The sequence below is a fragment of the Tinamus guttatus genome, unplaced genomic scaffold (assembly GCF_059628265.1).
Source record: "Tinamus guttatus ecotype Peru unplaced genomic scaffold, ASM5962826v1 Tinamus_guttatus_pri_ptg000613l, whole genome shotgun sequence".
In the NCBI taxonomy this organism is placed as follows: Eukaryota; Metazoa; Chordata; class Aves; order Tinamiformes; family Tinamidae; genus Tinamus; species Tinamus guttatus.
The window spans coordinates 123091-181736 of NW_028289147.1; the positions used below are offsets into that span (position 1 = coordinate 123091).

Here is a 58646-nt window from a genome sequence, read left to right on the forward strand (position 1 = left end):
TCCCCCTGCTCCGTGTATCCCGGGATCTCCCCCTGCTCCGTGTGTCCCGGGATATCCCCCTGCTCCGTGTGTCCCGGGATCTCCCCCTGCTCCAAGTGTCCCGGGATCTCTCCCTGCTCCGTGTGTCCCGGGATCCCCCCCCTGCTCCGTGTATCCCGGGATCCCCCCCTGCTCCCTGTATCCCGGGATACCGCCGGGCTCCACGCGGCCCGGGACCACCCGCTGCTCCCGGGATCGCCCCCGCTCCCGGTTCCCACAGCGCAGACCCCGGCGCCCCGGGCCGGTCCGTGTGCCCGTCGTGTCCGTGTGTCCGTGTGTCCATCGTGTCCGTCGTGTCCGTCGGGTCCGGGGGGGCCCGGGGGGGGCGGGGGGGGCGGGCAGGGCCCGCTCCGCACCGGCCCCGCCGCTATAAAGGAGGCGCCGCGGGACATGGAGCCGCCGGCGCGGCGGGACGGAGCCGACGGGGCGGCCGCAGGTGAGCGGGACCCCCGGGTCCCCCCGGGTCCCCGACCGCCCGCTCCGGGTGTCCGTGCCCGGGTGGCCCTGCTGCTGCTGGCCCCGGGCCTGCCCGGGCCACCGGGGCCACCTGCCCGGGCGCACGGGGACGTGCAGCCCCCCGGGGCGACGCGGGAGGGATCCCGGGATCTGGCCCGGGAAGGGGCTCGGGGTGGGATCAAGCAGCTGGGGCCACCCCAGCCCACCCGCATCCCGCATCCGGCTCCGGCATCCATGGGCTGGGAATGCCGGACGCGCCCTCGGGGTCTCCCCTCGGATAGGGCGCGTGTCCTGTGGCCAGTGTGGGGACACGGAGGCGCGGGGCGCAGTGCCAGCACCGCTGTCACGGCCGGGCACGGCCCGGGGACCTTGGGCCACCGCAGTGGCAATTGCGAAAGGGCAGCTCCGGGAAGGGCCCGGCTTGTCCCAGAGCGCCGGGACCCCGTTGCGGGAAGGTGTCCCGCATGTCACCTGGCCGGGTACGGGGACAATGACGCTGTCCCCCGCAGGATGCGGGGACCCGGCGTGTCGCTCTGCGGGCTGCTCTGGCTCTGGCTGCCGCTGGCCTGCGGCCGCCCCGTGAAGCTGGAGAAGGTCAAGGCGGATACCCGGAACCTGGCGCGCACCCTCGGCACCCGCATCCAGGAGCTGCAGGCAAGAGCCGCGGGGGTCACCCCTGTCCCCAGGTCCCCATTGTGCTGCCCTGGGTGGGGTTGGGGACACCGTGGGGAGCGCGGCCGCATCCCGGGCTCCTGGGGACCCGGCAGGATGGATCACGAGTCCCAGAGGGGGGCAGCCCCTGGGAAGGGATGGGACAGACGTCCCAGGTCAGGGACACAAGGAGATGGAGCGACCCTGTGTCCCAGCGGGTTCTGGGCAAACAGGGTGGCCCCGAGGGGTCCCCGTGGAGGGACAAGCACCAGGGCTGGGTGAGGATGGGCTGGGCTGGCCCTGCGTCCCGGAGAGGGGCACCCATTCCATGGATCTGGGTGCCTAGGGTGGCCCTGAACCCTGGAGGGGTCCCAAGGAGGGACACGCACCATGGGTCGGGTTGGGGTGGCCCAGGGAGGGACATGCACCCAAGGCTGGGGTGGGACATTCCAGGGTGGCCCTGCACCCAGAGGGGTCCCAGGGAGGTTTGTACACCCAGGAATGGGATGGGGACATGTCCCTTCACCCAGAGGGGTCCCAGGGAGGCCGGGATGGGGACGTGCCGGGGTGTCCCCGGACCCAGAGGAGTCCCAGGGAGGGACATGCACTGTGGATTGGGACATGTTGGGGTGGCCCCCTGCACCCAGAGGGGTTCCCGGAAGGCTCGTACACCCAGGGCCAGGATAGGGACATCCTGGGGTGTCCCTGCACCCAGAGGGGTCCCAGGGAGGCTGGGATGGGGACGTGCCAGGGTGTCCCTGCACCCAGAGGGGTCCCAGGGAGGGACATGCACTGTGGATTGGGACATGCTGGGGTGGCCCTGCACCCAGAGGGGTCCCAGGGAGGTTTGTACACCCAGGGATGGGGACATGTTGGGGTGTCCCTGCACCCAGAGGGGTCCCGGGGAGGTTTGATCACCCAGGGCCAGGATGGGGACATGTCCCTGCACTCAGAGGGGTCCCAGGGTTGTGCACCTGGGGCTGGGATGGGGACATGTTGGGGTGGCCCTGCACCCAGAGGGGTTCCCGGGAGGCTGGAATGGGGACGTGCCGGGGTGTCCCTGCACTCGGAGGGGTCCCAGGGAGGTTTGCACCCCCAGGGCCGGGATGGGGACATGTCCCTGCACCCAGAGGGATCCTGGGGAGGTTTGATCACCCAGGGCTGGGATGGGGACATGTCCCTGCACCCAGAGGGGTCCCAGGGAGGCTGGAATGGGGACATGTCCCTGCACTTGGAGGGGTCTCAGGGAGGCCGGGATGGGGACGTGCCGGGGTGTCCCTGCACCCAGAGGAGTCCCAGGGAGGCTCGTACACTCAGGGCCAGGATAGGGACATCCTGGGGTGTCCCTGCACTTGGAGGGGGTCCCAGGGAGGCCGGGATGGGGACGTGTCCCTGCACCCAGAGGGGTCCCAGGGAGGGCCGTGCACTGCGGGTTGGGACATTCCAGGGTGTCCCCGCACCCAGAGGGGTCCCGGGGAGGTTTGGTCACCCAGGGCTGGAATGGGGACATGTCCCTGCACCCAGAGGGGTCCCGGGGAGGTTTGCACCCCCAGGGCCGGGATGGGGACGTGCCGGGGTGTCCCCGCACCCAGAGGGGTCCCGGGGATGTTTGCACCCCCAGGGCCGGGATGGGGACGTGCCGGGGTGTCCCTGCACCCAGAGGGGTCCCGGGGAGGTTTGGTCACCCAGGGCTGGAATGGGGACATGTGGGGTGTCCCTGCACCCGGAGGGGTCCCAGGAAGGTGGGGATGGGGACATTCCAGGGTGTCCCTGCACCCAGAGGGGTCCCGGGGCGGTTTGCACCCCCGGGGCCGTGCCGCGATGTCCCCCCGCACTCCCCGTGCCGCCCTGACCCGCTCCCCGTCCCCGCAGCTGGTCCCGCCGGGCAGCGTGAAGGTCCCGGGCGCGGAGGCGGCGGCGGCGGGCGAGCGGGCGCCCGAGGGGCTGGCGGCCGTGGGCGAGCGGCTGCAGGGCGTGCAGCGCGCGCTGGCCGGGCTGGCGGGCGCCGGGGCGCCCTGGGCGCAGCTCGCCAGCGACACCGAGAACCTGCGCAGCCTGGTGGGCGCCCTGGGCCGGCAGCTGGGCTGCGCGCCGCCCCGCGCGCCCGCCGCGCCGCACGGCCTGCCCGAGCTGCTGGCCGCGGCGCCCTACACGGCGGCCGCGCTGGCGCTGCGGGGGCTGCGCGCCTGCCTGGACGCCCTGGCGCGCTACGTGGACGGGCCGAGCGGCTGCTAGCGGGACGGCGGAGACGCGGTCGGGGACGTGCGCGACGGGGTGCCGCGACGGACACCGGTACCGCTGCGGACACTGGTACTGCTGCGGACACCGGTACCGCTGCGGACACCGGTACCGCTGCGGACATTGGTACTGCTGCTGACATTGGTACCATTACCGACACTGGTACCGCTGCGGACATCGGTACCGTTACCGACACTGGTACCGCTGCGGACATTGGTACCATTACCGACACCGGTACCGCTGCGGACACTGGTACCGTTACCGACACTGGTACCGCTGCGGACATTGGTACCATTACCAACACTGGTACTGCTGCTGACACCGGTACCACTGCGGACACTGGTACCATTACCGACACTGGTACCGCTGTGGACACCGGTACCGCTGCTGACATTGGTACCATTACCGACACCGGTACCGCTGCTGACATTGGTACCATTACCGACACTGGTACCGCTGCGGACATTGGTACCATTACCGACACTGGTACCGCTACCGACACTGGTACCGCTACGGACACCGGTACTGCTGCTGACATTGGTACTGCTGCGGACACCGGTACCGCTGCGGACACTGGTACCATTACCGACACTGGTACCGCTGCAGACATTGGTACCATTACCGACACTGGTACCGCTGCGGGCGCCAGTACTGCTGCGGACACCGGTACTGCTGCGGACACTGGTAGCGTTACCAACACCGGTACCGCTGCGGGCACCGGTACCGCTACGGACAGTGGTACTGCTACGGACACTGGTACTGTGACCAACACCGGTATCGCTGCAGACACCGGTACCGCTGCGGACACCGGTACCGCTACGGACACCGGTACTGCTGCTGACACTGGTACTGCTGCTGACACTGGTACCGCTGCGGACACCGGTACTGCTGCAGACACCAGTACTGCTGCTGACACCGGTACCGCTGCTGACATTGGTGCCGTTACCAACACTGGTACCACTGCGGACACTGGTATCGCTGCTGACACCGGTACCGCTACCAACACTGGTACCGCTGCTGACACTGGTACCGCTGCGGACACCGGTACCGCTGTGGACACCGGTACTGCTGCAGACACCGGTACCGTTCTCAACACCAGTACCGTTACTCACATTACTGCCATTCTTGACACTGGTGCCACTGCGGACACCGGTACCACTGCTGACACTGGTACCGTTACCAACACTGGTACCGTTACTGACACTGGTACTGCTGCTGACACTGGTACCACTGCTGACACCGGAACCGCTACTGACACTGGTACCGCTACTGACGTTAGTACCATTACTGACACTGGTACCGTTTGCAACGCTGGTACTGCTACGGACACTGGTACCGCTGCTGACATTACTGCTGTTTTCAACACTGGTACCGTTACTGACACTGGTACCACTACGGACACCGGTACCGTTCTCAACACCAGTACCGTTACTGACACCAGTAGCGCTACTGACACCGGTACCGCTGCTGACACTGGTACTGCTGCTGACATTGGTACCGTTACTGACACTGGTACCGTTCTCGACACTGGTACCGCTACTGACACCGGTACCATTACTGACACTGGTACCACTACTGACATTGGTACCATTACCGACACTGGTACCGTTCTCAACACTGGTACCGCTGCTGACACTGGTACCACTACTAACATCACTGCCATTCTCAACACTGGTACCGTTACCGACACCGGTACCGCTCCTGACACTGGTACCGTTAGTGACGTTAGTATTGTTACTGACAGTATTATTGCAACTATTATTATTGCAACTATTATTATTGACATCATTATTATTGACATCTTTATTATTGACATTATTATTATTGCAATTATTATTGCAATTATTCTTATTACGATTATCATTATTGCCATTATCATTATTGCCATTACCATTATTGCCATTATTATTATTGTCATTATTATTGCCATTATTATTATTGTCATTATTACTATTGCCATTATTATTATTGCCATTATTATTATTGACATTGTTGTTAATGCCATTTTTATTACTGTTATTTTTATTGCTGCCGTTTTTATTACTGCCGTTTTTCTTGTTGCCGTTTTTCTTGTTATTCGCCCTTCCTATTTATTTCTCCCTTGTTAATTTAAAATAAAGTGCCTTTTCCAGCAGTCCGTCTGCCTGGGAGCGCCCATAGGTGCAGAGGGTCACGGTGTTCCCAGCGCTGGGAGGGATGAGCACGGGGATGGGGCAGGAATAGACGGGAATGGAGCAGCGAGGGGACAGGGAGGGAGCAGGGATGGGGACAGGGATGGGGCAGAGAAAGGGCAGGGATGGAGCAAGAAGGGGACAGGGATGGGGCAGGAATGGGGCAGGGATGGGCATGGGATGGGGATGGAGAAAGGGAGAGACCGGGATGGAGCAGGGATGTGGCAGGGAGGGAACAGGAATGGAAATAGGGATGGAGCAGGGATATGGCAGGGAAGTGACAGGATTGGGGACAGGGATGGAGCAGGGATATGGCAGGGAGGGGACAGGAATGGGGACAGTGATAGAGCAGGGATGTGGCAGGGAGGGGACAGGAATGGAAATAGGGATGGAGCAGGGATGAGGCAGGGGATGGGACAAGATTGGGGACAGGGATGGAGCAGGGATGTGGCAGGGAGGGGACAGGAATGGAAATAGGGATGGAGCAGGGATATGGCAGGGAAGTGACAGGATTGGGGACAGGGATGGAGCAGGGATATGGCAGGGAGGGGACAGGAATGGGGACAGTGATAGAGCAGGGATGTGGCAGGGAGGGGACAGGAATGGAAATAGGGATGGAGCAGGGATGAGGCAGGGAGGTGACAGGATTGGGGACAGGGATGGAGCAGGGATATGGCAGGGAGGTGACAGGATGGGGACAGGGATGGAGCAGGGATAGGGCAGGGAGGTGACAGGAATGGAAATAGGGATGGAGCAGGGATATGGCAGGGAGGGGACAGGATTGGGGACAGGGATGTGGCAGGGAGGGGACAGGGCTGGGGCAGGAAGCCACGTCCTTCCCGGCAGTGCCAGAAAGGTGACATCCTTCCCTGGGAGCAGACGGTGGCTGCACACGCGTGTGCATGCACATACGTGTTTGTACGCGCTTGTGCTTGTGCACACGTATGTGTGCAGGCGCACGTACATTATATATATATATATATATAGTGTGTGTGTGTGTTCATATGTGTGTGTGCGCACGCACGTGCATGCACACGTATACATGCACATGCATGCACACGTATACATGCACATGTATGCATGCACACGCATGCACACGCATACATGCACATGTATGCATGCACATGTATACATGCACATGCATGCACACGTATACATGCACATGAATGCACACGTATACATGCACATGTATACACATGCATACATGCACACGTATACATGCACATGCATGCACACGCATACATGCACACGCATACATGCACACGTATACATGCACGTGCATGCACACATATACATGCGTGTGCCCGGGCTTGCTCACTTGCACACTCGTGCACCTCCACGTGTGCAAATCCACCCTGGCAGCCCCTGGACTCTCCCTGCTCTGCCCTCCTGGTACTTGTCCCTTGTCACCTGTCCCCGCTCCCCAGGGCCTTGTCCTCATTTCCTCGCCCCATCCCTGCTCCCTGTCCCTGCTTTGCTGTCCCTGGTCCCTTGTCACTGCTCGTCATCCCTGGTCCCTACTCTGTTTCCCGGGTCCCCGGTCTCCATCCCTGTCCCTGTCTCCGCCATCCCTGTCCCCCGGGGCCTGCTCCTGCCTCCCGGTCCCGGTCCTGGTCCCGGTCCCGGTCCCTGTCCCGGTCCTGGTCCCGGTCCCGGTCCCCCTCGCCCTCCCCGCGGGGCCGCCAGGTTTTCCCAGGTTTCCAGCCTGGAAACTTCCCGCTGGAATCGGGGCTCCCGCCGGCCCTGCCCGCAGCCCCCCCCGGCCCCCCCGAGCCCCGGGGGGTCCCACGGCCCCGGGGGGTCCCACGCGGGGCGGGCTCGGTCCCCCCCCCCCCCCCACGCAGCGGGGCTCACGCGTGTCACGAGCGCGCAGGGCTCTGCAGGGCGCCACGGAGCAGCGGGCGACCCCCTCGAGGACAGCCCCGTCCCCGCGTTGTCCCCTGGTCGTGTCCCCACCCCGGGCCGCCCCCATTCCCGCGTTGTCCCCGTCCCCGCGCTGTCCCTGGGCCATGTCCCCACCCTGGATCGCCCCGTCCCCGCGCGGACCCGGGCCCCGTCCCCTCGCTGTCCCTCGTCCCCGTCCCCGCGCTGTCCCCCGGTCGTGTCCCCACCCTGGACCGCCCGTCCCCGCGTTGTCCCCGGCCGCGTCCCCACGTTGTCCCCGGCCGTGTCCCCGCTAGCGGCCGCCCCGTTCCTGCGCTGTCCCCGTCCCTGTCCCCGCGCTGTCCCCGTCCCCCCACTGTCCCCCGGCCGTGTCCCCTCGCTGTCCCCGCCCCCGTCCCCTCGCTGTCCCCGTTCCCTCGCTGTCCCCTGCCGTGTCCCCGCTCGCGGCCGCCCCGTCCCCTCGCTGTCCCCGGTCCCGTCCCCGCGCTGTCCCCGTCCCCATCCCGTCCCCGTCCCCTCGCTGTCCCCGTCCCCTCGCTGTCCCCGTCCCCGTCCCCTCGCTGTCCCCGTCCCCTCGCTGTCCCCCGTCCCCTCGCTATCCCCGTCCCCGCGCTGTCCCCGTCCCTGTCCCCGTCCCCGTGCTGTCCCCGTCCCCACCCTGTCCCCATCCCCACCCTGTCCCCGTCCCCTCGCTGTCCCCCGGCCCCGTCCCCGCGCTGTCCCCCTCCCCACGCTGTCCCCGTCCCCTCGCTGTCCCCGTCCCCTCGCTGTCCCCCTCCCCTCGCTGTCCCCCTCCCCTCGCTGTCCCCGTCCCCTCGCTGTCCCCGTCCCCCTCCCCTCGCTGTCCCCCTCCCCGCGCTGTCCCCCTCCCCTCGCTGTCCCCGTCCCCGTCCCCCGCCCCCCCGCACGTCTCTCACGCCCGCGCCCGGCCCCGCCGCGGGTGGCGGATGCGGGTGGCGGGTGCGGGCGCCGCGGTGACCGCCTGGCCCCGAGCCCCGGCCCCCCGGGGCGGCCGCTGAGTCAGGCCCGGGCGCCCGCAGCCGGGCCAGGCCCGGGACAGCCCGCGGAGCGTGTGCCGGGACGCACGGGCACCGCGGCGGGACGGGGCGGGCACAGGGGACACCGAGCACCGAACCGGGGAGACCCGCGGGAATTGGGTCTGGGGGCGGCCGGGGGGCACCGGACCGGGGAGACCTGCGGGAATTGGGTCTGGGGGCGGCCGGAGGGGGCACTGAGCACCGAAACGGGGTGACCCGTGGGAATTGGGTCTGGGGGCTGCTGGGGGGCACCGAACCGGGGAGACCTGCGGGAATTGGGTCTGGGGGCTGCTGGGGGCACCGAACCGGGGAGACCCGTGGGAATTGGGTCTGGGGGCGGCCGGGGGGCACCGAACCGGGGAGACCTGCGGGAATTGGGTCTGGGGGCTGCCGCGGGGCACTGAGCACCGAACCGGGGTGACCCGTGCGAATTGAGTCTGGGGGCGGCCGGGGGGACACCGAGCACCGAACCGGGGAGACCCACGGGAATTGGGTCTGGGGGCTGCTGGGGGGCACCGAACCGGGGAGACCCGTGGGAATTGGGTCTGGGGGCTGCCGGGGGGCACCGAGCACCGAACCTGGGGTGACCCGCGGGAATTGGGTCTGGGGGCTGCCGGGGGGCACCGGACCCGGGGAGACCTGCGGGAATTGGGTCTGGGGGCGGCCGGGGGGGGCACTGAGCACCGAACCGGGGAGACCAGCGGGAATTGGGTCTGGGGGCTGCTGGGGGGGCACCGAGCACCGAACCGGGGTGACCCGCGGGAATTGGGTCTGGGGGCTGCTGGGGGCACCGAGCACCGAACCTGGGGTGACCCGCGGGAATTGGGTCTGGGGGCTGTTGGGGGGCACCGGGTCCGGGGAGACCTGCGGGAATTGGGTCTGGGGGCTGCCGGGGGCACCGAGCACCGGACATGGGGAGACCCGCAGGAATTGAGTCTGGGGGCGGCCGGGGGGGTCACTGAGCACCGGACACGGGGTGACCCGTGGGAATTGAGTCTGGGGGCTGCTGGGGGGCACTGAGCACCGAACCGGGGAGACCCGTGCGAATTGGGTCTGGAGGCGGCCGGGGGGGCACCGAATCGGGGAGACCTGCGGGAATTGGGTCTGGGGGCTGCCGGGGGGGCACCGAGCACCGGACATGGGGAGACCCGCAGGAATTGAGTCTGGGGGCGGCCGGGGGGGTCACTGAGCACCGAACCAGGGTGACCCGCGGGAATTGAGTCTGGGGGCTGCTGTGGGCATAGCGGGCACCGAGCAACGAACACGGGGAGACCCGCGGGAATTGGGTCTGGGGGCTGCTGGGGGGGGCACCGAGCACCGAACCGGGGTGACCCGTGGGAATTGGCTCTGGGGGCGGCCGGGGGGGGGGCACCGAGCACCGGACACGGGGAGACCCGCGGGAATTGGGTCTGGGGGCTGCTGGGGGGGGCACTGAGCACCGATCTGGGGGTGACCCGTGGGAATTGGGTCTGGGGGCTGCTGGGGGCACCGAGCACCGATCTGGGGGTGACCCGTGGGAATTGGGTCTGGGGGCTGCTGGGGGGGGCACTGAGCACCGAACCGGGGTGACCCGCGGAAATTGGGTCTGGGGGCTGCCGGGGGGCACCGAGCACCGATCTGGGGGTGACCCGTGGGAATTGGGTCTGGGGGCTGCTGGGGGCACCGAGCACCGGACCCGGGGAGACCTGTGGGAATTGGGTCTGGGGGCGGCCGGGGGGGCACCGAGCACCGAACCGGGGTGACCCGTGGGAATTGGGTCTGGGGGCTGCCGGGGGGGCACCGAGCACCGGACATGGGGAGACCCGTGGGAATTGGGTCTGGGGGCTGCTGGGGGGGGGCACCGAGCACCGAACCGGGGTGACCCGTGGGAATTGGGTCTGGGGGCGGCCGGGGGGGCACCGAGCACCGGACATGGGGAGACCCGCGGGAATTGGGTCTGGGGGCTGCTGGGGGGGGTCACTGAGCACCGAACCAGGGTGACCCGCGGGAATTGGGTCTGGGGGCTGCTGTGGGGGCACCGAGCACCGGACATGGGGTGACCCGTGGGAATTGAGTCTGGGGGCGGCCGGGGGGGGGCACTGAGCACCGAACCGGGGAGACCTGCGGGAATTGGGTCTGGGGGCGGCTGGGGGGGCACCGAGCACTGAACCGGGGTGACCCGTGCGAATTGGGTCTGGGGGCTGCCGGGGGGCACCGGACCCGGGGAGACCTGCGGGAATTGGGTCTGGGGGCTGCTGGGGGGCACCGAACCGGGGAGACCAGCGGGAATTTGGTCTGGGGGCTGCTGGGGGGGCACCGAGCACCGAACCGGGGAGACCTGTGGGAATTGAGTCTGGGGGCTGCCGGGGGGCACCGAGCACCGAACCGGGGTGACCCATGGGAATTGAGTCTGGGGGCTGCTGTGGGCATAGCGGGCACCGGGCCCAGGGAGACCCACGGGAATTGGGTCTGGGGGCGGCCGGGGGGGGCACCGAGCACCGAAACAGGGTGACCCGTGGGAATTGGGTCTGGGGGCTGCCCTGGGCACGGGCATGGGGGGCAGAGGGACCCCCCGGTGCCAAAGGGGGGCCCTGACCCCCCAGGGGTGTCTCCCCCTCCTGCCCCCCAGCTCCAACCCGGTACCAGCCCTCGCGCCCCAGCTCTGCCCCACAGCCCTGGGCGACGGGTGCCAGGGCTCTATGGGGTGACCACGGGGCTCTATGGGGTGAACATGGGACTCTATGGGGCGCTGGGGCTCTATGGGGTGACCATAGGGCTCTACGGGGTGCCAGGGCTTTATGGGGTGACCATGCAGCTCTCTGGGGTGTCAGGGATTTATAAGGTGACCACGGAGCTCTATGGGGTGACCATGGGGCTCTACGGGGTGCCAGGTCTTTATGGGCTGACTGTGGGGCTCTATGGGGCGACCATAGGGCTCTATGGGGCGACCATGGGGCTCTATGGGGTGCCAGGGCTCTATAGCGTGCCAGGGCTTTATGGGATGACTGTAGGGCTCTATGGGGTGCCGAGGCTCTATGGGGTGACCACGGGGCTCTACGGGGTGCCAGGTCTTTATGGGCTGACTGTGGGGCTCTATGGGGTGACCATGGGGCTCTATGGGGTGCCAGGGCTCTATGGGAGGACCATGGGGCTCTATGGGGCAACCATGGGGCTCTATGGGGTGACCATGGGGCTCTACGGGATGCCCATGGGGCTCTATGGGGTGACTGTAGAGCTCCATAGGGTGCCAGGGCTCTACGGGATGACCATAGGGCTCTATGGGGCGACCATGGGGCTCTATGGGGTGACCATGGCGCTGGCCTCTGCCACCAGCCCAGGACCCGGGCCCAGGTCCCACAGCCCCCGTCCCCATGGAAGGGGACACAAGGAGGGGACCCGGCCCCCCACCCATGGGGACACAGGTGGCAGGAGGGAGCAGCAGCCTCCTTGCACGAGGCTCTTCAATAACCTATATTCCTCTCCCATTAATTTATACTCCCCTCCCATTAATTTCTATTCCCCTTCCATTAAACTAGATTCCCCTCCCATTAAAACACGCTCCCATTCCTCCACGGGAAGGACATCCAGCACCGTCACTCCCAAGGGACCCAAAACCCAGGGATCCAGGCCCAAATCCAGGGCAGGGCAAGAGCCGGGGGCACCAAGGGACCGGGGAGCCCCGGGATGCCGGAGGGCACACGGAGAAGGGGCCGGGGACAACACGGAGACGGGAGCAGGGGTTTCCCGGGAAGCCAATCCGGGATATCCGTGTATTTCTCGGGAAGGGGCCGTGTCCGTCAGCTCTCGAACCACTTGGTCGCGGGGGCGCGCGGGGCCGCCGGGGCCCACGAGGCTCCTCTTGTAGCGCTCCACGAGGAGGGCGAAGCGCGACTCGGCGGCGGGCGGCGCGGCCTGCGGGGACATGGGGACATGGGGACACGGGGGACACGGGGGGACATGGGGGACACGGGGGGACATGGGGGACACGGGGGGACGGGGGGACACGGGGGACACGGGGGGACATGGGGGACATGGGGGACGGGGCTCAGCGGGGACACGGGGGACACACGGGGACATGGGGGACACGCGGGGACATGGGGGACACGGAGGGACACAGGCGACACGCGGGGACACGGGGGACACGTGGGGACGGGGCTCAGCGGGGACACGGGGGGACATGGGGGACACGCGGGGACATGGGGGGACACGCGGGGACATGGGGGACACGCGGGGACGGTGCTCAGCGGGGACACGGGGGACACGGGGGACACCCAGGGCACAGGGCACAGGGTGACGGGGACCCCTGGGGATCACCCCGTGCAGCCCCTGCCCCAACAGGGACACCCAGGGCACAGGGGACACCCAGGGCAGGTCCCATTCCCACATGGACATGGAGCCTCCCATTCCCACCCCAGCCCCATGCGGAGCGGGGTGCCCACGGGTGATTCCCATTCCCGCATGGAGACGGAGCCGCCCGTCCCCATCCTGTCCCGTCCCGTCCCCATCCCCGTCCCCGTCCCCATCCCGTCCCCATCCCCATCCCGTCCCGTCCCCATCCCGTCCCGTCCCCATCCCGTCCCGTCCCATCCTGTCCCCGTCCCCGTCCCCATCCCGTCCCCATCCCCATCCCGTCCCGTCCCCATCCCGTCCTGTCCCCATCCCGTCCGTCCCCGTCCCCATCCCCATCCCCGTCCCCATCCCGTCCCCGTCCCCGTCCCCGTCCCCACCTGCGCGGGCTCCGTGCGGCGCCTCTCCCTGCGCGGCCGCGCGTGTCCCCTGCGCCGCGGGGCGGGCGCCGCCGTCCCCCGGCCCTTGTCCCGCTTCCTGCGCGGGGACACGGGAGCTGCGCGCGCGCCCGGGCACCCATGGGTGCTGTGGGGGACCCTGCACCGCCCGGGCACCCATAGGTGCTGCAATGGGACCCCCGCACCGCCCGGGCACCCATGGGTGCTGCAATGGGACCCCCTGCACCCCCTGGGCACCCATGGGTGCCATGACGGGACCCCTGCACCACCCGGGCACCCATGGGTGCTGTGACACCGCGGGGGGACCCCCAAACCGCCCGGGCACCCATGGGTGCTGCAACAGGACCCCTGCACCTGGGCACCCATGGGTGCTGCAATGGGACCCCCTGCACCCCCTGGGCACCCACGGGTGCCATGACGGGACCCCCGCACCCACCTGATCTTGGGCCCGCGGTGCGAGGGCAGTGGCAGCACCTTCCTGCGGGTGCTCCCGTCGGGAAGCTCCACGCGCTCCGCGGGCCGCTCCGTGCGGAAGCCGCACCAGGACGCGGCGCCGGGCGCCGGGCGCTTCCCGGGAACGGGGCGATTCCCGGGAGCGGGGCGATTCCCGGGAGCGGGGCGATTCCCGGGAACGGGGCACTTCTCCTCGGAGCCGCCTGGCTTCCCGCTGCTCTCGGATCCGGGTCGCTTCCCGGGAATGGGGCGCTTCCCATTGCCCTCGGATCCGGGTCCCTTCCCGGGAATGGGACCCTTCCCGCTGCTCTCGGATCCAGGTCGCTTCCCGGGAACGGGTCGCTTCCCGCTCCCCTTGGAGCCCGGTCGCTTCCCATTGTCCTCGGATCCGGGTCCCTTCCCGCTCCCCTCGGATCCCGGTCGCTTCCCGGGAACGGGCTCCTTCCCGTGGGATCCGCGCTGCTGCCGGCGCTTCCCGCCCGGAGCGGCGGGTCGGGCTGCGGCCCCGTCCTGCGCCGGCGGCTCCGGCTTCAGCTTGAGCTGCGGAGGATGCGGAGCTGGGACGGCCCGCGGGGACACGGGGACACGGGGACACGGGGACACGGGGACATGGGGACATGTGTGGGGACATGGGGACACGGGGACACGCGTGGGGACATGGGGACATGGGGACATGTGTGGGGACATGGGAACATGTGTGGGGATGCACACGGGGACATGGGGACACACGTGGGGACACACGTGGGGACATGGGGACATGTGTGGGGACATGGGGACACATGTGGGGACATGGGAACATGTGTGGGGATGCACACGGGGACATGGGGACACACGTGGGGACACACATGGGGACATGGGGACACGCGTGGGGACACACGTGGGGACATGGGGACACGCGTGGGGACATGGGGACACGCGTGGGGACATGGGAACATGTGTGGGGACACGGGGACATGGGGACACACGTGGGGACACACGTGGGGACATGGGGACACACGTGGGGACATGGGGACACGCGTGGGGACATGGGGACATGTGTGTGTGGGGACATGGGGACACACGTGGGGACACGGGAACATGTGTGGGGACACGGGGACATGGGGACACACGTGGGGACACATGTGGGGACATGGGGACACGCGTGGGGACATGGGGACACATGTGGGGACATGGGGACATGTGTGGGGACACACGTGGGGACATGGGGACACGCGTGGGGACATGGGGACACACGTGGGGACACACACGGGGACATGGGGACACGCGTGGGGACATGGGGACATGGGGACATGTGTGGGGACACACGTGGGGACACACGTGGGGACATGGGGACACATGTGGGGACATGGGAACACACATGGGGACAGGCACAGGGACATGAGGACACACGTGGGGATGCGGGGACACACATGGGGACACGCACGGGGACATGGGGACACACGTGGGGACACACGTGGGGACACGAGGACGGACATGGGACATGCACGGGGACGTGGGGACACGTGCGGGGACAGCAGGACACACACGGGGACGCGGGGACACGCGTCACGACACAAGGATACATGTGGGGACATGGGGACACGCGTGAGGACATGAGGACACATATGGGGACACGGGGACATGTGTGGGGACATGGGGACATGTGTGGGGACACGTGCGGGGACATGAGAACACGCATGGGGACGTAGGGACACACGTGGGGATGCAGGGACACACGTGGGGACACAGGGACACACGTGGGGACATGGGGACATGTGTGGGGACACAGGGACACGCGCGGGGACACAAAGACAAACGTAGGGACATGGGGACACACATGGGGACACGGGGACACGCACAGGGACACACGCAGGGACATGAGGACACACATGGGGATGCGGGGACACACGTGGGGACACAGGGACACACGTGGGGACATGGGGACACATGTGGGGACATGGGGACATGCACAGGGACACAAGGACAAACATGGGGACACGCGTGGGGACACGGGGACATGGGGACACGTGGGGACACGGGGACACACACAGGGACACATGCAGGGACATGAGAACACACATGAGGACGCAGGGACACGCGTGGGGACCCGGGGACACATGTGGGGACATGGGGACACGCGTGGGGACACAAGGACAAATGTGGAGACACGCATGGGGACACGGGGACACGCACAGGGACACGCGCAGGGACATGAGGACACACGTGGGGATGTGGGGACACACGTGGGGACCCGGGGACACATGTGGGGACATGGGGACACGCATAGGGACACAAGGACAAATGTGGGGACACGGCGACACGCGTGGGGACACAGGGACACAGGGACACACATGGGGACACAGGGACACGCACAGGGACACGCGCGGGGGACATGAGGATAAACATGGGGACATGGTGACACGTGTGGGGACACGCACAGGGACATGAGGACACACATGGGGACGTGGGGACACACGGACACACACAGGGACACATGCAGGGACATGAGAACATACATGGGGATGCGGGGACACGCGTGGGGACCCGGGGACACATGTGGGGACACACGTGGGGACACACGTGGGGACGTAGGGACACATGTGGGGACATGGGGACACGCATGGGGACGTGGGACACAAGGACACATGCGGGGACATGGGGACATGTGCAGGGACATGCGTGGGGACATGGGGACATGCGCAGGGACATGAGAACACACATGGGGACACGGGGAGACGTGCGGGGACATGGGGATGTGGGGACATACGTGGGGACATGGGGACACGCGCGGGGACACGAGGACACACGTGGGGACGTGGGGACACGCGCAGGGACATGAGAACACACATGGGGACATGGGGAGACGCGCGGGGACATGGGGACGTGGGGACATACGTGGGGACGTGGGGACATGCACAGGGACACAAGGACAAACACGAGGACACATGTGGGGATGTGGGGACACGCGCAGGGACACGGGGACACGTGCGGGGACACGAGGACACACGTGGGGCCGCGGGACACGCGCGGGGCCGCGGCTCGTACCAGGCTGCGCTGCGCCCGCTGCTCCTTCAGGCGCAGCTTGCGACGGTCCTCGAGCGAGAACTCCACGATGGGGCGCTGGGCAGGAGGGGGGCACGTGTGGGGCAGGAGGGGGGCAGGGCATGGGGCAGGGCGTGGGGCAGGGTGTGGGGCAGGTGTGGGGCAGGAGGGGGGCAGGGCAGGGGGCAGGTGTGGGGCAGAGCATAGGGCAGGTGTGGGGCAGAGTGTGGGGCAGGGGAGGGGGCAGGGCAGGGCGTGGGGCAGGCGTGGGGCAGGTGTGGGGCAGGGCGGGGGGCAGAGCGGGGGGCAGGCGTGGGGCAGGCGTGGGGCAGAGCGTGGGGCAGGTGTGGGGCGGGTGTGGGGCAGGTGTGGGGCAGGTGTGGGGCAGGTGTGGGGCAGGTGTGGGGCAGGGCGGGGGGCAGGTGTGGGGCAGGTGTGGGGCAGGTGTGGGGCAGGGTGTGGGGCAGAGCGGGGGGCAGGGCGGGGGGCTCCAGGGCTCGGCCCCACTGCGGGAGCCCTCTGGTGCTCGGCCCCATGGAGGCCGGGGCCTCCGCAAAGGGGTGAAGGGGAGGCCCCACGGAGTCCCACATGGGAGGGTGACAGGGAGGTCCCAGGGGGTCCCACATGGGACGGGTGATGGGGAGGCCGGAGGGATGGGGAGGCCCCACGGGGTCACGTGGGACGGGTGACAGGGAGGCCCCACGGGACGGGTGACGGGGAGACCCCACGGGATGGGTGACAGGGAGAACCCACGGGATGGGTGACAGGGAGACCCCACGGGATGGGTGACAGGGAGAACCCACGGGATGGGAGTAGGGGAGGCCCCATGGGATGGGTGACAGGGAGGCCCCACGGGATGGGTGACAGGGAGACCCCACGGGACGGGTGACAGGAGAGGCCCCATGGGATGGGTGACAGGGAGAACCCACGGGACGGGTGACAGGGAGGCCCCACGGGATGGGTGACAGGGAGAACCCACGGGATGGGTGACAGGGAGAACCCATGGGATGGGAGTAGGGGAGGCCCCATGGGATGGGTGATGGGGAGAACCCACGGGATGGGTGACGGGGAGGCCCCATGGGATGGGTGACAGGGAGGCCCCACGGGATGGGTGATGGGGGAGGCCCACGGGATGGGTGACAGGGAGGCCCCACGGGATGGGTGACAGGGAGGCCCCACGGGATGGGTGATGGGGGAGGCCCACGGGATGGGTGACGGGGAGGCCCCACGGGATGGGTGACAGGGAGGCCCCACGGGATGGGTGACAGGGAGGCCCCACGGGATGGGTGACGGGGAGAACCCACGGGATGGGTGACGGGGAGAACCCACGGGATGGGTGACGGGGAGGCCCCATGGGACGGGTGACAGGGAGAACCCACGGGATGGGTGACAGGGAGAACCCACGGGACGGGATCAGGGGAGGCCCCATGGAGTCCCACATGGGATGGGTGACAGGATCCCCCTGTGTCCCCATGTCACCCCGTGTCCCCGCGGTGCCGGGATCCCCCCCCGTCCCCCCGTCCCCGCTCACCTTGCGCGCCCCGAACAGCCGCGGGTTGTTGTTGCTCCCCCGCAGCGCCGCCAGCGCCTGCTCGTGCTCCGCGAACGCCACGAACGCGTAGCCCAGGGAGGGGCCCCGGCCGCGGCGCTCGCGCATGACCCGGCACTGCGGGGACGAGATGAGCCAAGGGGACATGGGGGGACGGGGGGACATGGGGGGACACGGGGGGGGACGGGGGGACATGGGGGGAGATGGGGACACGGGGGGACACGGGGGGACACGGGGGGACACGGGGGGACACGGGGGGACACGGGGGGGACACGGGGGACACGGGGGGGACACGGGGGACACGGAGGGACACTGGGGGACACGGGGGGGACCCCGGCCGCGGCGCTCGTGCATGACGCGGCACTGCGGGGGACGGGATGAGCCAAGGGGACATGGGGACACGGGGGGGGACGGGGGGACATGGGGACACGGGGGGACACGGGGGGACATGGGGACACGGGGGGGACACGGGGGGGACACGGGGGGGACCCCGGCCGCGGCGCTCGCGCATGACGCGGCACTGCGGGGGACGAGATGAGCGCGCGGGGGGACATGGGGACACGGGGGGACACGGGAGGACATGGGAGGACATGGGGGGACATGGGGGGGACACGGGGGGACACAGGGGGGACACGGGGGGAGACAGGGGGGGACACGGGGGGACACGGGGGGGGACACGGGGGGGGACACGGGGGGGACATGGGGGAGACACTGGGGACACGGGGGGACATGGGGGGACATGGGGGGACATGGGGGGACATGGGGGGAGACAGGGGGACACGGGGGGAGACAGGGGGGACACCCAGGGGACACATGGGGACATGGGGGGACACAGGGGGGACACGGGAGGGACACTAGGGGGATACTGGGGGACACCGGGGGACACGGGGACACCATGGGGACACGGGGACATGGTGACACCCACCTCGGTGACACGCGCGTTTGCGGGTCCCCCCGCCACCCGCAGCATCAGCCGCCGCAGCCGCGCGCTGTCCACGGCCTTGGGCAGGTTGTGCACGCACAGGGGGACATGGGGACACCACGGGGACATGGGGACATGGGGACATGGTGACACCCACCTCGGTGACACGTGCCACCGCGGGTCCCCCCGCCAGGTGCAGCATTAACCGCCGCAGGCGCGCGCTGTCCACGGCCTTGGGCAGGTTGTGCACGCACAGCCGCGTGCGCGACACCGACACGAGCGGGTCCTGCAGCCGCTGCCGCTTGAGCGCCTCGAACTGCGGGACAGGGACAGGGGACAGGGTGGCACCAGGGACACCCTGCGCGGGATGGGTGTCCCCCCACGCGTCCCCGGCGTCCCCCCATGTGTCCCCAGTGTCCCCCCCGCGCGTGTCCCCACACATGTCCCCAGTGTCCCCCCACGTGTCCCCACATGTGTCCCCGGTGTCCCCGCCTGTCCCCACGTGTGTCCTCGGTGTACCCCCATGTGTCCCCGCATGTCCCCGGTGTCCCCCCGCCTGTCCCCACACGTGTCCCCAGTGTCCCCGCATGTCCCCGGTGTCCCCCCATGTGTCCCCAGTGTCCCCCCACCTGTCCCCAGTGTCCCCATTTGTGTCCCCAGTGTCCCCCCACGTGTCCCCCCGCGCATGTCCCCATACGTGTCCCCAGTGTCCCCCCACGTGTCCCCCCACGTGTCCCCATGCGTGTCCCCGCCTGTCCCCAGTGTCCCCCCATGTGTCCCCGCCTGTCCCCGGTGTCCCCGCGTGTCCCCACACGTGTCCCCGGTGTCCCCCCATGTGTCCCCGCCTGTCCCCGGTGTCCCCCCTGCACATGTTCCCCCAACACGTCCCCCCACACGTCCCCCCACGTCCCCTCATGTGTCCCCGGTGTCCCCACGTGTCCCCCCATGTCCCCAGTGTCCCCACGTGTCCCCCGTGTCCCCGTGTCCCCCCCGGTGTCCCCGCGCTCACCCGCTCCCGCTTGGCCATGTCGGCGGCGCTGACGCCCTCCGCAGCCTTCGTCCCGGCGCGGATCACTGCGGGGGACATTGGGGACAATGTGGGGGTCATGACATTGGGGTGACAAAGGGGGAACGTGGCATCGGGGTGACAAAGGGGAGTGTGGCATTTTGGGCAGCATTGCATCGGGGTGACAAAAGGCAGCGATACATTGGGGTGACAAAGGGGAACATGGCATTGGGGTGACAAAGAGGAGCATTGCATTGGGGTGACAAAGCGGAGTGTGGCATCGGGGTGACAAAGGGGGAACGTTGCATTGGGGTGACAACGGGGAGTGTTGCACTGGGGTGACAAAAGGGAGCGTGGTATTGGGGTGACAAAGGGCAGCGTTGCATTGGGGTGACAAAAGAGAGTTGCATTCGGGTGACAAAGGGGAGCACTGCATTGGGGTGACAAAGCAGAGTGTGGCATTGGGGGGACAAAGCGGAGTGTAGCACTGCGGTGACAAAGGGGGAATGTTGCATTGGGGTGACAAAAGGGACTTGCATTTGGGTGACAAAGGGGAGTGTGACATTGGGGTGACAATGGGGAACGTTGCATTGGGGTGACGACAGGGAGTGTTGCACTGGGGTGACAATAGGGAATGTTGCATTGGGGTGACAAAAGGGACTTGCATTGGGGTGACAAAGGGGAGTGTGACATTGGGGTGAGAGTGGTGACACCCACCTCGGTGACATGTGCCACCGCGGGGGACAATGGGGAGTGTGGCATTGGGGTGACAAAGGGGAACATTGCATTGGGGTGACAACAGGGAGTGTTGCACTGGGGTGACAATAGGGAATGTTGCATTGGGGTGACAAAGAGCAGTGTGACATTGGGGTGACAAAGGGGAACGTTGCATTGGGGTGACAAAGGGCAGTGTGACACTGTGGTGACGCCAGGCGCTGTCCCCGCCGTCCCCTCTGTCCCCACCGTCCCCGCTGTCCCCTCTGTCCCCTCTGTCCCCACCGTCCCCGCCGTCCCCTCTGTCCCCTCTGTCCCCACTGTCCCCGCTGTCCCCTCTGTCCCCGCTGTCCCCGCCGTCCCCTCCGTCCCCACTGTCCCCTCCGTCCCCTCTGTCCCCTCTGTCCCCGCCGTCCCCGCCGTCCCCTCTGTCCCCTCTGTCCCCTCTGTCCCCACCGTCCCCGCCGTCCCCTCTGTCCCCTCTGTCCCCACTGTCCCCGCTGTCCCCTCTGTCCCCGCTGTCCCCGCCGTCCCCTCCGTCCCCACTGTCCCCTCCGTCCCCTCTGTCCCCTCTGTCCCCGCCGTCCCCTCTGTCCCCTCTGTCCCCTCTGTCCCCGCCGTCCCCTCTGTCCCCTCTGTCCCCTCTGTCCCCACCGTCCCCGCCGTCCCCTCTGTCCCCTCTGTCCCCACTGTCCCCGCTGTCCCCTCTGTCCCCGCTGTCCCCGCCGTCCCCTCCGTCCCCACTGTCCCCTCCGTCCCCTCTGTCCCCTCTGTCCCCGCCGTCCCCTCTGTCCCCGCCGTCCCCGCTGTCCCCCCTGTCCCCGCCGTCCCCTCTGTCCCCGCCGTCCCCCCCGTCCCCGCCGTCCCCTCTGTCCCCGCCCTCCCCGCTGTCCCCGCTGTCCCCTCTGTCCCCGCCGTCCCCTCTGGTCCCCTCTGTCCCCGCCGTCCCCTCTGTCCCCCCCGTCCCCCCCGTCCCCGCACTCACGTCCCTCCCGCGCCAGGTAGAGGTTCCGGGTTCCCCCCGGCCTCCTCGTGGCCGCCCCCCCGCGGAGCCTCCGGGCCTCGTCGCGGGTCACGGCCGGGTCGACGCGGAGCGGCCGCGCGGCCAGGCAGAGCCCCCCGGCCTGGGAATGGGGGAAAAAACCGGGAAATTGGGAAAAAACGGGAAATTGGGAAAAACGCGGAGCGGCCGCGCGGCCAGGCGGAGCCCCCCGGCCTGTGGAATGGGGGAAAAAACCGGGAAATTGGGAAAAACGCGGAGCGGCCGCGCGGCCAGGCGGAGCCCCCCGGCCTGGGGGAGCAAAATGGGTGGAAAAACCGGGAAATTGGGAAAAACGCGGAGCGGCCGCGCGGCCAGGCGGAGCCCCCCGGCCTGGGGGAGCAAAATGGGTGGAAAAACCGGGAAATTGGGAAAAACGCGGAGCGGCCGCGCGGCCAGGCGGAGCCCCCCGGCCTGCGAACGGGGGAAAAAACCGGGAAATTGGGAAAAAAACGGGAAATGGGGAAAAAAACGGGAAATTGGGAAAAAAACGGAAATGGGGAAAAACGCGGAGCGGCCGCGCGGCCAGGCGGAGCCCCCCGGCCTGGGAACGGGGGAAAAAACCGCGAAATTGGGAAAAAAACGGAAATGGGGAAAAACGCGGAGCGGCCGCGCGGCCAGGCGGAGCCCCCCGGCCTGGGAATGGGGGAAAAAACCGGGAAATTGGGAAAAAACGGGAAATTGGGAAAAACGCGGAGCGGCCGCGCGGCCAGGCGGAGCCCCCCGGCCTGCGAACGGGGGAAAAAACCGGGAAATTGGGAAAAAAACGGAAATGGGGAAAAACGCGGAGCGGCCGCGCGGCCAGGCGGAGCCCCCCGGCCTGGGAATGGGGGAAAAAACCGCGAAATTGGGAAAAAACGGGAAATTGGGAAAAACGCGGAGCGGCCGCGCGGCCAGGCGGAGCCCCCCGGCCTGGGAACGGGGGAAAAAACCGGGAAATTGGGAAAAAACCGGGAAATTGGGAAAAACGCGGAGCGGCCCGCGCGGCCAGGCGGAGCCCTCCAGCCTGCGAACGGGGGAAAAAACCGGGAAATTGGGAAAAAAACGGGAAATTGGGAAAAACGCGGAGCGGCCGCGCGGCCAGGCGGAGCCCCCCGGCCTGGGAATGGGGGAAAAAAACGGGAAATTGGGAAAAAATGGGAAATGGGGAAAAACACGGAGCGGCCGCGCGGCCAGGAGGAGCCCCCCGGCCTGCGAACGGGGGAAAAAAACGGGAATTTGGGAAAAAACGGGAAATTGGGAAAAAACAGGAAATGGGGAAAAAACCGGGAAATTGGGAAAAACGCGGAGCGGCCGCGCGGCCAGGCGGAGCCCCCCGGCCTGGGGGAGCAAAATGGGTGGAAAAACCGGGAAATTGGGAAAAAACGGGAAATGGGGAAAAACGCGGAGCGGCCGCACGGCCAGGCGGAGCCCCCCGGCCTGGGAACGGGGGAAAAAACCGGGAAATTGGGAAAAAACGGGAAATGGGGAAAAACGCGGAGCGGCCGCGCGGCCAGGCGCAGCCCCCCGGCCTGGGAACGGGGGAAAAAACCGGGAAATTGGGAAAAAACGGGAAATGGGGAAAAACGCGGAGCGGCCGCGCGGCCAGGAGGAGCCCCCCGGCCTGCGAACGGGGGAAAAAACCGGGAAATTGGGAAAAAACGGGAAATGGGGAAAAACCGGGAAATTGGGAAAAAAACGGAAATCGGGAAAAACGCGGAGCGGCCGCGCGGCCAGGCGGAGCCCCCCGGCCTGGGGGAGCAAAATGGGTGGAAAAACCGGGAAATTGGGAAAAAACGGGAAATGGGGAAAAACGCGGAGCGGCCGCACGGCCAGGCGGAGCCCCCCGGCCTGGGAACGGGGGAAAAAACCGGGAAATTGGGAAAAAACGGGAAATGGGGAAAAACGCGGAGCGGCCGCGCGGCCAGGCGGAGCCCCCCGGCCTGTGGAATGGGGGAAAAAACCGGGAAATTGGGAAAAAACGGGAAATGGGGAAAAACGCGGAGCGGCCGCGCGGCCAGGCGGAGCCCCCCGGCCTGGGGGAGCAAAATGGGTGGAAAAACCAGGAAATTGGGAAAAACACGGAGCGGCCGCGCGGCCAGGCGGAGCCCCCCGGCCTGGGAATGGGGGAAAAAACCGGGAAATTGGGAAAAAACGGGAAATGGGGAAAAACGCGGAGCGGCCGCGCGGCCAGGCGGAGCCCCCCGGCCTGCGAACGGGGGAAAAAACCGGGAAATTGGGAAAAAAACGGGAAATTGGGAAAAAACCGGGAAATTGGGAAAAAACGGGAAATGGGGAAAAACGCGGAGCGGCCGCGCGGTCAGGCGCAGCCCCCCGGCCTGCGAACGGGGCAAAAAACCGCGAAATTGGGAAAAAAACACGAAATTGGGAAAAACGCGGAGCGGCCGCCCGGCCGGGCGCAGCCCCCCGGCCTGCGAACGGGGGAAAAAAACGCGAAATTGGGAAAAAACCGGGAAATTGGGAAAAATGCAGAGCGGCCGCGCGGCCAGGCGGAGCCCCCCGGCCTGCGGGGAGCAAAATGGGTGGAAAAACCACGAAATTGGGAAAAACGCGGAGCGGCCGCGCGGCCAGGCGCAGCCCCCCGGCCTGCGGAATGGGGGAAAACCCTGAAATGGGGGAAAAAACACCGAAATGGGGGAAAACACCCCGAAACGGGGGGAAAAAACCGCGAAACGGGGGGAAAAATCCCCAAAACGGGGGGAAAAACCCTGAAACGGGGGGAAAACACCCCGAAAAGGGGGGGAAACACCCCGAAATGGGGGAAAACACCCCGAAAACGGAGGGAAAACCCCAAAACGGGGGGAAAACACCCCGAAAAGGGGAGAAACACCCCGAAATGGGGGAAAACACCCCGAAACGGGGGGAAAACCCCAAAACGGGGGGAAAACACCCCGAAAAGGGTGAAAACCCCCCAAAATGGGTGAAAAACCCCAAAACCGGTGAAAACCCCCTAAAACGGGTGAAAATCCCCCAAAACAGGGCCTGGCCCTCGGGGTGCCAAAATGGGTGGAAAAAACCCCGAAATGGGGTCTGGCCTGCGGGGTGCTGAAACGGGTGAAAAAACCCCAAAAAGGGGCTCGGCCCGCAGGGCGCCGAAACGGGTGAAAACCCCCAGAAACGGGTGAAAAAAGCCCTGAACCGGGGCCGGCAGCTGAAATGGGTGAAAACCCCGCAAAACGGGTGAAATCCCCTCAAAATGGGTGGAAACCCCCCAAAGTGGGTGGAAACCCCCCAAAACGGGTGAAATCTCCCCAAAACGGGTGAAATCCCCCCAAACCGGGTGCAAACCCCCCAAAACGGGTGCAATCCCCCCAAACTGCGGCCGTCGCCCCCTCCTCACCTCGCCGTCCTCCCGCGCCGCCCGCACGCAGCGCTGCGCCGCCTCCTGCGACGAGAACTGCGCGAACGCGCAGCCTGGGGACGGGGGACAGCGGGGGACACGGGGGACACGGGAGGGGACGGGGGGGGACACAGGGGGACATGGAGGGGACACGGGGGGACATGGGGGTGACATGGGGGGACACGGGGACATGGGGGGGACACGGGGGGACATGGGGGGACACGGGGGGGGACACGGGGGGGACACGGGGGGGACACAGGGGGACACGGGGGGACACGGGGGGACACGGGGGGGACATGGGGGGGGCGCGGGGGGACACGGGAAGGGACATGGGGGGGACACGGGGGGGGACACAGGGGGACACGGGGGGACATGGGGGGGCACGGGGGGGACACGGGGACACGGGGGGGACGGGGGGGACAGGGGGGACACGGGGGGGACACGGGGGGGCACGGGGGGGGACACGGGGGGGACACGGGGGGGGACACCCAGGGGACACAGCGGGGGACACGGGGGGGCACAGGGGGGGCACAGGGGGGGGCACGGGGGGGGACACGGGGAGGGACACGGGGGGGGACACGGGGGGGACACGGGGGGGGACACGAGGGGGGCACAGGGGGGACACGGGGGGACCCAGCGTCAGCGCCCACGCAGGGACGGGGGACCCGGAGGGGACCCAAAGGGGACAGGGGACTCAAAGGGGACAAGGGACCCGGAGGGGACAGGGGACCTGGAGGGAACAGGGGACACCACGGGGACAAGAGACACCACGGGGACAAGACACCCTGCGGGATCAGGACACCCCGTGGGGACAGGGGACCCTGAAGGGACAGGGGACCCAAAAGGGACAGGGAGCACTGTCGGGACAGGACACCCCGTGGGGCCAGGGGACCCGGTGGGGACAGGGGACCCAAAAGGGACAGGGAGCACTGTCGGGACCGGACACCCCGTGGGGCCAGGGGACACCCCTTGGGGACAGGGCCACCCCTTGGGGACACCGTGGGGACACCGTGGTGACACCGTCACCTTTGGGGCGCTCCGTGTCGGGGTGCAGCACCAGGCGCACGTAGCGGAGCTCCCCGAACTGCCCCAGCAGCCCCCCCAGCGCCGCCTCGTCCGTGTCAAACGACAGGTTCCTGTGGGGACAACGGGGACACGTGGAGCGACCGCGGGGGACGCGGGGACCGGAGCGAGGGGACAGCCTGGGGACAGCCTGGGGACACCCCCTGGGGACACCCTGGGGACACGTTGGGGACACCCCGGAGACGCACTGGGGACAACCCTGGGGACACCCTGGGGACAGGCAGGGTTCCTGCGGGGACAACGGGGACACGTGGGCGTGGGGACCGGAGCGAGGGGACACCCTGGGGACAGCCTGGGGACACCCTGGGGACAGCCTGGGGACACCCCCTGGGGACACCCTGGGGACACCCTGGGGACAGGCAGGGTTCCTGCGGGGACAACGGGGACCGTGGGCGCGGGGACCGGAGCGAGGGGACACCCTGGGGACACCCCGGAGATGCACTGGGGACATCCTGGGGACACCCCCTGGGGACCCCGGAGCGAGGGGACACCCTGGGGACACCCCGGGGACACCCCCCAGCGAAACCCCTGGGGACGGGCAGGGTCCCTGTGGTGCCCAGGGCCACCCTGGGGACACCCCTGGGGACACCCTGGGGACAAGCAGGGTTCCTGTGGTGCCCAGGGCCACCTTGGGGCCACCCCTAGGGACACGGAGCAGGGTCCCTGCGGTGCCCAGGGCCACCCTGGGGACACCTTGGGGACATGGAGCAGGGTCCCTGCGGTGCCCAGGGCCACCGGGGACACCCCTAGGGACACCCTGGGGACACCCTAGTGACACGCAGGGTCCCCGCAGTGCCCAGGGCCACCCTGGGGACACCTTGGGGACATGGAGCAGGGTCCCCGCGGTGCCCAGGGCCACCGGGGACACCCCCTGGGGACACCCTGGGGACACCCTAGTGACATGCAGGGTCCCCGCGGTGCCCAGGGCCACCCTGCAGGGCCACCCTCCCGTGGGGGACGAGGGTCCCTCCTGCGCTCGGGGACACGGGGGGACCCACCTGATGAAGACGGTGCGGCCTTCCTCCACGTCCGACCGGGGGGGGCGGCCCTTGGCCTTCGTCCCGGGCGCCCGCGGGGCTGGAAACGGGGAGCGACCGGGAATGTCCGGGAGCGGCCGGCACCGCGCGGGGCCAGAGCCGCCTTCCTCACCATCATCATCATCGCCAGCATCGCCACCATGATCATCGTCACCGTCACCACCCTCATCGTCACCACCATCCTCATCGTCACCACCATCCTCATCGTCACCTCCTCATCGTCACCACCATCATCGTCACCGTCCTCCTCATCGTCACCATCCTCCTCATCGTCACCACCATCGTCACCACCCTCATCGTCACCACCCTCATCGTCACCACCCTCATCGTCACCACCATCCTCATCGTCACCACCCTCATCGTCACCACCCTCATCGTCACCACCATCCTCATCGTCACCATCCTCATCGTCACCACCCTCATCGTCACCACCCTCATCGCCACCATCCTCATCGCCATCATCATCGTCACCACCATCATCGTCACCATTGTCACCACCATCCTCATCATCACCACCATCCTCATCGTCACCACCCTCATCGTCACCACCCTCATCGTCACCACCATCGTCACCATCCTCATCGTCACCACCATTGTCACCACCATCCTCATCGTCACCACCATCCTCATCGTCACCATCCTCGTCACCATCCTCCTCATCGTCACCATCCTCCTCATCGTCACCATCCTCATCGTCATCATCATCGTCACCACCATCATCGTCACCACCATCGTCACCACCCTCATCGTCACCACCATCCTCATCGTCACCACCCTCATCGCCACCATCCTCCTCATCGCCACCATCCTCCTCATCGCCACCATCCTCATCGTCACCACCATCATCACCACCATCGTCACCACCATCATCACCACCATCATCGTCACCACCATCCTCATCGTCACCACCATCATCGTCACCACTATCGTCACCACCCTCATCATCACCACCATCATCGTCACCATCCTCATCATCACCACCCTCATCATCACCACCATCATCGTTACCACCCTCATCGTCACCACCCTCATCGTCACCACCCTCATCGTCACCACCCTCATCGTCACCATCCTCCTCATCGTCACCATCTTCCTCATCACCATCATCATCGTCACCACCACCATCATCACCATCACCGTCACCACCATCATCACCGTCACCACCATCGTTGCCACCATCGTCACCACCGTCATCACCACCATCATCACCATCATCACCATCATTGTCCTGAGCCTGGCACGGGGCAGACCCGCCTTCCTCAGCATCACCATAATCCTCATCCTCATCATCATCATCATCATCCTCTGAGCGCAGCATAGGGCCAGACACACCTTCCTCCTCCTCATCCTCATCATCATCCTCCTCCTCCTCATCATCATCACCATCTTCCTCCTCCTCATCATCCTCATCATCGTCCTCTGAACCCGGCACGGGGCAGACCCATCTTCCTCATCATCATCATCCTCCTCCTCTTCCTCCTCATCATCATTCTCCTTCTCATCATCCTCATCATCATCATCCTCCTCATCATCATCCTCCTCATCATCATCCTCCTCATCATCATCATCGTTCTCTGAGCCCAGCACATGGCCAGACCCACCTGTCTCATCATCATCGTCATCATCATCATCATCATCCCCATCATCGTTCTCTGAGCCCGGCACGGGGCCAGACCCACCTTCCTCATCATCATCCTCCTCCTCCTCATCATCATCCTCCTCCTCCTCCTCCTCCTCATCATCGTCATCGTCCTCCGAGTCCTCCTGCTGGTCCCTGCTGTCCTGGCTCCCGTCACCATCCTCCTCCTCCTCGTTGCCTTCCTCCTCCTCCTCCTCCTCCTCGTCGTCGTCGTCGCTGCTCTCCGCAGTTGTCACCGTCCCCACGGGGCTGCGGTGCCCAGGGTGGCGCGAGTCCCCACGGAGCCCCCATCCCGGGATCCGGGATCCAGCTCATCCCGGGATCCCAGACCCAGCTCATCCCGGAATCCCGAACCCAGCCCATCCCGGGAGTCCAGATCCAGCCCAATCCCGAGGTCCTGGATCCAGCTCATCCCGGGATCCCAGACCCACTCCCATCCCAGGATCCCGGACCCAGCCCATCCCAGGAATCCGGATCCAGCCCATCCCGGCCCCGCACATGGTGCAATCCCAGGAGCCCGGACCCAGTTCATCCCGGGATCCCAGACCCAGCCCATCCTGGGATCCTGGATGCAGCCTGATCCCACGGTCCTGGATCCAGCCTGATCCCGGGATCCCAGATCCAGCCTGATCCCGGGATCCCAGATCCAGCCCGATCCCAGCCCCATACATGGTGTGATCCTGGGGCCCCGGACCCACCCTGATCCCGGGATCCCAGATCCAGCCCATCCCAGGATCCCAGCCCACCCCAGGATCCCAGATCCAGCCCATCCCAGGATCCGGGATCCAGCCCATCCCGGGATCCCAGCCCCAGCCTATCCCAGATCCAGCCCATCCCAGGATCCCAGACCCACCCTGATCCCGGGATCCCAGATCCAGCCCATCCCAGGATCCCAGACCCAGCCCATCCCGGGATCCCAGATCCAGCCCATCCCAGGATCCCAGACCCAGCCCATCCCGGGATCCCAGATCCAGCCCATCCCGGGATCCCAGACCCAGCCCATCCTGGGATCCCAGCCCATCCCAGGATCCCAGATCCAGCCCATCCCAGGATCCCAGATCCAGCCCATCCCAGGATCCCAGACCCACCCCGATCCCGGGATCCCGGATCCAGCCCATCCCGGGATCCCGCCCCCATCCTGCCCCTTCCCCATTCCCGGCGTTCCCACAATCCCGGTTTCCACTCCCCGACACCACCCACTGCCCCAACAAGGAAACCCCCCCCGGCTCCCGCTGTCCCCGTCCCCCCGGTGTCACCCACCGGCCTCGCGACGGTGACGGTGACGGTGACGGTGACAGTGACGGTGACGGTGACGTCCCGTCCTGCCCGGCTGCTTCCTCCTCCTCCTCCTCCCGGGTCCCCCCCGGCTTCCCGGCCTTGTCCCCTGCGAGCCGGGAGAGGGGACAGGGACGGTGGCGCCGGTGTCACCACGGGGAGGGCGCGCGGTGACACCGGGGACGTGCGGGGACACCGGGGACACGTGGGGACACTGGGGACACGTGAGGACACTAGGGACGCGCAGGGATGCACGGGGAGACCGGGAACGTGCGGGGACACCAGGGACACGTGGGGACACCGGGGACACGCAGGGATGCACGGTGACACCGGGGATGTGTGGGTGACACCGGGGACACGTGGGGACATGTGGTGACACTGGGGATGCGCGGTGACACCGGGGGACACGTGGTGACACTGGGGAGGTGCGGGGACGCCAAGGACGCATGGGGATGTGCGGGTGGCACCGGGGACACATGGGGACATGTGGTGACACCAGGGATGCGCGGGTGACACCGGGGATGCATGGGGACACATGGGGACACGTGGTGACACCGGGGACACACGGGTGACACCGGGGACACGCGGGGACGCATGGGGACATGTGGGGACGCATGGGGACGCTGGGGACACGTGGTGACACTGGGGACACGTGGGTGACACCAGGGATGTGCGGGGACGTGTGGGTGACACTGGGGACACGTGGGTGACGCTGGGGACGTGCGGGTGACATGCAGTGACGCATGGGTGACACCGGGGACGCGCAGGTGACACCGGGGACACACGGGTGACACCGGTGACACGTGGTGACGCCGCAGGTGACAGTGGTGACACGGGGACACTCACCCGCACGCGGGTGGCCCTGCGTCGCCTGGTACTTGTCCTTGGCCACGGCCCAGTCCACGGCCACCGGCCGCTCTGCGCGGTGACAAGGGGACACGGGGGGGTTGGCCGGTGTCACCCCCCCGGGTGGCCCCGCGCGGTGACCAAGGGACACGGGGGGGGGGGGCAGTTTGGCCGGTGTCCCCCCTGGGTGGCCCCGCGCGTTGGGGACATTGGGGACGTTGGGGACAGCTCCCACCTCGGACGTCCCCCCCGGGTGGCCCCGTGCGCATTGGGGACATTGGGGACATTGGGGATGTCGGGGACAGCTCCCACCTCTGCCGCCTCCCCCCCCGGGTGGCCCTGCACGCGTTGGGGACGTTGGGGATGTCGGGGATGTTGGGGACATTGGGGACGTTGGGGACATTGGGGGCGTTGGGGACAGCTCCCACCTCGGACGTCCTCCTCCCCCGCCACGCGTTGGGGACACTGGGGACGCTGGGGACATTGGGGACAGCCCCCACCTCAGATGTCCCCCCCGGGTGGCCCCGCGCGCGTTGGGGACATTGGTGACATTGGGGACGTTGGGGACGTGTCCCACCTCGCACGTCCCTCATGTTCATCCCCCGCAGGGCCCGCGTGTTGGGGACGTTGGGGACGTTGGGGACGTTGTTGGGGACATTGGGGACATCTCCCACCTCTGACGTCCCTCATGTTCATCCCCCGCAGGGCCCGCGTGTTGGGGACATTGGGGACGTTGGGGACGTTGTTGGGGACATCTCCCACCTCGGACGTCCCTCATGTTGGTCCCCCGCAGGGCCCGCGTGTTGGGGACATTGGGGACGTTGGGGACGTTGTTGGGGACATCTCCCACCTCGGACGTCCCTCATGTTGGTCCCCCGCAGGGCCCGCGTGTTGGGGACATTGGGGACATTGGGGACGTTGTTGGGGACATCGGGGACATTGGGGACGTTGTTGGGGACATCGGGGACGTTGTTGGGGACATTGGGGACATCGGGGACATCTCCCACCTCTGATGTCCCTCATGTTCATCCCCCGCAGGGCCCGCGCGGCCTCCGCGACGCTGCCGAACTGCACGAAGGCGAAACCGCGTGGGGAGCCGTCTGCGGGAATGCGGGAATGCGGGATTCCCAGCGGGAATGCGGGATTCCCAGCGGGAATGCGGGGATTCCCAGCGGGAATGTGGGGATTCCCAGCGGGAGGGCGGGGATCCCGCCGGGAATGTGGGGATTCCCACTGGGAGTGTGGGGAACCCGCCAGGAACACGGGGATTCCCATCGGGAACATGGGGATCCCGCCGGGAATGTGGGGATTCCCACCGGGAACGCGGGGATTCCCATTAGGAGTGTGGGGATCCTGCCAGGAGCCACGGGAATTCCGGTCGGGATCCCTGGGAATTCCCGCCGGGATCCCTGGGAATTCCCGCCGGGATCCCTGGGAATTCCTGCCGGGATCCCCGGGAATTCCTGCCGGGATCCCTGGGAATTCCTGCCGGGATCCCCGGGAATTCCCGCCGGGATCCCTGGGAATTCCCGCTGGGATCCCCGGGAATTCCCGCCGGGATCCCTGGGAATTCCTGCCGGGATCCCCGGGAATTCCCGCCGGGATCCCTGGGAATTCCCGCCGGGATCCCCGGGAATTCCCACCGGGACGCTGCTCCGCAGGACGCGCCGGTTCCCACCGGTTCCCGCCGGTTCCCGCCGGTTCCCACCTGCCTTCCGCGGGACGGTCACCTCGAGCACGGAGCCGAACGGAGCGAACAGGGAGCGGAGCTCGGCCTGGGAGCACTGCGGAACGGGAACGGCGTGGGGACGGGGACGGGGGGACAGCGACGGGGACGGGGTGACACCTCGGAGCACTGCGGAACGGGAGCGGCGTGGGGACGGGGGGACACCAATGGGGACCGCAGGGACACCGACGGGGACGGGGTGGCACCGACGGGGATGGGGACGGGGTGACACCGATGGGGACGGGGTGACACCGACGGGGACGCGGACCGCAGGGACACCGATGGGGACGGGGGGACACCAATGGGGACGGGGACAGAGTGACACCGATGGGGACGGGGACCGCAGGGACACCGATGGGGACGGGGTGACACCTCAGAGCACTGCGGAACGGGAACGGCGTGGGGACGGGGACCGCAGGGACAGCGACAGGGACGGGGGGACACCCATGGGGACGGGGACGGGGTGACACCCATGGGGACGGGGTGACACCGACGGGGACCGCAGGGACACCAATGGGGACCGCAGGGACACCAACGGGGACGGGGTGGCACCGATGGGGACGGGGACAGAGTGACACCGATGGGGACGGAGACGGGGTGGCGCCGATGGGGACCGTCCCCAGGGTGGCCCCATTGGGGACAGGAGTGGCCTCGCTGGGGACAGTCTCCAGGGTGGCCCTGTTGGGAATGGTCCCAAGGGTGGCACCGATGGGGACGGTCCCAAGGGTGGCACCGATGGGGACAGGGATGGCCCCATTGGGGATGGTCCCCAGGATGGCCCCGTTGGGGACGGTCCCCAGAGCAGCCCCGTTGGGGACAGGGTGGCCCTGTTGGGGACGAGCCCTGGGATGGCCCGGTTGGGGACAGGGGTGGCCCCCTTGGGGACAGTCCCTGGGGTGGCCCCGTTGGGGATGCTCCCTGGGTGGGCCCCTAGGCGACTGGGTGGCCCTGTTGGGGACAGGGGTGGCCTCGTTGGGGACAGTCCCCATGGTGGACCCACAGGGACAGTCTGTGGGATGGCCCTGTTGGGGACAGGGGTGGCCTCACTGGGGACAGTCCCCGGGGTGGCCCCATTGGGGATGGGGGTGGCTCTGTTGGGGACAGTCCCCATGGTGGCCCCGTTGGGGACAGTCCCCACGGCAGTTCCATTGGTGACAGTCCCTGTGGTGGCCCCGTTGGGGACAGTCCCCACAGCAGTTCCATTGGGGACGGGGTGGCCCCGTTGGGGACGGTCCCCATCCCCATGGTGGCCCCGTTGGGGACATTCCCCATGGTGGCCCTTGGGGACATTCCCCGTGGTGGCCCCGTTGGGGACATTCCCGTGGTGGCCCTGTTGGGGACAGTCCCCACGGCAGTTCCATTAGGGACGGGGTGGCCCCGTTGGGGACGGTCCCCATCCCCATGGTGGCCCCGTTGGGGACATTCCCCATGGTGGCCCTTGGGGACATTCCCCGTGGTGGCCCCGTTGGGGACATTCCCGTGGTGGCCCCGTTGGGGACAGTCCCCATGGCAGTTCCATTAGGGACGGGGTGGCCCCGTTGGGAACAGTCCCCATCCCCGTGGTGGCCCCGTTGGTGACGGTCCCCGTGGTGGCCCCGTTGGGGACAGTCCCTGGGATGGCCCTGTTGGGGACACTCCCCATGGTGGCCCTTGGTGACATTCCCCGTGGTGGCCCTCGGGGTCGGTCCCCGCGCCGTCCCTACCCGGAAGCTGAGGTTCCGCACGATGAGCCGGGCCTTCCTGCGGAGCCGCCTGCGCTGCCCGGGATCCGCCGGGAAACCTGGAATGAGGGAGGGACGTGGGGACGGAGCGGGACGGAGCCCGGGATCACCGGGACCGGGATCAGGATCCTGGGAATGAGGGAGGGACGTGGGGACGGAGCGGGAACGGGACGGGACGGAGCACCGGGATCACCGGGACCTGGAGCGTCGGGACCTGGATCAGGATCCTGGGATCACCGGAACCTGGAGCGCCGGGATCACCGGGACCCGGGATCACCGGAACCAGGATCAGGATCCCGGGAACACCGGAGCCCGGGACACCAGGGCCAGGATCCCAGGACACTGGAACCAGGATCCCAGGGAGCCCAGACCCAACATCCCAGGACACCAGAGTCCAGGGACACCAGACCCTGAATCCCGGGACACCAGAGCCAGAATTCTGGGATACCAGAGCCAGAATCCCCCAACACCAGACCCAGAATCCCGGGACACCGGATTCCAGGGATACCAGAGCCGGAATCCCAGGACCCCGGACCCAGAATCCCGGGATCCCAGCGCTCCGGTCCCATCCCCGCGATGCCGGCGGCCCCGGCGCTCACCCTGCCCCTTGTCCTTGTCCCTGCCCCGGTGCCGCCCCCGGGCCGAGGGGGTGGCGCCTGTGGGGGGGGGGAGTCAGGGGGCGGCCTGCCCCACAGCGACCCACGGCGACCCACGGCCCTGCCCCACGGCGACCCACAGCGACCCACAGTGACCCACAGCAACCCACAGCGACCCCTGGTCCTGCCCCACAGCGACCCACAGCGACCCACGGTGACCCACAGCGACCCATGGTGACCCACAGCGACCCATAGCGCCCCATGGCGACCCCCGGTCCTGCCCCACGGCGACCCACAGTGCCCCATGGCGACCCACGGTGACCCACAGCGACCCCTGGTCCTGCCCCACAGCGACCCACAGTGCCCCACGGCGCCCCACAGCGACCCCTGGTCCTGCCCCATGGCGACCCACAGCGACCCACAGTGACCCACAGCGACCCACGGTGACCCACAGCGACCCATGGCGACCCATGGTCCTGCCCCACGGTGCCCCCTGCTCCTGCCCCCCACGTGCCCCAGCCCCCCACGTCCTACCCCTCCACCCCAGCTCCCCACATCCTGCCCCACGTGTCCCCATCCCCCTGTGTCCCTGTCCCCACGTGTCCCTGTCCCCCATCTCCCTACGTCCTGCCCCACACCCCGCCCCACACCCCGCCCCACACTGCGCCCCATCCCCCACACCCACCCCGCGCTCCCCGCCCGGCCCCGACGCTCCCGAGGGGCCCCTGCGCCCGCAGCGTGCGCGCCGCCATCTTGTGCCGCGGGGGCTGCCGGGAGCGGGGCGGGGCCGGAGGGAAGGGGCGGGGAAGGGAGGGGTGGGGGCGCGGGGGGCGTGGCCGGGGGCTGGGGGCGTGGCTAGAGGGAAGCGGGAGGCGCGGCAGGGGGCGGGGCGAGGCGGCAGGGGCGGGGCTAGAGGGAAGGAGGGGTGAGCGCGGCGGGGGGTGTGGCCGGGTAGGGCGGGGGGAGCGTAGGGGGCGGGGCGAGGCGGCGGGGGCGGGGCTAGAGGGGAAGGGAGCGGTGGGGGCGGTGGGGGCGCGGGGAGACAGGCGGGGGGCGTGGCCGGGGCGGCGGGGGCGGGGCTAGAGGGGCGGGGGCGGGGCGAGGCCGGCGGGGCGGGCCCGGCCCGAACCCTGGCGGCGCGGGGGGGGTGCGGGGTTCTGGGGGGGGCTATGGGGTTCTATGGGGCTCTATGGGGTGCTATGGGATGCTATGGGGATGCTATGGGGGTGCTATGGGGATGCTATAGGGGTGCTATGGGATGCTATGGGGATGCTATGGGGGTGCTATGGGGTGCTATGGGGTGCTATAGGGGTGCTATGGGGGTGCTATGGGGTGCTATGGGGATGCTATGGGATGCTATGGGGTGCTATGGGGATGCTATGGGGGTGCTATGGGGATGCTATGGGGATGCTATGGGTGCTATGGGTGCTATGGGATGCTATGGGGGTGCTATGGGGGTGCTATGGGGGCTATGGGATGCTATGGGGTGCTATGGGGATGCTATGGGATGCTATGGGGTGCTATGGGGGTGCTATGGGGGTGCTATGGGGTGCTATGGGGATGCTATGGGGATGCTATGGGGTGCTATGGGGGTGCTATGGGGATGCTATGGGGGTGCTATGGGGATGCTATGGGGTGATATGGGGATGCTATGGGGATGCTATGGGGGTGCTATGGGGTGCTATGGGGATGCTATGGGGATGCTATGGGGATGCTATGGGGGTGCTATGGGGTGCTATGGGGTGATATGGGGTGCTATGGGGTGCTATGGGGATGCTATGGGGTGCTATGGGGATGCTATGGGGATGCTATGGGGTGCTATGGGATGCTATGGGGATGCTATGGGGATGCTATGGGGTGCTATGGGGTGCTATGGGGATGCTATGGGGATGCTATGGGGATGCTATGGGGTGCAATGGGGATGCTATGGGGTGCTATGGGATGCTATGGGGTGCTATGGGGATGCTATGGGGTGCTATGGGGTGCTATGGGGTGCTATGGGGATGCTATGGGGATGCTATGGGGTGCAATGGGGATGCTATGGGGTGCTATGGGATGCTATGGGGTGCTATGGGGATGCTATGGGGATGCTATGGGGTGCTATGGGGTGCTATGGGGTGCTATGGGGTGCTATGGGGCTATAGGGTCCGCAGGGCTCTGCACACCATTGGCGGTGCCGTGTGGGGCTGTGCGCTCGGCTCCGTGACACCCCCTGCCCCCCGCGGTTGCAGCCCCCCGCTATGGGGCAGCCCCACGGTGACAGCACCCCGCTATGGGGCAGCCCCACGGTGGGAACACCCTGCTATGGGGCAGCCCCATGGTGACAGCACCCCGCTATGGGGCAGCCCCACGGCGGCAGCACCCGGCTATGGGGCAGCCCCACGGTGGGAACACCCCGCTATGGGGCAGCCCCACGGCGGGAACATCCTGCTATGGGGCAGCCCCACGGTGGGAACACCCCGCTATGGGGCAGCCCCACGGTGGGAACACCCCGCTATGGGGCAGCCCCACGGCTGCCCCCCGTCCCTCCCGCCCCGGCGCCGTGGGGCTGGGGCCCCGTGTGGGTCACGCCGCGTCCTGGCACATGGCACTTTATTGGTACCGGGGGGGCTCGCGAGGTGGGGGCAGCCCCAGTGCCCCCCGCCCCTCATCTATGGGGCACGGCGGGGGCTATGGGGGCTATGGGGGGCTATGGGGTGTGACATGGGGGGTCTCTGGGCATGGCAGGGGGCCGTGGGGGGCTGTGGGTCTCGGCATGGGGCTGGGGGTCTCCGAGACGCAAGTGGGGGCTATAGGGGGTCTGGGACGTGGCGGGGGCTATAGGGGGCCTGTGGGGCAGGATGGGGGCTATAGGGCTCTATGGGGCAGGGTGGGGGCTATAGGGCTCTGTGGGGCAGGGCAGGCGCTATAGGGCTCTATGGGGCAGGGTGGGCGCTATAGGGACTCTGTGGGGCAGGGCGGGGGCTATAGGGACTCTATGGGGCAGGGCGGGGGCTATAGGGTTATGTGGGGCAGGGTGGAGGCTATAGGGACTCTGTGGGGCAGGGTGGGGGCTATAGGGCTCTATGGGACATGTGGGCGCTATAGGGACTCTATGGGGCAGGGTGGGGGCTGTAGGGACTCTATGGGGCAGGGCGGGGGCTATAGGGCTCTGTGGGGCAGGGTGGGCACTATGGGGGTCTCTGGGACATGGTGGGAGCTATAGGGCTCTATGGGGCAGGGTGGGCGCTATAGGGCTCTGTGGGTCAGGGCGGGGGGCTATAGGGACTCTATGGGGCAGGGTGGGGGCTATAGGGCTCTATGGGGCAGGGCAGGCGCTATAGGGACTCTATGGGGCAGGGTGGGGGCTATAGGGCTCTATGGGGCAGGGTGGGGGCTATAGGGACTCTATGGGGCAGGGTGGGGGCTGTAGGGCTCTATGGGGCAGGGTGGGGGCTATAGGGCTCTGTGGGGCAGGGCAGGCGCTATAGGGACTCTGTGGGGCAGGGTGGGCGCTATAGGGCTCTATGGGGCAGGGCGGGGCGCTATAGGGCTCTATGGGGCAGGGTGGGCGCTATAGGGCTCTATGGGGCAGGGCGGGCGCTATAGGGCTCTATGGGGCAGGGTGGGCACTATAGGGACTCTGTGGGGCAGGGTGGGCGCTATAGGGCTCTATGGGGCAGGGCGGGCGCTATAGGGCTCTATGGGGCAGGGTGGGCACTATAGGGACTCTGTGGGGCAGGGTGGGCGCTATAGGGCTCTATGGGGCAGGGCGGGGGCTATAGGGACTCTGTGGGGCAGGGTGGGAGCTATAGGGACTCTATGGGGCAGGGCGGGCGCTATAGGGCTCTATGGGGCAGGGTGGGGGCTATAGGGACTCTATGGGGCAGGGCGGGCGCTATAGGGACTCTATGGGGCAGGGTGGGCGCTATAGGGACTCTATGGGGCAGGGCGGGCGCTATAGGGCTCTATGGGGCAGGGTGGGGGCTATAGGGACTCTATGGGGCAGGGCGGGCGCTATAGGGCTCTATGGGGCAGGGCGCGTCACTCTAGGGCATCTCCAGGGCCCATAGGGCAGGGAAGGTCCCCGGGCTCGTCGGGGCCCCCAGCCCCACACGGGCGCTATGGGGCAGGGCCCCTGCCCTACAAGTCAATGGTGTCGCTGTCGGGGGGCGGCGATGGCGGCGCCGTGGGGCTGCCCCCCGCCCAGCTGCGCGAGGCCCTGAGCGCCCCGGGGCCACCCGGGGGTTGTCCCCACGGGGGGACGGCACCGGGGACGGGGACGTGGGTGACGCTGGATCTGGTTGCATTGGTGCTGCCCAATGCAGCTGCATTGGTGGCACTGGATCTGGTTGCATTGGTGCTGCCCGATTCGGATGCATCGGTGGTGCTGGGCACATGTGCATTGGTGGTGCTGGGCCTGGTTGCATTGGTGGTGCCCAATGCAGGTGCATGGGTGGTGCCGGACACGGGTGCATGGGTGGCGCTGGATCTGGTTGCATTGGTGGTGCCCAATGCAGGTGCATGGGTGGTGCTGGTTGCATTGGTGGTGCTGGGCGCATGTGCATTGGTGGCACCCGATCCAGATGCATTTCTGGTGCTGGACACGTGTGCATTGGTGGCGCTGGATCTGGTTGCATTGGTGACGCCCAATCCGGATGCATTGGTGGATCTGGTTGCATTGGTGGCACCGGGCACGGGTGCATTGGTGGTGCTCAATCCAGGTGCATTGGTGGTGCCCGATCTGGATGCATTGGTGGCACCAGGCATGGGTGCATTGGTGGTGCCAGGTTCAGCTGCATGGGTGGTGCTGGGCACGTGTGCATTGGTGGTGCTGGATCGGGTTGCATTGGTGGTGCTGGGCCTGGTTGCATTGGTGATGCCCAATCCGGATGCATTGGTGGTGCTGAGCATGTGTGCATTGGTGGAACTGGATCTGGTTGCATTGGTGGCGCCCGATCTGGATGCATTGGTGGCACCAGGCATGGGTGCATTGGTGGTGCCAGGTTCAGCTGCATGGGTGGTGCTGGGCACGTGTGCATTGGTGGAACTGGATCTGGTTGCATTGGTGGCATTGGATCCGGGTGCATTGCTGGTGCCAGGCATGTGTGCATGGGTGGCACTGGATCTGGTTGCATTGGTGCTGCCCGATCCGGATGCATTGGTGGCGCCCAATGCAGGTGCATTGGTGGTGCTGGGCACGTGTGCATTGGTGGCATTGGATCCGGATGCATTGCTGGTGCCGGGCACGTGTGCATGGGTGGCGCTGGATCTGGTTGCATTGGTGCTGCCGGACCTGGGCGCATTGGTGGTGCCAGACCCGGATGCATTACTGGCACTGGATCTGGTTGCATTGGTGGTGCCTGATACGGCTGCATTGGTGGTGCCCGATCCAGGTGCACTGGTGGCGCCGCACCTGGCTGCATTGCTGGTGCCAGGCCCGGATGCATTGGTGGCGCTGGGCACGTGTGCATCGGTGGTGCCCAAACCGGGTGCATCGGTGGTGCCGGCTCTGGCTGCATTGGTGGTAGCAGGCCCGGATGCATTGGTGCTGCTGCACCCAGGGGCGCTGGTGATGCCCATTCCGGGTGCATTGGTGCTGCCAAGCCCGGGTGCATTGGTGGTGCCGGGCCTGGCTGCATTGGTGCTGCTGCACCCTGGTGCATTGGGGGTGCCAAATCCGGGTGCATTGGGGGTGCTGAATCCTGGTGCAATTTGGGTGCTGGATCTGGGTGCAACAGGGGTGCAGGATGCGGATGCATCATAGGTGCCCAATCCTGGTGCATTGGGGGTGCTGAATCCGGGTGCAATGGGGGTGCAGGATGCGGGTGCATCGTGGGTGCCAAATCCTGGTGCATTGGGGGTGCCGAATCCTGGTGCAATTTGGGTGCCGAATCCGGGTGCACTGGGGGTGCTCAATGTGGGTGCATTGGGGGTGCCCAATCCTGGTGCATTGGGGGTGCTCATTCCTGGTGCAATTTGGGTGCTGAAGCCAGGTGCAACAGGGGTGCCGGATGCAGGTGCATCGTGGGTGCCAAATCCTGGTGCAATTTGGGTGCCGAATTCAGGTGCAACGGGGGTGCTCAATGTGGGTGCATCGGGGGTGCCAAATCTGGGGGTGCAGGATGCGGTTGCATCGGGAGTGCCAAATCCTGGTGCAATTTGGGTGCTAAAACCTGGTGCACTGGGGGTGCCGAATGCGGGTGCATTGGCAGGGTTGACCCTTGTTGCACCAGTGGCACCGAGCCCCATGGAACTGGTGGCACCGAGCCCCACGGCATTGGTGGCATTGAGCCCCATGGTGCAGGGGTTGCCGATGCCGCATGGCGCATGGGTGCCGAATCCTGGTGCAATTTGGGTGCCGAATCCGGGTGCAACGGGGGTGCTCAATGTGGGTGCATTGGGGGTGCCGGATGCGGGTGCATTGTCAGGGTTGACCCTTGTTGCACCGGTGGTGCTGAATTGCAGTGCATTGGTGGCACCGAGCCCCATGGCATTGGTGGCACCGAGCCCCACGGCGCTGGTTGCACCGAGCCCCACGGCGCAGGTGGCCCCGATGCCGCATGGCGCAGCAATGCAGAGCGCCTCGTCGATGCTGCGCCGCAGGTCGATGGGCGACGGGGGCCGGTACCCGGCGGTGGGGTCTGCATCGGCGCCGGGCACCTCTGCAACCTCCGCGGCGCCGTCCGCTGCACCGGGGCCCTGCGGCGCCAGCCCCACGGGGGCTTCCTTGCCGGGCTGCGGCGGCGCATGCACGCAGCACGCAGCATGCAGCGCCCGCAGCGCCAGCGGCAGCCCCGCGGCGGCCTCGGCCATGCGGCCGCCCAGCTGCAGCGCCCACCACGGCCATGCGCCCAGCGCGGGGGCGCCCCAGGCTGCAGCGCGCAGCAGCGCGAAGCCCTGCAGCGCCCCGCACAGCAGCAGCGCCGCAGCGGCCGCATGCGCCGCAGCGCCCGCCGCCCGCCCCGCGCGCGGCCGCCGCCGCCGCCAGCGCCGCCGCCTGCAGCGCGAAGACGCCCCGCGGCAGCAGCTGCAGCGACGGCGCCGCCGCCAGCGCCGCGGCGCCCGCTGCAACCGCGTGCAGCAGCGCCAGCGCCGCCAGCAGCGCCGCGCGCCGGCGTGCGTGCACCGGCTGCATTGCATGCGCTGCATGCAGCGGTTGCATTGCGTGCAGCGGTTGCGTTGCATGCAGCGGTTGCATTGCATGCAGCGGTTGCACGGGTGCATGCAGCGCCAGCGCCAGCGCCCAGGCCAGGCAGGGGAAGGGCAGCTCGAACAGCACGCGCGCTGCAGCATGCGGCAGCCGCCCCCTGCGCTCGTAGGGGTCGTAGAGCAGCGGTGCAGCGCGCGCAGCGCCCGCGACCACCAGCAATGCAGCCAGCGGCGCCCGCAGCGCCGCAGCGCCCGGTGCATGCGGCAGCGCCGGCAGCGCCAGCAGCGCCTGCAGCGCGTGCAGTGCTGCAGCGCCGTAGACGTGGCCGGGCCATGCGGCGCCCCATGCGCGCAGCGCCGCGGCCCAGCCCGGCTGCAGCCGCAGCAGCCAGGGCGGCCATGCGGGCGCTGCAGCGGGCGCAGGGGCCGGGGACGCGCAGGGCCCCGCGGTGCTGCAGGAGGATGCGGCCGCTGCAGCCTCCTCCTCTTCCTCCTCCTCCTCTTCCTCGGTGCTGCCACCGCGGGACGGCTCCGCGCTGGGCGGCCGCTCTGGGGACAAGGGGACAGGGGGACAGGGGGGACAAGGGGACAAAGGGACGAGGGGACAAAGGAACAAGGAGACAAGGGGAAGGGGGACAGGGGGACAGAGGGGACAAAGGGACAAAGGGACAAGGGGACAAAGGGACGAGGGGACAAAGGGACGAGGGGACAAGGGGACAAGGGGCGGGTGCGGAGGGGACAGTGAGGTGACGATGGTCCCTTCCCCCTTCCCCTTCCCCTTCCCCTTCCTTCCCTCCCTTCCCCTTCCCCTTCTCCCTTCCCCTTCCCTTCCCCCCTTCCCCTCCCTTCCCCTTCCCCTTCCCTTCCCCTTCCCCTTCCCTTCCCTTCCCCTTCCCCTTCCTTCCCCTTCCCCTTCCCCTTCCTTCCCCTTCCCCTTCCTTCCCCTTCCCCTTCCCCTCCCTTCCCTTCCCCTTCCCCTTCCCTTCCCCTTCCCTTCCCCTTCCCTTCCCCTTCCCTTCCCCTTCCCCTTCCACCCCAACCCAACCCAACCAACAACCCCGACCAACCCAACCAACCCAACCAACCCCAACCCAACCTACCAACCCAACCCTTCCCTTCCCCCTTCCCATCGACCAAACCCCAACCGAACAACCCACCAACCCCAACCAACCCCAACCAACAACCCAACCCGAACCCAACCACCAACCCAACGGCAAAGGCCCAAGGCAACGAACCAAGGCCCAACGGCAACCCAACCACCCAACATCCCTACACCAAACCAAAACCCAACCCAACCAACCCAACCCCAACCACAACCAACAACCAAAACAACAACCAACCAACCCCACCCCAACCCAACAAAACCAACAACCCAACCCAACCAACCAACCAAACCCAACCAAAACCAACCCCCACCCCAACCAAACAACCCAAACCCAACCCAACCCAAAACCCAACAACCCCAACAACAAAACCAACCAACCCAACCCAACCAACCCAACCCAACAACAACCCAACCCAACCCCAACCCAACCAACAACCCTTCCCTTCCCTTCCCTTCCCTTCCCTTCCCTTCCCCTTCCCCTTCCCTTCCCCTTCCCTTCCCTTCCCTTCCCCTTCCCTTCCCCTTCCCTTCCCTTCCCTTCCCTTCCCCTTTCCTTCCCCTTCCCTTCCCTTCCCCTTCCCTTCCCTTCCCTTCCCTTCCCTTCCCTTCCCCTTCCCTTCCCTTCCCTTCCCTTCCCCTTCCCCTTCCCTTCCCTTCCCTTCCCCTTCCCTTTCCTTCCCTTCCCCTTCCCTTCCCCTTCCTTCCCCTTCCCTTCCCCTTCCCTCCCTTCCCTTCCTTCCCTTCCCTCCCTTCCCTTCCCTTCCCTTCCCTTCCCCTTCCCTTCCCTTCCCTTCCCCTTCCCCTTCCCCTTCCTTTCCCTTCCCCTTCCCTTCCCTTCCCCTTCCCTTCCCTTCCCCTCCCCTTCCCTTCCCTTCCCTTCCCCTTCCCCTTCCCTTCCCCTTCCCCTTCCTTCCCCTTCCCTTCCCTTCCCCTTCCCTTCCCTTCCCCTCCCCTTCCCTTCCCCTTCCCCTTCCCTTCCCTTCCCCTTCCATTCCCTTCCCTTCCCCTTCCCTTCCCTTCCCTTCCCCTTCCCTTCCCTTCCTTCCCCTTCCCCTTCCTTCCCTTCCCTTCCCTTCCCTTCCCTTCCCTTCCCTTCCCCTTCCCCTTCCCCTTCCCTTCCCCTTCCCTTCCCCTTCCCTTCCCCTTCCTTCCCTTCCCTTCCCTTCCCTTCCCCTTCCCTTCCCTTCCCTTCCCTTCCCTTCCCTTCCCCTTCCTTCCCTTCCCTTCCCCTTCCCTTCCCCTTCCCTTCCCTTCCCTTCCTTCCCTTCCCCTCCCTTCCCTTCCCTTCCCTTCCTTCCCCTTCCCCTTCCCTTCCCCTTCCCTTCCCCTTCCCTTTCCCTTTCCCTTCCCTTCCCTTCCCCTTCCTTCCCCTTCCCTTCCCCTTCCTTCCCTTCCCTTCCCTTCCCTTCCCTCCCTTCCCTTCCCTTCCTTCCCTTCCCCTTCCCTTCCCTTCCCCTTCCCCTTCCCCTTCCCTTCCCTTCCCCTTCCCTTCCCTTCCCCTTCCCCTTCCCTTCCCTCCCCTTCCTTCCCTTCCCTTCCCCTTCCCCTTCCTTCCCCTTCCCCTTCCCTTCCCCTTCCCTTCCCTTCCCCTTCCCTTCCCTTCCCCTCCCTTCCCTTCCCCTTCCCCTTCCCTTCCTTCCCCTTCCCATTCCCTTCCCTTCCCTTCCCTTCCCCTTCCCTTCCCCTTCCCTTCCCCTTCCCTTCCCCTTCCCCTTCCCTTCCCTTCCCTTCCCTTCCCCTTCCCTTCCCTTCCCTTCCCTTCCCTTCCTTCCCTTCCCTTCCCTTCCCTTCCCTTCCCCTTCCCCTTCCCTTCCCCTTCCCCTTCCCTTCCCTTCCCTTCCCCTTCCCTTCCCCTTCCCTTCCCTTCCCTTCCCCTTCCCTTCCTTCCCTTCCCTTCCCTTCCCTTCCCTTCCCTTCCCTTCCCTTCCCTTCCCCTTCCCTTCCCCTTCCCTTCCCTTCCCCTTCCCTTCCTTCCCCTTCCCTTCCCTTCCTTCCTTCCCCTCCCCTTCCCTTCCCCTTCCCTTCCCTTCCCTTCCCTTCCCCTTCCCTTCCCCTTCCCTTCCCTTCCTTCCCCTTCCCCTTCCCTTCCCCTTCCCTTCCCTTTCCCTTCCCCTTTCCCTTCCCTTCCCTTCCCTTCCCTTCCCTTCCCTTCCCCTTCCCCTTCCCCTTCCCTTCCCCTTCCCTTCCTTCCCTTCCCTCCCCTTCCCCTTCCCCTTCCCTTCCCTTCCCTTCCCTTCCCCTTCCCTTCCCCTTCCCTTCCCTTTCCCTTCCCCTCCCCTTCCCCTTCCCCTTCCCTTCCCTTCCCTTCCCTTCCCCTTCCCTTCCCCTTCCCTTCCCCTTCCCCTTCCCCTTCCCCTTCCCTTCCCCTTCCCTTCCCTTTCCCTTCCCCTCCCCTTCCCTTCCCCTTCCCTTCCCTTCCCTTCCCTTCCCCTTCCCTTCCCCTTCCCTTCCCCTTCCCTTCCCCTTCCCCTTCCCCTTCCCCTTCCCCTTCCCTTCCCTTTCCCTTCCCCTCCCCTTCCCCTTCCCCTTCCCTTCCCCTTCCCTTCCCCTTCCCTTCCCCTTCCCTTCCCATCCCATCCCATCCCATCCCACCCGTCCCCTCGGTGCTGTCACCATCATTGTCACCGTTCCGCTCCGCCTGTTCACACCGCAGTGACAGGCGTCCCCCCCCGCGCGTCTCCCTGTCACCCGCTGTGCGCCTGTCCCAGCCCATCCGTCTACACCGTGCCCAGGGCTGACAGCGCGACAGCCGCCACCGCCCGGTGACACGCGGGGACAGGACGGGGACGGGGATGGGGACGGGGACGGGGACGGGGATGGGGATGGGGACAGGACAGGGATGGGGATGGGGACGGGGATGGGGACAGGACAGGGACGGGGACGGCACCTTCCCCAGGGACACTGGGGTGGCTGGAGCTGGAGAGGGTGCCCGGATGGGCCCTGTGCATCTGCCACTGCACTGCACCCCTGCAGCGCAGCACTGCACCTCTGCACCACCACACTGCACCCCTGCAGTGCAGCACTGCACCCCGCTACTGCACCGCACTGCACCTCTGCAGCACTGCACTGCACCCTGCTACTGCACCACACTGCACCCCTGCACCGCTGCACTGCACCTCTGCACCACCACACTGCACCCCTGCAGTGGAGCACTGCACCCTGCTACTGCACTGCACCCCTGCAGCACTGTGCCGCTGCACCACCACTCTGCACCCCTGCAGCGCAGCGTTGCACCCTGCTACTGCACCGCACTGCTGCACCGCACCACTGCACTGCACGGCCACACTGCAGCACTGCACCCCACTACTGCACCACTACACTGCACTACCACACTGCACCCCTGCAGCGCAGCACTGCACCCTGCTACTGCACCGCACTGCACCCCTGCAGCACAGCACTGCACTGCACCACAGCACTGCACCACCGCACTGCACCCCTGCAGCGCAGCACTGCACCCCACTTCTGCACCGCACCACTGCACTGCACCGCCACACTGCACCCCTGCACCCCACTACTGCACTGCACCGCTGCACTGCACCACCACACTGCACCCCACTTCTGCACTGCACCGCTGCATTGCACCATCACACTGCACCCTGCTACTGCACCGCACTACCACACTGCAGCACTGCAGCACTGCACTGCACCACCCCATTGCACTGCACCACCCCATTGCACCACTGCATTGCACTGCACTGCACCGCATTGCTGCACCGCACCATCGCACTGCACCATCGCACTGCACCATTGCGCCACCTCTCACCCCCCAACACCCAGCCGTGCACCCCAAATCCCGCCGTGTCCCCCCAGTGCCCACGGCCACAGGGTCCCCACGCGCCGCCCCCACCCGTGTCCCCGTTGTCCCCTCACTCACCAGCCCCCATGGCGCTGCCCTCCGGCTCCGGTTCCGGTTCTGGTTCTGGCTCCTCGGTCCCGCGGGTCCCGTTGCCCTCGGGCCCCTTCGGCAGCCGCCAGCTCGGGGGCAGCGTGGGCAGGAGGAGACCTGGGGGGACGCGGGGACGGGGGTGTCACATGCGTGCGCATCCGCGTGGAGCACCCACCCGTGTCCCCATGCACCCCGGTGTCCACCGTGCACCCACCTGTGTCCATTGTGCACCCCGGTGTCCTCCATGCACCCCCGTGTCCATCGTGCACCCACCCGTGTCCTCCGTGCACCCCCCCTGGGTCCTCCATGCACCCCTGCCATGTCCATCGTGCACCCACCCGTGTCCTCCATGCACCCCCTGTGTCCCCCATGCACCCCTGCCATGTCCATTGTGCACCCACTCATGTCCATCATGCACCCACTCGTGTCCATCGTGCACCCACCTGTGTCCATCTCACACCCCGTGTCCTCCATGCACCCCCTGGGTCCTCCATGCACCCCTGCCATGTCCATCGTGCACCCACTCGTGAACATTGTGTATCCCTGTGTCCTCCATGCACCCACGCGTGTCCTCCATGTACCCACTCGTGTCCATCGTGCACCCCCCTGTGTCCATCTCACACCCACCCGTGTCCTCCGTGCACCCCCACCATGCCTATTGTGCACCCCACCATGTCCATCGTGCACCCCCATGTCCACTGTGCACCACCGTGTCCACTGTGCAACCCTGTGTCCATCGTGCACCCACCCGTGTCCTCCATGCACCCCCTGTGTCCCCCATGCACCCCTGCCATGTCCATTGTGCACGCACTCGTGTCCATCGTGCACCCACCCGTGTCCATCTCACACCCACCCGTGTCCATCACACACTCCGTGTCCTCCCTGTGTCCTCCATGCACCCCTGCCATGTCCATCGTGCACCCACTTGTGTCCTCCATGTACCCACTCGTGTCCATCGTGCACCCACTCGTGTCCCTCGTGCACCCACCCGTGTCCTCCATGCACCCCCACCATGCCTGTTGTGCATCCCACCATGTCCATCGTGCACCCCCGTGTCCTCCATGCACCCACCCATGTCCTCCATGCACCCACTGGTGTCCATCGTGCACCCACCCATGTCCATCTCACACCCAGCCGTGTCCATCACACACCCCGTGTCCTCTGTGCACCCCTGTGTCCTCCATGCACCCACCTGTGTCCATCTCACACCCACCCGTGTCCTCCATGCACCCCCACCATGCCTATTGTGCACCCCACCATGCCCATCATGCACCCACTCGTGTCCATCGTGCACCCACCCGTGTCCATCTCACACCCACCCGTGTCCATCACACACTCCGTGTCCTCCCTGTGTCCTCCATGCACCTCTGCCATGTCCATCGTGCACCCACTTGTGTCCTCCATGCACCCACTCGTGTCCATTGTGCACCCACCCGTGTCCATTGCACCCCCTGTGTCCTCCATGCACCCACTCGTGTCCATCTCACGCCCACCCGTGTCCTCCATGCACCCCCGTGTCCTCCATGCACCCACTCGTGTCCATCTCACACCCGCTCGTGTCCTCCATGTACCCACTCGTGTCCATTGTGCACCCACCCGTGTCCATCGTTCACCCTGGTGTCCTCCATGCACCCACCCACGTCCTCCATGCACCCACTCGTGTCCATCGTGCACCCACTCGTGTCCATCGCACCCCCCGTGTCCTCCATGCACCCACTCGTGTCCATCTCACACCCACTCGTGTCCTCCATGTACCCACCCGTGTCCATCTCACACCCACCCGTGTCCATCGTGCACCCACTCGTGTCCATCTCACACCCACCCACGTCCTCAATGCACCCACTCGTGTCCATCGTGCACCCACTCGTGTCCACCGTTCACCCCTGTGTCCTCCATGCACCCACCCGTGTCCACCTTGCACCCACTCGAGCCCATCCTGCATCCCCCCCGTGTCCTCCGAGCACCCCCCACCTGCCAACCCCCCCATGTCCCCCCGTGTCCCCCCATGTCCCCCCATGTCCCCCTGTGTCCCCCCATGTCCCCCCGTGTCCCCCCGCGTCCCCCCGTGTCCCCGCTCACGGTGGCCGAGGCGGGCGCGCAGCAGCGTCCCCGCGGTGCCGGCGGTGCCCCCGGCTGGCGGCTGCAGCCCCGCGGCCACCCCGATGGCCACGTCCACCCGCAGCTCGTCCTGCGCCGCCGCGGTGGCCGCGGGGACGCGCGGGGACCCCGTGGGGACAGGGCCGGCCGTGGCGGGCGCCGCGGGGCCGCCCGGGCTCCGCACCTTGATCTCGAAGTTGAGGCCCAGGTTGAGGGCGAGCAGCGGCGCGGCGCTGCGGGACGGGGACAGCGGCACCGCGCTGGGGACCGGGGACGCCGCGGGGAGCGGGGACAGGGCCAGCGCCAGCGCCAGCAGCGCCCACGCGGGCGGCCCCCGCGCCATGGGCTGCGGGAGGGACACGGGTCAGCGCTGGCACCGGGGACACGGATGCACACACGTGCACACACACACACGTGCGCTCATGCACACACGTACATGTGCACTCATGCACACACATGTGCACTCATGCACACACACGTACATGTGCACTCATGCACACACATGCACACATGTGCACTCATGCACACCCATGTGCACTCATGCACACACACGTACATGTGCACTCATGCACACACATGTGCACTCATGCACACCCATGTGCACTCGGGCACACCAACGTGCACTCATGCACACACATATATGTGCACTCCTGCACACACATGTGCACTCACGCACACACACACACGTACATGTGCACTGATGCACACACACATGTGCACTCGTGCATATACACACACACACACGTGCACTCAGGCACACACACGTGCACTCATGCACACAAGTGCACACACATACATGTGCACTGATGCACACACACATACACATGCACACACACATGTGCACTCATGCACACACACGTACATGTGCACTCATGCACACACACATGTGCACTCGGGCACACCAAAGTGCACTCATGCACACACATATATGTGCACTCCTGCACACGCGTACACACACATACATGTGCACTGATGCACACACACATGTACACATGCACACACACACGTACACGTGCACTCATGCACACACACATATGAGCACTCATGCGCACACACGTGCACTCATGCACACACACACGTACATGTGCACTCATACACACACATGCACACACACTCATGCACACACACGTACACGCTGGGCACAGGGGACGCCGCGGGGAGCGGGGACAGGGCCAGCGCCAGCGCCAGCAGCGCCCACGCGGGCGGCCCCCGCGCCATGGGCTGCGGGAGGGACACGGGTCAGCGCTGGCACCGGGGACACGGATGCACACACGTGCACACACACACACGTGCGCTCATGCACACACGCACATGTGCACTCATGCACACACATGTGCACTCATGTACACACACGTACATGTGCACTCATGCACACACGTACATGTGCACTCATGCACACCCATGTGCACTCATGCACACACATGCACACACGTGCACCCATGCACACCCATGTGCACTCGGGCACACCAACGTGCACTCATGCACACACATATATGTGCACTCCTGCACACACATGTGCACTCACACACATGTGCACTCATGCACACACACACACACACGTACATGTGCACTGATGCACACACACATGTGCACTCGTGCATATACACACACACACACGTGCACTCAGGCACACACACGTGCACTCATGCACACAAGTGCACACACATACATGTGCACTGATGCACACACACATACACATGCACACACCCATGTGCACTCATGCACATACACGTACACGTGCACTCATGCACACACACATGTGCACTTATGCACACACATGTGCACTCGGGCACACCAACGTGCACTCAGGCACACGCATATATGTGCACTCATGCACACACATGTGCACTCACACACATGTGCACTCATGCACACAAGTGCACACACATACATGTGCACTGATGCACACACATACACATGCACACACACACATGTGCACTCGGGCACACCAACGTGCACTCAGGCACACACATATATGTGCACTCCTGCACACACATGCACACACATACATGTGCACTGATGCACACACACATGTACACACACACGTACACGTGCACTCATGCACACACATATATGTGCACTCATGCACACACACACACGTACATGTGCACTGATGCACACACACATGTGCACTCGTGCATATACACACACGTGTACTCATGCACACAAGTGCACACACATACATGTGCACTGATGCACACACACATACACATGCACAGACACATGTGCACTCATGCATACACACATGTGCACTCGGGCACACTCACGTGCACTCATGCACACACATATATGTGCACTCATGCACACACATACATGTGCAGTCATGCACACACGTACATGTGCACTCATGCACACACATGTGCACTCATGCACACACATACATGTGCACTGATGCACACACACATACACATGCACAGACACATGTGCACTCATGCATACACACATGTGCACTCGGGCACACTCACGTGCACTCATGCACACACATATATGTGCACTCATGCACACACATACATGTGCAGTCATGCACACACGTACATGTGCACTCATGCACACACATGTGCACTCATGCACACACATACATGTGCACTGATGCACACACACGTACACATGCACACACACATGTGCACTCATGCACACACACACATGTGCACTCGGGCACATACACGTACACTCATGCACACACACGTGCACTCGGGCACACCAACGTGCACTCAGGCACACACATATATGTGCACTCATGCACACACATGTGCACTCACACACATGTGCACTCATGCACACACACATGTGCACTCGTGCATATACACACACACACACATGTGCACTCAGGCACACACACGTGCACTCATGCACACAAGTGCACACACATACATGTGCACTGATGCACACACACATACACATGCACACACACATGTGCACTCATGCACACACATGTGCACTCGGGCACACCAACGTGCACTCATGCACACACATATGTGCACTCATGCACACACATGTGCACTCACACACATGTGCACTCATGCACACACACACACACACGTACATGTGCACTGATGCACACACACATGTGCACTCGTGCATATACACACACACACACGTGCACTCAGGCACACACACGTGCACTCATGCACACAAGTGCACACACATACATGTGCACTGATGCACACACACATACACATGCACACACCCATGTGCACTCATGCACATACACGTACACGTGCACTCATGCACACACACATGTGCACTCATGCACACACATGTGCACTCGGGCACACCAACGTGCACTCAGGCACACGCATATATGTGCACTCATGCACACACACGTGCACTCACACACATGTGCACTCATGCACACACACACGTACATGTGCACTGATGCACACACACATGTGCACTCGTGCATACACACACATGTGCACACACACGGACATGTGCACTCCTGCATAAACACATGTGCACACACGTGCACTCATGCATACACATGTACACGTGCACTCATGCACACACACACATGCACATGTGCACTCATGCATACACACACACACACGGACATGTGCACTCGTGCATAAACACATGTGCACACACACATGCACACGCACATGTGCACTCATGCGTACACATGTACACGTGCACTCATGCACACACACACATGGACATGTGCACTCGTGCATACACATGTGCATTCATGCACACACACTTACACACGCACTCATGCACACACATACATGCATGTGTGCTCATACACACACATACATGTGCACTCATGCACACACATACGTGCCCTCATGCACATACACGTAGTTGTGCACACACACGCGTACATGTGCACTCATGCACACACACACGTACATATGCATTCGTGCGCACGCACACACACGTACGTGTGCACTCATGCACACACATGCGCGCGCACACACATAGATGTGCATACACACATGTACATGTGCACATATGTACACACACGTGCACACACGTGTACATATGCTCACATACATACACGCACACACAATGTGCATATACACGTGCGTACACACACATGCACACACACGTGTGCACACAGGCACACACACATGTGCACACGCACGCATACACAAGCACACATGCAGACACACACACGCATATGCACACACATTCACACATGCACATGCAGACACACACAGGTGCACGTGCGCACACACACGTGCACACACACGTGCACACACTTGCACACATCCCATCGGATCTCAGCCCCAGCAGCCCCGTCCCCAGTGCCCATCCCCGTGGCCTCGGGCCCCCCGGCAGCAGCACCCCCACATCTACCCCTGGGATTCGGGGTCCCCCAGCAGCCCCGTCCCCAGTGCCCATCCCCGTGGCCTCAGGTCCCCCCCCATAGCAGCAGCCCATGGAGCGCCGTGTCCCCACGGCTGCCACCGCCGCGTGTGACAGCGCCTGTCTCGCGGTGTCACGTCTGGGCACGTCACCGCGGCCGGCGCTGCCTCCCGGGCGGCCGCCGACGGATCCGATGTGACGGGGGCCACCGGCGCACGAGGGACCTGCCAGCGCCCGCGGCGCTGCCACCGCCACCGGCCACCTCCCGGGGGGGGGACGGGGGACAGTGTCCCCAGGGTGGGGCACCTGGTGGCCCGTGGGGTCACCCATGGCATGTGGGGGTGCACATGGGGTGACAGGTCCCCAGGGCGCACGGGGGTGCCTGTCCTGGGGTGCTCGTGCGCACCGTGTCCCCTGTGCCATGCACCGTGTCCCCTGCACCGTGTCCCCTGTGCCGTGTCCCCTGTGCCATGCACCGTGTCCCCTTGTACCGTGTCCCCCTGCACCATGTCCCCCTGTACTGTGTCCCCTGTGCCACATACCATGTCCCCCTGCACCGTGTCCCCTGTGCCGTGTCCCCTGTGCCATGCACCGTGTCCCCCTGTACCATGTCCCCCTGCACCGTGTCCCCCTGCACTGTCCCCTGCACTGTGTCCCCTGTGCCACGTACCGTGTCCCCCTGCATTATGACCCCTGCACCGTCTTCCCTGTGCCAGGCACCGTGTCCCCCTGTACCATGTCCCCCGTGCCGTGTCCCCTGCACTGTGTCCCCTGCACTGTGTCCCCTGTGTCATGCACCGTGTCCCCCTGCATTATGACCCCTGCACCGTCTTCCCTGTGCCATGCACCATGTCCCCCTGCATCGTGTCTCCTGCTCAGTGTCCCATGTTCTGTGTCCCCCTGTACCGTGTCCCCTGTGCCGTGCCTGGCACCGTGTCCCCAGCACCATGTCCCCTCCGCTGTGTCCCTCTGCACGGTGCCCCTTGCGCTGTGTCCCCTGCACCGTGTCCTGCACCCCATGTCCCCTGCACTGTGTCCTGCATCGTGTCCTGCACCTCATGTCCCCTGCACTGAGTGTCCTGCACTGTGTCCTGCATCGTGTCCTGCACCCCATGTCCCCTGCACCGAGTGTCCTGCACCCCTGTCCCCTGCACCGTGTCCTGCATCGTGTCCTGCACCCCATGTCCCCTGCACCGTGTCCTGCACCCCTGTCCCCTGCGGTGAGTGTCCTGCACCGTGTCCTGCACCGTGTCCTGCACCCCATGTCCCCTGCACCGAGTGTCCTGCACCCCTGTCCCCTGCACCGTGTCCTGCACCGTGTCCTGCACCCCTGTCCCCTGCACCGAGTGTCCTGCACCGAGTGTCCTGCACCGTGTCCTGCACCCCGGTCCCCTGCACACTCACAGCCCAGGCACCTGCACCCATGCAGCTCTGCTGCACCCCAGGGCCCCCCAACCCTGCGCCCCCCAACCCTGCACCCCAAAACCCTGCACCCCAAAACCCTGCACCCCCCCGGCCCCCTCACCGGCCTCCGCGGTGGCTCCGTCACCGGCTCCGTTGGTGGCAGCGGCTCCAGCAGCGACTGGCAGGGCAGGCGGGCGGCCCCCCTTCCTCCTCCTCCTCCTCCTCCTCCTCCTCCTGCTCCTGCCCCCGCCGAGGGCAGCGCAGGTAGCGCCGCAGCACGGAGCAACCGCAGCGCTGCACGGCATGCACGCTGCAAACGGCGCTCGCACGCTGCGCACGCGCTGCGCACACGTGCCCGTGCATTGCACACGCTGTGCACGGTGCTTGCACGCTGCACACACGTGCTGCACACGCGCTGCCTGTGCATTGCACACTGTGCACGGTGCTTGCACGCTGCACACACGTGCTGCTCGTGCATTGCACACACTGTGCACACTGCACACCCTTGCACGCTGCACACGTGCTGCACACACGTGCCCGTGCGTTGCACACGCTGTGCATGGTGCTCACACGCTGCACACGCGCTACACACGCGCTGCCTGTGCATTGCACACTGTGCACAGTGCTTGCACGCTGCACACACGTGCCCGTGCATTGCACACGCTGTGCATGGTGCTCGCACGCTGCACATGCACTGCACACGCGCTGCCCATGCATTGCACACGCTGTGCACACTGCACATGCTTGCACACTGCACACACTTGCACACTGCACACACGCGCTGCACACGTGCTGCCCATGCATTGCACACACTGTGCATGGTGCTCGCATGCTGCACACATGCTGCCCGTGCATTGCACACACTGCGCATGGTGCTTGCACACTGCACACACACGCTACACACACACTCCCTGTGCATGGCACACAACATGCAAACTGCTCGCACAATGCACAAATGCACTGCATGCACACTGGCTGTGCATTGCACACGCTGTGCACGGTGCTCACACACTGCACATGCACTACACATGCAATGCCTGTGCATTGCACATGCTGTGCACAGCGCTTGCACACTGCACACACGCGCTGCACATGCGCTGCCCGTGCATTGCAGATGCTGTGCACGTTGCTCGTACAATGGATGCACGCACTGCATGCACACTGGCCGTGCATTGCACACAACGCACAAGCACCGTGCACGTGCACTGCACGTACACTATCTGTGCATTATGCACGTGCTGTGCATGGTGCTCACACACGGTGCATGCACACAAACTGTCTCTGCATCGCGCACACTGCGCACAGCCCTTGCACGCTGCACAGAAACCATGCACGTGCACTGCACACTCACTGCCCATGCATTGCACACAATGCACACTGTGCACAGTGCTCGTGCATGGTGTACACACACTGCATGCATGCTATCCACTCATTGAACACACATGCACACTGCACACATTGCACATGCACTGCATGCACCGTATCCATGCACTATGCACATCTACACCGCATGCACACTGCACACAGCAGCCTCGCTGCATTCCTTGCTAGCAGGATGCACACTCACACTGCACGCACTGCAAGCACGTGCTGCAGAGCACACCCCATGTGCACGCACAGCGTGCAGCACGCCTGTGCACACCCTGCTTGTGCACACCACGTGGACACGCAGCATGCACTGCACTCACACACTGCATGCACCTACAGCACTCAGCGCACAGCATGCACACGCTGCATGTGCATGCTGCACACCTTCATGCACTGTCCATATGCACACACACAGCGTGCATGCATGTTGCACACACACTGCACGCACACTGCACAGCCAGGCAACACCCTGAACAACACCCTGACTGCACACTGCACACCCGCAGCCACCACCAAGGCCGGGCACACACCTGCAGGCACACACGTGTGTGCTGTACACACGCATGCACACCCAGCACACATGCTGCCCTGCACACGCATGCACCCTGCATGCAGACACACGTGCACACGCGACGCCTCGCTGTGCACGACGCAGCCCCGTGCACCCGGCGTGGGGCTGCCCGGTGCTTGGTAAACGCGCGCGTGCGCGTGCACACGTGTTTGCACACGCGTGTGCGCAGGGCGGGAGCCGCTCGCAGCGGCGGCGCCGGCCCTGCGGGATCTGGGTCAGCGGCTGCGCGCGCTCGGCTGCACGCAGCTGCGCGCTGCAACGGGCATGCACCTGCACGGCAGGGCCGCTCGCTGCAGGACTGCATTGCATTCCCACTGCACACCCCACTGCACCTTCCTGTGCACCCCGAGACTGCATTGCACACCCCACTGCACCTCGCTTGCACACACATCCCCATTGCACACCCACTCCCGTTGCACACCCTCTGAGCCCCCACTGCACACCCCGAGCCCCCATTGCACACCCCCATTGCACACCCTTTGGGTCCCCATTGCACCCCCCACTGCACCTCGCTTGCACACACATCCCCATTGCACACCCACTCCCATTGCACACCCCGAGTCCCCGCTGCACACCCCACTGCACCTTCCCGTGCACCCTGAGCCCCCATTGCACACTCCACTGCACCGCCCCTTGCACGCTCCACACCCACATTGCACACACCCATTGCACACCACCATTGCACACCCTGTGAGCCCCCATTGCACCCCTTGCTGCACACCCCACTGCACCTTCCCATGCACCCTGAGCCCCCACTGCACACCCCATTGCACCACCCCTTGCACACACATCCCCATTGCACACCACCATTGCACACCCTCTGAGCCCCCACTGCACACCCCACTGCATCTGCCCACGTGCACCCCAAGCCCCCATTGCACACCACACTGCACCTCCCCTTGCACACCCCGAGCCCCCATTGCACATCCCAAGTCCACACTGCATACCCCATTTGCACACACACCCACATTGCATAACCTACTGCCCCCCCCACATTGCACACCCCTATTGCACACCTATCCCCATTGCACACCCCCTGAGCCCCCACTGCACCTCCCATTAGATACACACCCCCATTGCACACCCACATTGCACACCCACATTGCACATCCTCTGAGCCCCCACTGCACCCCCTTTTGCACCCCCCCTTTTGCACCCTGCATTTTGCCACAGTGTGCAAATCCACACCACAGTGTGCAAATCCATGCCACAGCGTGCAAATCTGTCCCACTGTGTGCAAATCCATGTCATGGTGCACAAACCCACACCACAGTACACAAATCCGTGCCATGGTGTGCAAATCCATGCCATGGTGCACAAATCCATGTACAGTGTGCAAATCCATGCCACAGTGTGCAAATTTGCCCCATGGTGTGCAAATCTGTCCCACTGCGTGCAAATCCACACCACAGTGCGCAAATCCATGCCTTGGTGCACAAATCCATGCACAGCGTGCAAATCCATGCCACGCTGCACAAATCCATGCCACGGCGTGCAAATCCATGCACAGTGTGCAAAGCCATGCCATGCTGCACAAATCCGTGCCACGGCATGCAAATCCATGCACAGTGTGCAAATCCATGCCACGGCGTGCAAATCCATGCCATGC

At 65.9% G+C, this 58646-nt stretch overlaps 2 protein-coding genes across 2 annotated transcripts; one reads left to right on the forward strand and one right to left on the reverse strand.

Moving 5' to 3' along the window:
* Positions 1-979: 979 nt before the first annotated feature.
* Positions 980-3381, forward strand: LOC148592398 (leptin-like). Its single transcript, XM_088535082.1, has 2 exons — positions 980-1149; positions 3019-3381. Exons 1-2 carry the CDS (start codon positions 1006-1008, stop codon positions 3379-3381), a joined length of 507 nt encoding a protein of 168 aa, XP_088391208.1. The 5' UTR covers positions 980-1005.
* Positions 3382-4200: 819 nt separating this feature from the next.
* On the reverse strand, positions 4201-35430 carry LOC148592399 (RNA-binding protein 28-like). The gene is made up of 22 exons (XM_088535083.1): positions 35391-35430; positions 35171-35227; positions 34554-34630; positions 32833-32908; positions 32132-32224; positions 31125-31196; positions 29030-29178; positions 28790-28969; positions 27326-27381; positions 26271-26380; positions 25245-25318; positions 21851-21989; positions 20155-20219; positions 19303-19461; positions 18206-18340; positions 16678-16752; positions 13637-14193; positions 13183-13279; positions 12154-12367; positions 9224-9311; positions 4497-5412; positions 4201-4308 (listed from the first exon to the last, which is right to left on the reverse strand). Exons 1-22 carry the CDS (start codon positions 35428-35430, stop codon positions 4201-4203), a joined length of 3537 nt encoding a protein of 1178 aa, XP_088391209.1.
* Positions 35431-58646: the final 23216 nt, after the last annotated feature.

What these genes read in the sequence shown, in the direction of transcription:
- LOC148592398 (XM_088535082.1), top strand. Translation starts at nt 1,006, where the DNA reads ATGCGGGGACCCGGCGTGTCGCTCTGCGGGCTGCTCTGGCTCTGGCTG. An exon ending in CCCGCATCCAGGAGCTGCAG is followed by an intron (nt 1,150 to 3,018) that starts GCAAGAGCCGCG and finishes CCGTCCCCGCAG; the next exon opens with CTGGTCCCGCCGGGCAGCGT.
- LOC148592399 (XM_088535083.1), bottom strand. Translation starts at nt 35,430, where the DNA reads ATGGGGCGCTATGGGTCGCTGTGGGTCACCATGGGTCGCT. An exon ending in GGACAAGGACAAGGGGCAGG is followed by an intron (nt 34,631 to 35,170) that starts GTGAGCGCCGGG and finishes CCCTCATTCCAG; the next exon opens with GTTTCCCGGCGGATCCCGGG. An exon ending in CACCGCGGGCCCAAGATCAG is followed by an intron (nt 13,280 to 13,636) that starts GTGGGTGCGGGG and finishes GTCCCCGCGCAG; the next exon opens with GAAGCGGGACAAGGGCCGGG.